Source organism: Corvus kubaryi, unplaced genomic scaffold, assembly GCF_017639235.1.
Source record: "Corvus kubaryi isolate FWS band 111438036 unplaced genomic scaffold, C.kubaryi_AGA036_p1.0 65011, whole genome shotgun sequence".
Taxonomy (NCBI): Eukaryota; Metazoa; Chordata; class Aves; order Passeriformes; family Corvidae; genus Corvus; species Corvus kubaryi.
In genome coordinates this window covers 38976-111064 of record NW_024581692.1, presented here as the reverse complement: position 1 = coordinate 111064, position 72089 = coordinate 38976, and the positions used below count along the sequence as shown (strand labels likewise).

Here is a 72089-nt window from a genome sequence, read left to right as displayed (position 1 = left end):
ATATTTCCAGCTAGGGCAAGAGCAAAATCCAGAGGAAACAAGATAATTGAATTATTTTAAATAATAAAAGTCATGATATATAAACACATTGCTACTTTAGCTGTTTACTAAATGCATTTATGTGATGTAAAAGTGTGTGAGAATATATTTGTCTTAGCCTAAAAATCAGACATTTTCTTCAGACATTAATTTGCATGAATATTTGGTTATTATGACACTCATACTTAGTCTTGCTAAGATAATGCTTTGGTTTAGTAAAAATAAATATTCTTTTCTTACACGTGTAGCTTACTTCACCACAAGAAACACAAATTAATTCAGCTTTATTTGTCATGCAGGCCTGCAATCCCAAACAAATTAAATAAGGTAAATCTGACTGAACCAGTATCAGGAGGGTTTTGGAAATGGATGCTAGAACAGCAAAATGGTATTTTTCTTTTTGATCCTTGGCCGTAAATCTATGTTGGTATTAGGTAAATACTGCTGCTGACTCAAAACTGTGTGAAGTCTTGAAGAAGATGTCTCCCCTGAAGAATTTAGACATCCATGTCATAAGTACTGCCATCTCTTGGGCCAATTACTTCCTTCAGTGGGCTCCTAATCTCCAAAAATATTTGGGTTTTGACTGAGGCATAGCAGTCCTTCTACCTCGAGGCTCTCCTCCCTTTGCTGTTGATGTTGGCAGAGCATTGCTGAAAGCCTCAGCCGTTTATGCCACTTTCCCACTGCCAGTATTTTTGTGTCTGTTATTAAACAAATTTTTCCTCACACAGGTGAGGATTTTCTGAACCTACTTGGAGAGAGTTTCTTTAGTTATGCTCTGATGGAAACTAACTTCTTTTTGGTGTTTTAGACAATATAAGTGATTTTCTATTTGGTGTTATACACATGATTTAAATAGCTTGCAATGAAAATGAAGTTTCATCCATCACAAATTGTCAAAGTTGGATTGCATTATCTAAAATTATTTCTTAAAAAAACATACTTTTACAACTTTGGAGTAAAGAAAAGTTGAAACTGGAAGACTGATGATTGGTAATATATGGATATACTTGAGGCCCCTAGAAAGTATATGATCTGCAAGACACTTGCATCAATAAGAGCTTTGGTGGCAGCAAGGATGTTGGAAGAAAAAGGAAGGTGGGAAGGAAGGCTTATCTTCTTTTTTTTCTGGGAACTTAGACTATTAAATAACATGGGTAGGTGTCATCAGAATAATTTTTATAGATATTTTTAACTTCAGCAATAGATTTTAGGGGTTTTTTTGCCCGACAGTGTTCTCATCATTTTTTTGATAAATACCAACTGTTTAATTTCATTTGCATGGAAGATTCAGTAAAACTTACCTACTTTTATGAGCGGAATATAGACCAGATAAATGTCTACATTCATACTGTTTCTATTGCAAAAAAAAAAAAAAAAAAGAGGAAGAAAATATGTTAAATGATGAAATTTATGTGACAGCTTGTGATTTTTTTTATTCCACGTGCTTTTGCTATTGCAAAAACAAGGCACTGCTTTGGTTTCTTTCAGTTCTGTTTTAACAGTAGCTGCTCAAATGTAACATTATCAAAGTGGTACAGGTTTAACTTAAATTACTTGTGCATGAAAGTAGTGCTCACTTTCTCTCAAAACATGAAACATGAGGTGATATCCTGACTGCCCTGAGTTGAAAGAAAAATTGTATTTGCCTCCTTGTGACATCATTGGCTTTATTTTGTGTCATCGAGCTCATAGGTACATATGCTTTCAAAATGTCAGAAAAGCGCATTCCATGAAGAAAAGTGTCTTCTTGCAGTGTTCTAGGAGCAGCTGACTGCATCATCATCATGCTCCTGGTTCCTCACCCTCATCATGTGTTTAACAGACAACTTTGCTCCCTCTCTTGGGATCCTGGGGACCATCCTGGGCTTGGACAGTTCTGCCAGTATTGCTGTGAATAAAGGAGGCATTGAGCAAAACATGTAGGTAGGCACACAGTGTGTAGTTTTGGCCTAGCTAGTAGATGACTTTGACCTACTAGAATCTGAGCTGACTAGCTTTTGTGTTTAGGCAGTGTAAAGATGCATGGGAAAATCAGCCTGAAATCCCAAGTTTCAGCAGTGAACCCCGCTGTGAGGCCCTCTGTTTGCCAAGCTGACTTTGTTTATGTTTGTATCTAATAGTTTTAAGTGTGGGGCTGGATCCAAACATTCAGGCATTTGATAGTCCAGTGTCACAGAACCTGCAGAACTTGGATTAGTTAAAAATTTTAATATCTTAGGGTTTGGACCTCATGTGTAGTGCTTCACAAAAGACAACAGACTTCTGGTAAATTAATCAAATATTTCCATTTGTCTTCTCTGCATGAAGTTCTTCATCACAGCATATTTCTGCTTACATAGTTTCATTGAAGCAATGCAGTAATAGCCCAGTTTTAAAATCCCAGAGAATGTAACTATTTTTTTTCTTCTTTCTTCATATTCTTGGAACATTTTATTCTTTGTTTATTTTTAAGAATTTTACTCAAATGAAACCAAATACAAGACTCCACTCCTGTGCACGCACATGCCAGCATCTTCAGTTCTCTCACACCAGTTTTCAGACAACCCAGATGGCATTTTTTCTATTGGTAATTCTAGAAAAATGCCTTACATTTACATTATTGCATATCTTCGACTGTAAAAAATGATTATGAAGTCAAGGTTCAAACCATATTCAAAACTTTTAAGTAAAGACTTTATTCATTTCTTGCTGACCTTTAAAATTGTGTGCTTAGTCAACCAAATAGAAAAAGTGCTTCACTATTAGAGGAACAGTTTGATGCTGAGCGTTCTTTAAAATCATCTCATTTACACCAGTGACTAAATGTGGCCTTTTTTCCTGCTCAATTCAATTAAGTATTTTGAGCTGAAATAATATATCTAATGGAAAAGTCATGGTAGCTGTCATTCAAAATGCCTTTTGTATTTGGAAAATATAAGTACTACCAAAAAAATACTAGTTTCTAATATTAAAGCCATATTTAGTAATTTAGAAAAGAAAATACTAACATTTAAGCTTCAAATAATTTTGAGTGTGTGATGTATTTTGTTATATCAGAAACCTATTTGAAAACAAGTACAGAAATTCTCTGCAGTTGCATTTACTTAGGAAAAACAGAGCTACCTTAGAATACCAGGTCTCCTCTATCAAAACTAAAAGTGAGGTTTGATAACCATAGAGGAAAATGTCTGAACTAGTGTCTTCATTTCTCTTTCAGTTTTACCTCAGATCATTCCCTGATTAGGTGCACTGGGCAGAAGATTTAACTTTTTATCACTTTGGTTATATGAATTTTGAGTTTTGGCAATTATCTTCAAATGTCTATATGCATGTGCATATAATATGTATTTTATAGTGAAAAGCTCCAATTATTCTCTAAACAATGGTGTCTATATACCAGATATAAAACTCTTTTCAATTTAAGAGTTACTGTTCTTTGATTTGAAATGTCAGTGAGCATGTTTTCATTGTGCCTTTTAAAGATATTTCACTTTAAAACAATCTTCATTTAGCCTGTCCCGAGGTTTTATTTTTGCTTATAGTGCCCTCACCTGTAACTAAGGGCCAACTGCAGAACTTTAGCAGTAAAAATAGCTATATTTTCTTTGAATCATAGCTTGTCTTGTTTTGACAGCCAGAAACAGCTAACATGTTCCAGCTGACTTGTAGTAGTTTGCAATATTACACTTGAAATATTACTGTGGGTTTAGTGTACCCTAAACACAGCTTACTTTTATGTCAAGCCTCAGTTGTGTACTTTTACTCCAGAATGGAACCTGCAAACCCTAATGAAGCAATTCATTCATATTTTAATTTCAAGTACTGTCCTTAATCTTTTTATCAAGATGTGGGATACAACAGATCAAAAGAGAAAGCAACTGGGGTAGGAGAAAAAAAAATCAGTGTAGCTGCATTTTTGCTGCTTTTTTATTTTTCCTTTTCTCACTTCTATTACCTTCCCAAGTAAAATCTCTCTCCTTAGTTCACAAGAATGATAAGCACACCTTTCAATAACAGACTTCATTTAGGCAAGTTTTCAGAAGCAAAGAAAACTAGGAAGGATAACCAATTTAGTCTGAATCCTTTTATGTGGATTTTTTAAAATTTAAGATCATATAGAACAATTCTAATAGTCATCATTTGTATCTGAACACCGACTTAAGTGGATAGGCCTGTAGGATGTAAAGTTTTCTCATTCTCAGGTCATCTTGGTTTGATACACAGACAAATACAGCATGGGACACTTCAGTTTGCACTGTGACTCCCAGTTTAGTACACAGACACAAGGTGATAGCTGATAGAGTACAGATATTTTTCTAATTCCAGGTCTGGGATGCAATAGCTTTTCTTTGACAGGGGAATTTGAATCTTGCAGTACTGGGTTCCTGGGATTCCTTTTTTGGGGGAACTTTTCTCTCTGCAGTGATTTTCCAGGCTATGGATCTTCAGCACCCACATTGCCAATCAGGCTAGAGAAGCAGCTGGGGGCACCGTTGTGGAATGCCAGGTGAAACCAAAAAAATCCTGCATTGTTCTTTTTTAAGTGGAAAATTTGTCATACAAAAATTCAAGATTTTGGTCCAATGAGAAATGGTGTAATGTGAGAAGTGGTGTAATGACCACTGAGCCTACAGATCAATCACTAGAATTAAAAAAGTTCAGCTTTCTGCAAAATTTACAGGCAGATTTCTTTGAGTATGATTTCCAGCCAGGAGCTGACTGTAATTTAGGGATCCTCTTGACTAACTCTTTCTCTGAAGCTGAAACCAATATCCTGTAAATCAAAGCTTGCTTCCTTTCATACCTGCACATTCACTTTCCCTCCTCCCCTTCTCTACAAAACCATACATCCATTCCTTTTGTTCATACTAACCTTAATATTTCCTTTAAAAATTTCTGCCCTGTCAACCATGGAGTGTACAAACTCTTCTTGTGCCTGATTAGACAATGGAAGGTTGTGATTAAGGACAAATATCTGATCTTCGTGCAGATACATTTCAGAGAGGCATTTCAGGGATGTGGGAGAATGAGTATGTGGGATATTACATGCATTGCTTCCTGCCTACTTTATATGTGAATATTTATGCATGGTTACTCTTCTCATCTAATACCTCTGTGTCTTGGGCCAGGACCCCACTGTGCTGAGCCTGTTCCAGTCTTTCCGTGTTTGAAAGCCAAAATTAATGGGATATGTGGGATCACAGCCAATCTAAATTTAGTTTTCACCATATGTATTCCACTGACACAAATAATAATTTAAATCCCCCTCCCCCCCCCCTTTTTTTTTTTTTTTTGTTTTGGCTTCTATTTGTACTTTTGTTCCACTTCCCAGTTCTCAAGCTTTAACATTATGGTACAATAGCTGGACAATGAAAAGTGAGGACATATTTTTTAAAGACAGCTTTTTCAAGAAATATTTGTTTTGTGACATTTTTGCCGAACTTAGGTTGTTCAAAAGGTGTCTTTATATCTCCCTTATGAGCTAATTTACATAGACAACTATTCCTTTAAATATCAGTTGTTAATGGCTATCTTCCTCAATGCTCATTCCAATGCACACGTTCTATCATTCTTATTTTGATTTTCAAAACATGAGGTTATTTTAGAAATTATGTATAAGCCGCTGGCCACCGGTTTATGTATGATTTATTTAATAAACACTGAGAAATTGTATGGGTACAACAGATGGAAAAGGGCTCAGTGGTTTTTACTGTCCTGTATCATGACTGACATTATTAACCTTGGGCAAGGATTTTGGCTTGGCCTTCCAAAAATGGAGATTATTAGCCTTTGCAAGTGCTGGTGGGTAGGTTGTTACCCTAAAAGCATTGCCTCCGGAGCCTACTTTTGAAAGCCTTGGCCTAGGTTGAGAGGCTCAAAGCTGGGGTGATAAACACATGGCCATTTGCTAGGAAAGCAAGCTTCTTGTTTATGTGATGGAAGAGTTGAGGAGTTTCTTTGGAAATTTCCTTTAAATTGCTTTAGAAACTATTGACCAAAGCAAGCTGAGTATGATTTCTGTCCAAAAGCCTATTTTAAAAAGGAAATTAATTTGCAAGCCTCCAGTTTAATAGCAAGATATTTTATATAGCTAAACAGGAAAAAAAATCATATTCTTTTGGACTTAAATGTGCAGTAACAGTGAGTTTTGTATGCTCTTATGTGTCTGCCATTGTAGCCACAACTTCGGTAATGTGTCATTGGCTGGAACCACCAATATTGATGTTTTTTGAGGTCCAGCAATTTTTGTTTCTTTTTTTAATAGTCGTTGTTACAGCTAGCCTAATGATAACCTCCTGTTGAATATTCCTCTAAGGGCATGACTCCTCCTATAGGATAACCCTTTAAGGACATGACTCCTTTTGTGACGAGTCTCCAACAAGTAACAGCTTTATTTTAAAAAAGTCAAGAAAGCCTAAAAATCTGCTTCTGAATACATGTCAGAAACTTCTATTAGTTATTCCTTTTCGAAAGGAAACTTTTTCATTTTGATAAATCAAAATTAGCATGGTATTAAGATTTAAACCTTCCATTAATTTAAGTCTTAACTAAAACAATTTTTAGAAGCTGAAGCAATGTAGTTCATGCATTTAGAGAAGGTCTAGCAAAGGATTCTGACATGGAAAACACATCAGACATAATACCTGCATTCATAGTTCTTTTGTTGTATCAAAGTAATGCATTTCAGCAAAACACTGGACTAGTTAATAACATTCTTTAAGAACCAATGCATTCTGGCTTTTATCTCCCTTTGTGAACAAATAGATTTGAATTCACCTACTTCTGTTTCTGATTTCTTTGATTGTCCTTCCTTGGAAGTGGTGATATGTGATGATCAAATAAATCAGCAAACTAACTTTTACCAAGGTTATGCAGGGGGTTTCTGCCTACTTTTTAGGGCTTTAATTATATTTGCATGCATATTCCAAGAAAGTTTAATTTTCCAGCATACTTACTTACAGTTTATGAAGTGAAGCTGACCTTCTGAAGATAACAACATATTCTTTCTTTTCTCCTCCCTTAAAAATGTTTAATGAGAAATTTCTTATTCAATGTAGAATATTGAGTTTTTACTATGTAAGTTTTGGTGTTAAATTTACCACAAGCCAATCTCAGCTACAGCTTCTTACAGAAGGAAACAATTTTTTCCTGAGTATAACTTCTATGTCAAGGTAGTATGTTTTACATAATAAAGTTTCATAAATATATCTGGCTTACATAAGCACAGTTATTTTGTAAGCAATCCTTAGCAGAACCCATTCATTAATAATAGCTGTAACTATCACATATTCAAAACACTCTGATTTACTGTAAAATTTTAAACTTGGCCATTAAGCTTCCAGTGATTTTAAAAAATATCAAACCCAAACATAAAGTAGGAGACAGCTCTGGCTAATTGCTAACCCTCTGATGCCAAACTTTTGAGCCATATGTTCAGGAAACCGTAGTGTGTTTCCTACCAGCTCAATTTCTACATGTGCAACTGTGACTGTGTTACTCTTCTGTATTCCACTTCACTGTGGAAATAAAAAAGCCTCACTTAATGGTTAACCTCACTATCATCTGAGTGTTGGAATCCATTGTTTACTTCCAATTTCTTTGCATACATGTTTAAAGAAAACCTCTCTGATATGCTTTAGTTCATGTTATCCACAGTAATTTTTAAACCACACGTTCTTGATTTGTGTGTATTCCTACATTTTATGCGATGTAAAGTCTTGATGGACTGCCTAATGAAAGTCTCTGACATTTCTTTTAATTCATAGTATAAAACATTGTGAGTGAGGTCAAAGGTAAGATATTCTCACACAGATATCAGTATGCGTGAAGCCATCAATTAGGAAAATATGTTTTTATATATAAGGGCTACAGCAAACTAAGAAGCTTTGTTATTATTTTGAAGTGTTAGCATAATAAACAACCTTCTTCTCAAGGATGATACTTTAAAAACAACTATACTAACTAATATTTGCAAACCTCTTTTCTGACTTAATCTATATATCTATTTTACATCGATGGGAAACTATTTCCTTCATGGTTTTTAGTAGCTATTACTTATGTCTTCTTCCTTCCTTAGGATTCAGCCACTACCTTCCCTTTTTGCCCTACTTTTATTTATATTACTTAAGACAAATTCAGTATTATTACTTCATACCAGGCTGTGTTTTCTGGTCCAGGCACTTAAAATCACACCTTTTTTTGAGGAAGAAGCCACAAACTTTCTCATCATTGAAGCCATTTCTTACAAAGGACAGTTATTTCAGCATATGTAACTCTTAGTCATCAATTTCTAACGGTTTTCATTAAACTAACCATGTAATGTGCTCTGATCCACCACAACAGAAAAACAGAAACCATGTATAATGCAGTATTTTATTATCCTTTTCTCATATTTCTTGTTGCACAAATAAATTTTGTGCAAGCTGAAATAACAAGCAGCTCTTCCCCAACTGCCTCAACAAAGATAAACATTTTTAAACACATTCAAAATAAATTTGGAGTACTGTAATTGGCAGCCATTTTGGGTCTGATCTATCAAAATCATTGACATTTTGCCATTGATTCCATGAAAAGTCACTTCATTGGTACTATCACTGTAATAAAAATAAGCACTTGTTATGAAGTAGGCTGGTATGAAAGAGGTTTTCAACATTATAACAAATATAAATATGCAGTTTCTGTGTCTCACACAACCCAGTCATTGAATCTGCATGTTTGAAGCAATTGGGAAAACAGGTCAGTGAACAACTTAAGACAATCATAGAATCATAAATGTTGGAAAAGACCTCCAAGATCATTGAGTCCAATCTTTGACCAAACACCACCACATCGACTACACCACAGAACTAAGGGACACATCTGGTTTTTTCTTGAATACATCCAGGGATGATGACTCCATCACTTCCCTGGGCAGGCCATTGTAATGCTTCCTTTCAGTGAAGAAATTCTTCCTGATGTCCAGCCTGAACTTCCCGTGGCACAGCTCGAGGCCATTTCTTCTTGTCCTGTTACTTGTTGCCTGGGAGAAGATGCCAAATCCCACCTTGCTACAACCTCCTATAAATTATCTGAATTCATAAGTAGTTTACTAAAGTCAGTCAGTTGCTACACAGGGAAAGCCAAGGTAGGACCACACTACCACAGATCTTTGCAGGACTTGTACCATGGAATGATAGCTTTTGTGCCTAGTATCAGTGAATTCCAGTGCACAGGTCAAACCTTAAAAGCCTTGTACTTCAGAAGTCATGATTAAGACTTGGGTCAGACTGGTCTATATTTTCTCAGAAAGCCGAGATCACATACAAAATAATTTGCAGTAACAGTTATTCTTCAGGTTTGTTTTCTAAAGGGGGTTTAGTAGCTGATCTAGTAATCACAATGTTGAACTATAGAAGAACATTTGCAAACACTATACAATAGTCTGAAAACTCCTTGAGACCATAGCATCTCCTTTCTCTCAATACAAAAAGTCTTTAAATCATCATACGTTCCTGCCATTGACTTTGAAATAGCCCAACCATTCGCATGAGTTACTGTCTCTTTACAAAAAACCTCAGGAACATTCATTAAAGTAGCTTTCCATTGATTTAAAAAATGTAACTCAATTATTTTAAACATTTATGAAATCCTTGTGATAGAATATTACAGTCGTAGACTTCCAGTAGCAATAACACTTCTGCTAACAATTGCCGGACTAACACGCAAACTTCAGAAGTTCAAGCATGCAAGGCAACCACCTCTTACAGAGCACCAGACATTTTAAGAAAATACACTAAGCTTTTATAAAGTCATTCATCTGGGAGGACATAGGTTTTTTGTGGTCTCACATTCCTCTTCTCTGCCTTCCAGCACTGTGACTACATGGTGAGCAGGATCAGCACGTAGATCCAGCAGATTAACCTGCTAAAATGAATGCTATTTTTCCTACTGGCTGTGTGAGCGAGCTGCTCTTACTCCCCGTAAAACTGTTGGTCACTGGAAGAGGGAAGCGGTGCTTGACTAAGGGAGCTGGAGATTAGTGGATAAATCAACAGAAAGTGAAACTGCATTTTGTTCAGGAACTGAATATCTATCTAAACAGACACAGAGAAAATGCAAAGATAAATGCGCTCTTGGCTAAGACCTTTCATCTCCACAGAATGGCCACGTCTTCTATGACCAGCAAATTATATTTCTATACCTCTAATCACTTTCAAAACAAGAGATGGATCCCTATTCTTGGCTCTTCATTGCTGAGCTCTACTTATTGCCCCTTCCAGAATTTCAAAGCTGAGAATAAGTTGCATAAGAGGGGAGAAGTTGTCTGAACATATTCAGTGTTTTGGTGGGAGCATTCACTGACTAATCATTGACATTTCTTTTGTGCATCTTGCTGACATCGACATGGCAATTAATTTTGCTTCTACTGCACCATTATATGCAAGAAGTGAGGAATGGCTAGACATTCCCAAATTACCTGTCAACCTTTTAATTTGTAGCTCTTGGGTTTGTTAATGGTTAAGACACCTGCTGTGATTTTTTTCTCATTAAAATGGCTTCTAACACAGGCATCGGATAGTATTCCTTGAATTTACACCTTTTGTTTCAAGGCTATGTCAGAAAAAAGGGTTTGCTGGTTTTCTGCTAATTAGAATATAGTCTTTTTGTATGATAACATATTAAGCTCTGCATTCAGATAAAATTTTGTTTGAACCAGAGAAACATTGTCTTTCCAAAAGAACAGGGGAATAATGTCAAAAGACAATTTCTTCTGCGTCCAATAATATTGTAGATATTTATTTTATGATATTCAAAATAATGTCTTGTATTGTTAACTTTTTATATGCAGCACAGACAGTTGAGATTTTCACAAACGACCAGCAAATGAAATCCCTTGATTTTTGTCTAACTAATTTAAAATTCATTTTAAAGCCATGTCAACTGCACCTGTAATAGGTTGCAGTGTTGAGCATTAGTTCCTTTCAAGTATTTTTTCTTTTAATGCTTGTTTGTTTAACTAAAATGAAAATACTCAGTGTTTTCACATGACTTTTAAACATGAAATTTTACTGTTATTAGAGTGCAAAGGCAGTATCCCTGTCAAGTAAAAGAATTCATTTGTGAATAAAATTTGTTTTGTCTGTAGTTCTTTGTCTGTACTAACAAAACCAAAATTTTAGTTCTTTTCTTCAATAGTGCAATAAACTACTGTGGAATTGTTTGTATTTGTTCACTTGGTATTTACAGCCAAAGCCTTTTCTGGAGATTGGGATCAGAAACTTCTTTGTCATTTTAAGCATTAGATTTAGTTAACTTCTCCTGCCATGGTGCACAGCTAGCACAGAATAAAATGATGCTCATTTTTTAAAATAGCCTCTGCAGTTACAGATTTACTTGCTTTGGACTATAGATAGAGATGCAGAGATATCTATATAGATAGATCTTAGCTACACGTCTTTTGCAGACAGGAGGGGTTTGAGAATGGCAGTTTACAAACCAGGCAATGAGAAGGGACAATCTCTTTCTTCTGTTCAGGCTGTAGCCCTGTGCAGCAAATACCTTCTAACAGAAGGGAGCAGCAGGTAAACTGGTAGCCTTGTAACAAAAGAAACAGAGGTTTTCTGGCTTTCATTTCCTACTGGTAGGGCAGTTCTTTACCCTGCCCAGTGAGTGTTTAGTCTAAAATCCCTTACACAATAGGTGAGTAATTTACAGGATTTAGAATTCTGAATGGAAAGGCAAGGATGGTGGGTAGAGGGAAAAAGCAAGAGAAGGCAAAAAATTGGAGGCAGAAGGTAGTGAGACAGAAAGCCCATTAAATGATTTCTGCCACTGTTAAGTACTGGAAGCATGTCTGATTCCAGTATTTAACAGTGCTTGTTAACAGGCATGTCATTCACAAAGATTAATAACTCAGGAAATTAATAAAGTACTACCTAACCAAGAGCATAATAATCCTCAAATGTTGTTTATCATTCTTACTGCTCAGGATACTAAAAAAATAAAATAAATATAAATCATTAGTATTGTCCCTTAATCCCTGAGATCTTCTTACAATGAATCTAGCATGCCCAGATGTTCTACTGAAAATTATTCTTGCAGGATTTGAATGCAGTGATTTCCATGGGAAATTATTTAGCTAAAATAGACGCAGCTAATGAATTTTAATTTCTCTCTGCACTTTTCATTTGAATATCTTCCTACTGTATCTACAGAAAGTTGTGACATTTATGACCACATAAACACAAAGACATGTTGACTGTGCTAAACAAATCGATGTTCCCTCTCCTGTTTCATACCATCTTGATGGTTTTAAAGGTCTTTTCCAGCCTAAACAGTTATAGGATTCAACACACAAATGGCACTATGCCAACTGCACCTTGACACAACATGAGTGCTCTGAGGCAAAGCAGCTCCACTCTGGTTCATGTCTTCTCTGATTCTGGTCTGAGCCTGACCTTCAGCAGAGAATGAACAGCTTCTGTGATACCTGTCTCATATCTGGGGAGAGAGAGACACAGAGCTCCAGAAAAGAAGAGAAGGAATAGTTAGCAAAATACAGGATCGAAAGAATGGAGATGACCTATCTGCACGTTGGACAAAGCAGGCTTGTAAAATCTTGACCTGGACTATGAAAACCTAAATCAGGCAGAGATCAGAGAGCTCCTTGTAAGAAGCTGGATGCAAAAACAGTTCCTGTTGTACTAAAGCTGTTGAATACTTCCCTCTCATTTCAACTAATTCTTAGGAGCACAGATTTATTTATAATCAGTAGAGGGTGGTGAGATTTTTCCAAAGTCTCGGTGGGTGTTTGTCTCCTTTTGACAAGTTCATCCATGCAGAGGGAGCCTAAATTCCAAGGTTCTAGTGATGAAGTTTAAGTGACCTCAGTCTAGTTCTTTGCATCTTTTGGTATTATAAATCTGGATCCTCAAAGAGTTCTTAATGCTTTTATGTATCATACTTACATTCCTGCATGATCTCCCACTCTGGATCCCTACAGTGTTTTCTTAGCAATGTTCCTTTGATTAGCTGAGGATTTATTAAGGGGTCACAATAAAGATGAAGGATATTTCAAAAATTTGAGTAATATTAGCATTGTTTGGAGCTTGAGTGGAATTACTATTATGCAAAGAATAAAGGAATTATCTTTGATCTTGTTGTGAGGAAACAATATAATAACATAATAAAGGATTTTGGGTGAGCTTGAGCATTATTGTTGCTCTTTGTGCCACCTGCTGGTAAGAGAGTAAGGAAAGGGGAATAGAGCAACATTTCTCTCACTCTAAGGTTCAATTTCTGAATGAGATTGTATTACCTGGCTTTTGTTTGTCATAAAACAACAAGTAGTTTCAATTGGCCAGTAAGCAGTTAAGGCAACACTACAAGTGAATTAGACTGTTCTGAGCCTCTATGATCTTGGCTTTTAAAGAATACGTACTGGTTTCTTTTTTTTTGACTCATAAAATTTTAATTTTCCAAATGTCTGATTTAGGGCGTTTGTTGCTTTATTTGCCATGTTATGTGGGCAGAGATAAGCAAGTAAATTGTCTCTAATTAACAGTACTATTGAATGTATCAGAGAGAAAACCATTCTTTGTCTTTTAAAATCTACCTACTGTTCTTCAGAGTTCATTTCCTTTCCTGTATTAGTTATCATAATTACAACAAAACTAAGATTTCATGGACACCACTGAGAATATGGCCCTATTTATGCTAAAGTTAGGTGATCTATATAGTCTAATTTATGTTAAAGGAAGTACAGCTTTGTGCTCTACATCAGAACTTTATAAATATTCTGATGCTGGCAGCAGCACTGATTTCCTCCTAATATTTTGTATTGTGGGAGAAAGCCTTTAGTGGGATGGATAGGTGATGAAACCAGAAATGTTTAGCATATGGAGATCATCAGTGGGCTGCAGGATTTGTCTTGCCATAGCTGTCACAGAGGCTCAGTCCTTGCACTAGATACCACATATACGGAACAGTATAACACTATGGGTTACTTCAGTGGCTTCCAAAGGAAAGCTCTGCCACAAAGGAGAGAATAAGATTTGATTATAAGGGAGCTAAAAAATAATTAACAATTCAAAAATAATACAGACTGAATCTCGACAACATGTAAAGACTGTGGTTTTTCAGTAGCATGAGAAAGTTAATGAAGCCGAAGTAATGGAACAGAGAAACAGGAGGATTAATGGTGCTGTCCACCAAACAGACAAAAGGGACGCTGAAAATATATTTTAGGAAAAGTCAGTTTGTTGTTATTAATATACATTTGAAAAATTGAGTATCCACAAGGAGATCTTGGAAAAGTAGAGGGGCTTGTTTTGCTTGCACTTCTGTGTTCATCTGGAACAGAGCAACCCAGAGCAAGGCAGTATCTCTAGCCTGAATGAAGGTAAAATTCGTTTTCCCAAGGCAGTGTCAACATGTGCTGGTGGTTAGAATGAATAAACTCGTGTTTTGTGCCTTAGCTAAATAAGGTATAGTTTTTAATTTTATGGCAGAACTGCATCAAGAATATTTTTTTAATAGCTGACTTAGTTTAATGAGCAAAATTACATTAAGTTCATACAAAAGGACAATCAATTATATAGTATTTTAATATGAGGTTTTAAAGTGGAAATATTTTTTCCAACCCAGAGTGTGTGTGGAAATGGTTGATGCTTTTCTTTTTTCTCAGAAGATGTATTCCAATACAAGCTGGGAGGGCTTTACAACATAGAGCATCTCAGATTTTCATCTAATGCTTTCATTTCCCTTCCTTGCTTCCACCCCAAAAGCCCATCATTAACCAGTATCTTGCCACTTATCTGCAGAGAAATAGTGGGGACATAGCCAGCTCTTATCATAGAGAATAGTTGCTCACACTACTATTAATTTCTGTGAGCTAGATAATAAATCTGCAGTTACTTTCCTCTCAGCTCTAAGGTCACTATGGGAGCCCCTGTGTGCAAAAACGTACATGTATACCAGATTTTGTTAGTATGTTAGAATGTTGATTAAGTATAGTCAAAAGAGAAAGGAGATCTGTCTTGGGATGTGTTCAGGCATCACGGAATAACCGGGACAAATGATCAGAGCTACGATACAAAATATTAAAGTTCCAGCAGATATAACTGAGTGCATGAAAGTTGATAATCCCTGATAATTTATATTGTTACAGTACTTCACATTATAAATATTTTACATAATCTTTTAATTAGCACCCTTGCTGGCTTTTGTGGGAAAATTTAAATGGCCTAAAGATTTCTGATGGGCATGAGCATTATAAGCAGGAAAAAAAGGAAATCCAGGATATTTCAGCTGATGCTGGAATACAAAAAACCTATTTCAAATGATGAATTATTAACTACTGAAAATTGATAACATTTTTAATAACTTTGAAAATTTCTTTTTAGAAAAGCTTATCTCAAACTTTTTTAGTTAGTTCCCTATAGGAACTTCAATATTTCATAATGTTTGAAGCATCAGAGAGGCATTTACAGAGGCAGATTTAGGCTCAGGAATCTAAATCTAGAAGCTACGTTTAGGGCAAGTGAGAGAGGAATGGGGTCTTGCATACAGCAGCTCAGAATCTGTGCTGGAAAAATACCTGTACATACAGGGTGCTGAATACCACTGTTAACTCAAACTTTGTGACAATTCATCTTAAGGTAACTGTCTTATGAAGGAGATTTTCCCAGCAAATCCACTAGTCTGCCTTAATTTTTGTACGAGAACAAAAGGTCCTAGTTTTTGTTTGGAGTGAATCAAAAAAAGGCACAGCAAGGCTTCTCCGTGAATAATCACTCTGTCTTTCCTTAGATATTATACTATTCCTTCTTGTTTATTGTCAAAGTTGTTAGTGATGGCTGAAATTGTTAAACATTTGCTCTAACTTTGCTATATATGATAAATTATCCTACAGATTTCCATTTCAGTAAGATCAGGTTTGTTGATTGGTAACAGTATCATTGTCTTAGACTTTTTTCTTTTTTTTTTTAAATAATTAACTCATAAAATAAGTAAGTAATAAATAAATTTACTGACAATTTTTGTCATATACTATTATTCTCATAGAGAAAAATGGCCAATTTATTTTTCAGTCTGCAAAAGATAGTTCTTTCAGTTCAAAAAGCTTTTTCTGTAGCTTAATTTGTTTTCTTGGAATCAAGCATACTTGGAATCAAGAAAACAGTCTTCATTTAGTAATGATAGATGTGAAATTTGCTTAGATGACTAAACTGGTCACAGATTTCTTTAAATAACATCTTAATTTATATTATTTTCTCTTCTCTCTCACATTTGTGTGTTTTCACACATGTCAGTATACATATATAAGAACTTAATTCCTCTATCCTTGTAAAAAGTTCTGAGGAATTTTAAAGACACATTCTCTTATGCCCTTCCATATTGTACCTATCTTATCATTTAGATTCACTCCTGATAGGCTATCTGAGGTTTTGTTTTCTAGACTCCAGTCTTACATTTCACTTTTGGCAGTGGGAAAATTTTGTGTCACTATCTGTTTCATTTCTTGTATAAATCTATGCCATTTTAAAGTATAATTATTAAATAAATATTTTTAAGTAAAAGTATAAGAAGTTATGTCCTGTGATGATCTTTGGAGAAACATTTAGAGTTTGAGAACTAAATTGCTTAAGCTTTGTCAGGTAACTGCTGATATTCATATTTGAGCCTGTGTAGACTATTGATAGATTAACTTCATTATAGTTCATAAATCAAGGACATCAAAAATAAATATTGTGAAAGTATGCTGGAAGTGGTAAGGATTATCTGTGCTTCAGAAAATCACATGTCATTTGAAGCATGTAAGAAGCAGTCAAGGTTTAAATTGCCAACAGCTCCACATGTTTAAATGTGCTGAATATAATCATAAAATTGTGCCCAGACCGCTTATCAGAAAAAATATTTTTCATCCTTTTTTTGCATACATTTTCAGTTAAAAGATCCTGTTGTAAAACAGAAGTGTTTTTCTGTCTTGGGAAAAAGAAAACCGTCAGATTTAGAAATATCTATATGCTGTTCAGATCCAGGTCTGCTGTTGTTGGTAACCTTTTTTTTTTTCAATTAGGAGATTTATTTTAGAAATGGATTCAATGCAAAATTGATCTACCTGTATCCAAGGTTTTAGTGGTTAATTTAAAAAATGTGAGTGGCATCAAAGCACTATTATTTTGTATGACACAATATCAAACAAAATCCAAAAAAACTTCCTTATATGAGTGATACTTAGAGAATGGTATAGTACCTTATTCCTTGTGTAAAACTGCAACGGTAATTTTAAGATTTCTTTTTCTTCACAAAAAATTATGATATGTACATTGTTTGTCTTTGAGCTTTAAGGCCCAGAAAGTAATGTTTTGTCTCTAGAGAGAGAATACTAGCAAAGGAGCTAAGGTTCACAGCAATTTGGCTGCCAGATTGTTCTGTTTCTAATGACTTCTGTTCTTCCTTTTCAGTCTAGCATAGCCAGAACCTCTCATTTACTATTTACAGAGCACAGTTTGGATTGCATCAAAGAGAGCTTCCACTCATCAAGCTGTTTCCTGGTATTAATTTAGCTCTTCCTCCCTACATCTGTAGCTAAATCAAGTTTCCATAGTGCTTAAACTAAGGCTGGAAATAAGTAAAAAAGCCCTGAGACTTGGGGTGATAAATTTTAATTTACTTCTGTAAATACAAGACCTACCTTAACATAAAAGGACAATGCAAGGGATACTTAGAGATTCCTGGTAATAAATCTGTCCCAAGGGATTGAGTTTGAAGAGACACATGTCCATCAGTAGCAAACTCAGTTTTATGGTGGATGGCTTGGGAAAAGTGGGGTTTGGGACCGGTGTCACAGGCTGAGCAGGTTTAAGAGCTGATGTGAGTGGAAGGAAGTTTCAGCAGTCTCTCAGTCTAGTCCAAGCATTCTCTGTTGCCTGGATTTGTGTACTGACTGGTGGCTTCTAAGTCACTTATACACAAAATAAAAGACTGAAAAAGTCATTGACCAGATGGATACTCCAGGTTTTCAAAGACTGGAATACAGCCTGACAGAACCTAGATCTCATACCAATACTTCTGAAGTTCCCAGATTTCTGGAAGGCAATTTCACAGCAGTCTTAGGCAGATCTCAAATGATCCTACCACTGAATACAACTGGCTTTTCATATGGCAAAAGGCATAGTTGTGGTAGGCTTTGTGGGAGTCCTGTGTACAGGTACTGGCAGTAAACTGTTGGGCCCTGTTTATGAGGTTTCAGCTGTATTAGGCAGAAAATGAGCTAATTATGCTATTAAGATACTGGACATTCTTACATGAAAACTGCATTTATTTAAGTGTTAGACTGATAGGCATTTTGGGAGGAGCTTAATGAGTCATTTGAATACTGAGATAGGCAGGTGTTTGCTGTAACTTTTGTAATAGTGCCTAAGATAATGTGATTAAACCTGTGCATTGCTTTTTAAAAATGCTTAGGCTTTCTTTCTATTTTTAAGATTAATGGAAACTGTGTTCCAACTAGCTAGGTTGTTTGTACTAAACCTTCTGCAACTCTTCATGTTGGTCTTATAGATATCTATTCTTTCATCCTAACCAAAGACCTACTGTTCCGGTTTGGCCAAATTTAGAAATATATCCTCTGAGAGAAGGCACAACCACCCCTCCCCCACCAGGTTTGAGAAAAATAAATTTTCTTTGAAGGAAAGTGATGGAGATAAAAATTATTTATTTAACAAACACATGGGAAAAGGATAATAATGCTAAATAATAAAATCTCTCGCTGTGGAGAAAAAACCTGGGAAAGTGTCAGAGTCCTCCTTTGGTCTCCTCGGAGCTGGGGCTTGGCCCAGGGCCAGGCCCTCTGTGCCCGGTGGAAAGTCCTCCTGATGTGTTCTGATATTGAAGCAGTCCAGCAGAAAAGGGAGAAAATCCAAAATTCCAGGGAAAGAAAAAAAGTTCAACTCTCAGTCTCTCTCGGGAGAAAAAGAAACTGAACCACTGGCCAAAAGCTGACTGGGCAGCAGCAAGGTGGGTGCTTCCTCGCTCCCCTGCTGCAGCTGGGGAAAGTCGCCATCTCTGTGTGACCTTGAACAAGCTGCAAACTGCTTTGAAAAAGTTTTGCTCAGTTTTTCCTTCCCCCTCTCAGGCTCAGTTTAGAAGCACAGAAAGGCACAAGAATTAATTTCTGGGCATAGGGCAGCGATATGGGATACACATCATAAAGTCACCCCAAGACACCTACTCGTCAGCTTAACTTCAAAGTGCCTGTAAAAATATCAGTGGGTAAAACATATCCTTTGCATATCCTGAACAATTGTATTATTAAACAAATGGTACAATATACTGAAGTAAATATTCTCCTTAGAATTTTTTAGCTCGCTCATTTCATTATTTGCAAGAATTTTGTAGAAGCAATGCAAAGGCTGTACAGTTTCATTCTCATAACCATAAGTCTATGAAAAATACAAGCAAAGAATTGTTTATTTTTTTATATCAGAACATCTTTTACAACTTGAAATTATCATGATTTAAAAAAAAACTAAAACCATGTGAATAAGTCTATTTTTCCTAAAGTTACTTAAAAATAGTATGTAAAGTAGTATGCTATTACACAGATGTTGGAAAATATTCCTACCACACAATTTTTACTCAGCTTGTGTCTGGTACAAATAACTCAAGTTTTTTGTTTATTACTTGCAGTGCAAGTAATAAAACAAAAATATGCCAATATGTGTAGCAAGATATTCCTCAGTCAATATATCCATGAATAACTAGACAAACAGTGTCCACTGCTGGCAAATCAGGTAATTGCACTGCACATTAGAGAGATACGATGTTGAAAGGTTTTGATGAGTTGTCTTAATTGTCAGATATTTTGTATTGAGTTCGTAAGACTGGATTGTAAAATCAGGTCACTATGTTAGAAGTATTCATGCTATTACCACTAATAATAAATGCTATGGTATTTGAACTAATAGCCAGGAATATCACCACAGTAACATGAGCAGGTACTGCAATTTTTTCAGGATTTAAAAATAATTCTAGTATTCATTCTATTCTATCAGGTCTACAAAATAAGTAAAAAGATAGCAAAAGTCTATGAACTTTGTCTTGATGTTCTAGGATCATATAAGTAACAAGATGGGCAAACAGAAGTTCTTAAATTCTTTCTTTTTTCTCTTTAGGTCAAAGAACTCATTACTAGTTTTGTTAGACTTTTTCAAATACATAAAAAAGTATAGAAGAAATGAATTTTTTTGTTTTGGAAGAAGTAAAATGGAAATGTGCTGATATAGGAAGTACCACTGGTGATGAAGCTAGAGCTGAATTAACTGTTTATCAAAGAGAGGAAAAGAGAAGGCTGATATCTAAAAAGCTTCCTCGTGGCTTTTTTTGTAATAGATAATATTTCTTTGCATTTGTTGCTTAACAATATTGTGTTAGTGCAAAGAAAATCTTTCAGTCAAAGAAAATAATACAGAGTGAAAGAAACATTGAGGGGGAGAAAGCAAAAATCTGTTCCTATGCTAATATAAACTATATTAGCATGTCAGATACTTCTGAAAGTCTAGATTAACTAAAAAGAAGATAGGCATATTTGCTTTTCAGGGATTTATATCTGTCATCAATTTACTGCATTCAATAAAAGTATTAGACAATGCACTGAATTTTCTGTTTGTTTGGAAAGGGGAACACAGTATGGGACTTTTTTCAGAGAACATTAGTTGTGTTTGATATCTGTGTGATTAGATCTGAGAGGAGATCAAGGCTTACCCTTTGGATGAACATTGGATGAACCAGAATTGTTCTATATCTACATTTTCTCACTTCAGTACCCAAAGATGACCTTCCCTCTTGAATAAGAAAAGAACAGGATGCTAGTTTTGGGGTTTTTTTTTCCTTGTAAATGTCTCAAAAATAGTATGAAAGGGATTGCAAAGCAAAAGGTATTCAAAAATAAATGGTAGAAAATTGCAAACAAAGATGACTATCTGAAAGTTATTTTGTGAAATTAATCACACTGTCAATTTTAGGTCACATAGCAGAAAATAAAACTATTTTTTCCTAGATTATTTGGCAGGGAGTGTGTTTCATGCTTTCTTCCAAGAAACAAAGTGTTGTTGTTGGGTGTGTTTGTATGTTCATGTGTGCATTCATGAGCATGGACAGACATGCTCCAGTTCTTCCTGTCACTGGTTAAAATCACTTTTTATACTTAAAAGATTATTAGATGTATTTTGAGGGGAATCATCCTTCTGCTTCTCAAGACAGCAATTTATATACATCTCTGTTCATACTGTCTTTTCTTATCAGTAGTTTATTTTAATGGATATTAAGTGCCTTTTCTCCTGGATCTCTGTGAGATGGTCAAAATCCAACACCTCCCTTCTTCTTAAGGTTCACAAATATTGCACATTTTTTTTCTCATATTGTCATGTGTTTTCACATTTGCTCCAGGGAAAGCAAGAAAGCCACTTGTAAATATGCTCTAAGTGTAGGAAATCCCCACTGGAGAGTATTCTGAAACAGGTATAGCAACTTACATGCTCTGCCAGCTGCACTGACTCCAGAGCAAATTCACTGTAGAGACCAAATTTCTTAGGAACAGTATTTCTTTTGTTTCTGTAGAACAAAATTAAGCAGACTCACCTTACAGAGACTTCCAGTTACTTGAGAGGATAACAGCAAAGTCTGTTGCATGTTTCAGAAGTCAGGCAAAGCAGACAAGTCCTGCTGTGCCTAGATAAGTAAATGCAACAGATGTTGGCTTAAGCCGTGCATATTAATGAAGAAGCTCTCCATGCTGTTTTTAGGCCTCTAAATCTTAAACTGCTCTCTGCAGCTGTGTGGACTAAAGATGGGGGGGGGGGTGTTTATGTTTGCTTTTCTCTAATTAAAGTCCTTTTTCTGGCTTGTGTCACCAGAGCCTTGTTTGAAGCAGTCTGGTGGCAGATCTACTATTAGCTTCAGTAGGAACAAAATTAATGGTAATGTGTATCTGTTATTAGTTATTACTAACCTCTCTTTGTAGAGACTATTTCATTTTTAAAGGTAAAATCTTATATATGTCACTGCAGAAACCACAATGTATTTAATTTTTAATTACTTTTTCAGATTTTACACTAGAAGTGATCTTGATTATTTTTATGTTTCTCTTCCTTCACTTCTGTTGTTAACTGTTTAAAAGAGACTAAATGGGTTTAAGTTTTGGGCCTGGGAGAGCTATTTTGGAGATCCTTATATGATCTGTGTGCTGTTCAAATACTCCTGTCAATCCAGCTGGTTTCTTTTGTTCACCTGGTCTGAAAAGAAGTGGTATTGGAAATAGAGGACAGGTGGAGTGAAAAACAGGAAGAGTCATGAAAGATGTCACAGGAGCTGTGCTAAAAGTTAGCAGATGTAATCATACATCTCATCTGGATGAAAGATCAATTGTTAAAAATAGCATTAAGAATCTTTATCCGCCTTTTTCCCTTGTTGAAGGATGAAGAGTTAGCCCATGGAATAAAAAATGAAACTCTGAATTAAAGCAGGTGTTTCACTTGACACAGCACTACTCATGAGACTCATTACTACAGGATAATCAGTGCAATTTGTCATTGGAAAGGGAAGGGGGACAGCAAAGTCAAAAAAAGCAAAAAAAACCCCAAGCAATCTGAGAATTATGTAATGTCTAAAGAGTAAGGCAATATCTAGTGTAGAGGTACTCAGTCCTGTGAGTTACAGATGTACCTAGGAAATACGTGAAAGAAATATCACTGGTCAATGCAGAAGAAATATTGCACCTGAGCTGCTATAGGCAGTGTTACATATTTGGATGGTTATGTTCTCTGCATAACCAGTCATCTAATGCAGGATTTCCTTACATGGTGCATTAATTTATTCTTGCATATACAGGGATTATGTTTTAATGTTTTTTCTTATGAGTTGGATACATAAGATCAAGTAAGTCCACAGCCTGTGAAGAAGCTGGCTAAAATATGTGCAGTCCTCTGACCAACATATTGGAAGCTTACTTTTGTTTTAATTAAACGGATTCACCTGACCTATTTAAACAAGTGACTCCATAAAACCTTCTATGTATTTAGTAAATTTTAATAGGTATGATTTTGGCTCTTTGAGTGCATTGTGAATGCTAAGACTGAAAGCTGAGTGCTTTTGATACAGAGAAGTGCGAAAGGATAGAAATCCAAATTCTGCAAAGTATATCACCATGTTTAACAAACTTTGTTCTTAATGTTCTTCAAAGTCTAATCAATGACCATCAAGTGTTTAGGGTGTTAAGGATTTCAAATTTCAGTGCTTCATACTAAATTCACTTTTGAGAAATTAACAATAACTTATAAGGAGAATTATATCCATATTAATATACAAGAACATATAAAACTGACCTCATTTAAACTCTTTACAGCTCATTGCACAAACATACCATACTAGTCTTATGATAAACATGGAATGCACATGAAATATCTGAAAAGGGAATTATTATCTATGTTTTAATATGTTCATACTGGTATGCTCATGAAAAATGTGATCTTTTAAGCTGACGAACGTTTTTCTAGCTCATTCAGTTTTGTACAATTAAACACTTACCTACCTACAGAGTAAGCCATAGATTATATATTTCACCTTGTTCAAGTCGTTAAGTTATTTCTCTTGCTCCATCTTTTTCCCCCAAGAGAATTAAATCAAGAACTGAAAGTTACTATTGCTTGCCAACACCCATCCTCCCCCATATATACACACTGTGTGCCCTGGGAAGATATCAGTTTGCAATTACATGAATAATCCTATTTGTAGGACTGTATCACATTTTCTTATGATATTTTGGGGAGTGGAGGGGTCTTAGTATGTACCTTGAATTTAGACAGTTTAATTATGGTCCACTAAAACTACCAGCAACCTTCAATACATTTTTTTATCAGAACCAACAAATCAGAATCACAACTTCAGCTGGAAACAGTACTTTGGGAATCAGTCTGCAGTCTTATCAGAAGCACTATAAGGATGATTAAATAAAGCCATCACAATTTAGAAACAAGTGATTTTTCCACTCCTGAAATGTCTCTTCTTGGAATATTTAATTTTCCCAGTGGTCTAGATGTAGTTTTATGCATGCCTTTCAATTGCTAGGCCTAAATTGGTACTTTTACCCCTAGACTTTCCTTTCTACTTTGAGTGGAAGTATAAGGAGTAAGGTGCTAATATTTTTTGCAACTATAGCACACAACATCTTCGAAACAAAAAAGACAAACATTTTCAAAGACATGAAACAATCTTCAACTCTGTAAAGTCTGAAAGAACATCTAGATTCACTATACTTTATTAATGACTTCTAGAATGTAAGCTGACTTTACCTCATCATCTTCTAGTGTATTTAACTGGACAAGTGAGCTGTGTGTGCCCTACTGTTGGCAAGTAAGTGCAATAAAAACTTCAGTAGAACTCATGAAACTTAAACATGCTTAATAGCAGCATTATAATCTGGCATTTTACACTTGTAGAAAATATATTTGTAAGAACTTTCACCTTTATTTGATTTATTTTGGTTGGTTTTGATATCAAGAACAGTTTCAGGATATCTGGGAGGAGAAAATTTGGGTGGAATGTGCGTTCATGGGTACATACCTGTACATTTTTGTTTATATTGAAATGGTTTATGAAAGGAAGATCTCTGTAAAGTTTTAATGTCTGCATTGACCAGATATTACTCTGCATCTTGTAACATCATCCAAATTATTGCAAAACATATAATAAGTGAAAAAAAAGAAAAAAGAAAACTCCCACTGCACATACTGTATAAGGATGACATTTTAAGTTCTACAAATTTTGTAGCATATGGATCTAGGTTATGATAGACTATAAAGCATTGAATACCATTTTTCCTAATGGAAGTTATTAAAAAAGCATTTTATGTATATCTAGTATATGCATATACACAAATATCAATGACATATATTTTAATATTGAACTTTGATGCCTGAAAAGATCACATTGAAATGTACATGTTAAATTAGCTGGCATGTAATATGGCTTGTTCCCAGTAATACAGCAAAAAGTAAATTAAGGAATAATAATGCTTCATACCCTAGCATATAATAAAGCAAGCATTTTATGCACACTTTATATACATTGAATTTTTTACTCTAAAATTCGTCCAAGAAAGCAATTTTACAGATTCTGTAATGTTTTTGTTTTAGAAAACTCCTGAAATCCATAATAAATTACCAGTTAGAAATGAACAGATGGGAGAATAGAAAGCACTGAAAATCTCTTCACCCCCTCTTTGGCTTTTAATCGTTTGTTTTCATATCCCGAATTTTGTTAATCAGAAATAAAACTCTGTTTTAATGTAGAAAATGTCATAATTAAGATATTTCCATTTGTCCTAAGTGCATAATCTCATGCAGTTCCTAGTCTTTAAGGTAGCCGATATGTTCATACTTGTACAATCCATCTGTTAGCAGAACCTTCGCTTTGACTCGAATTGCACACATTTTATCACAGGTTAGGACACCAGATGGCTCTCTTGAGTTTTCTTTGTAAAACCCTAAGCTGTAAACAACTGCTCTGCATTTCTGAGATGTGAGTACAAAGCTATTTTTTTTTTAATGTAAAAAGTAAGAAACACATTTCTCTTTGTCTATAGCACACCGCCCGTTTTCACCCTCTCTCTTGCCTTTCTTTGCCATCACCCTGAGCATCATGTTGTTGAGAAATGTGTGTTTTGGCAAAGGCCCAGTATTTGAAGGAAAACACAGAAAAGGAACAACAGTAGTAGATGGTATATAATGCATAGCATCATCGGATACTATAAAGAGGAACTTGGGACCCACACCTTTTTGGAGAGAGTTTCTCATGCAAATGTTAGGGCTATATGTATGTATCATAGCCCTGCATTCCTGAGAAAATGAGAGATAGTGGGTGGCTGGCCTCTATTTCACTCTACTCTCTCTCATTCATTCCTTTGTTCGGAGCCAGCAGCCAAGTCGAGCTGACTTTGGGCTATGTCCTGTCAGCTCGCCCACGGCAGGGACGGGATGTCCCTGTGCCACCCGCGGCCGGTCTCTGCTCCGCTGTCCGTGGTGCTGCAGGCAGAAACAGACCGGGACAGGGAAGGCGGCCGGCACGGGACCAAGGCCGGGGCAGGGGGACGCCCACTGGGGCGGCACTCGGAGGAGCGCTTCCCTCTTGAGGGGTCCGAGGGAAGGCAACACCATGTCTTGTCCACTTTTGAGAAGGAAGGAAAAAGAAAGCAGTATGCAAAAATACTACACTGAAATTTAAAATTTTTAAACAACAATCACCTCTCTGTCTAATTGCATTAGTTAAAGCAATTGTAACCGTTGTAAGGAAATTGCTGCTCTGTAAAAATTGCCAGATAGAAAATCCAATGAGTCTTAGCTGAATCTCTTTAGAGACACTTTTAAATAGAATTAAAATGTATTATCCAGATCCGATTGTGCATGTTCTGTTCCTAGTTGGTCTAGTATTAATACAAAATCCCTGTATACTGGAGTTCCCACCATACACTTTTGCCCTTTGTATAAAAATAGCACTTCGTAGATTAAAGGATTTAGGGGAAAAATGGTCAATATCAAAGAAGCTGAATCCTCTGCTGAAACAAGAACCTATTCTTACATACTAGGTTCTGTATTGCAAAGCAGTGAATTTTCCTGGATGAATATTTACACCTCCAAGCCTGTTTAAAAAAAAAAAAAAAAAAAAAAGCAAAACAACAACAACAAAAACCCCAAAACCATCTGATAAGAAGTTAGAGTATTGTGAAAACAGTATAAAAATAGATAATTGCCTGTGCAAGCATCTGCCCTTCTTTATAGGCTAACTGCATATTTTTCTGTGTAGCTGCTTGTTTCCTTCCTCTAGTTTCCTCTGGCTAGCTAAAACTTCAGAAAGTTTAACCATTAGGCTTGCAGAAAGTAAATACGGAAAACTTTGGGCCATTATTTGGAAAGGGAGCCAAGCCAACAGAAAAAGATGAAAGGAAAGAAGTGGGATGTCTTATTTTACACGGTATTTACTATTTGCAGCGCCTTGTGAACTTCTCGGGGCAGATGCTTCTTAGGTGTTCTGTGTCTAGTGAGCTTGGCTGGTGCTTCCTTAAGTGCTCCAAGACGTAGCCTATAATTTTACACGGTGCTGGTGATCGATAAATCACCATAGCTGTGGCTATTTGTGGGTGCCCTACGTAATCCCTTTGATATTTGGGTTGAAGGTCCCCTCAGCCCCGTAGGTGTGCTTCTCCCTCACGGCTCTAAAACCTTCCCATGAGACAGAACCCGCTCTCCCTCCAGACTTCACCTCCTGCTCTCTCCGTTCCTGGATTGCGGGGCGAGGAGGGGCGGGCGGGCACCCCTGCCCAGCTGCGGACGCGCTGGCGGGCGGAGGGGCTGCGCGGGGCAGGGTGCCCTTGGCGGAACGCGGTGTCGCCTCAGCCGTCTGCCCTGCCTCCCGGCTCCCCCCGCCTGGGGACGGGGACAAGTGCCGGTGTCACCGCTGGAGGCGGCGGGGGCGGCCGGCAGGGAGCCGCTGCCGGGGAGCTGGAGAGAGGGTGCTTGCGAGGGATCCTCGGTGTGCCGGGGCGGGCGAAGGAGAACGGGGAGGGCCATACGCCCCTCCACCAGTGCGTAGGGCCCTCCTTCTTACCCCGGGAAGGGAGCCCCGCACGAAGCCACCCGGAAACCTAACGGGGGGCAGAGGCAGCTGGCGGCTGATCCACCGGGAACCTCCCGGTTCCCACCAGCAAACCACATCAGCATCACCCCGTCCCTCAGTCTCTCTCCCCCTGTGCTTTATTCCTCTGCCTTTCCCCATTCTCCCTCCTCCACTGCTTGCACCCTCGCCGCCCCTCGCCTTGGGGAGGACAAAAAAAGCTCCAGCGGTGCGTGCCTCTGTGTGTGTGTGTGTGTGCGTGCGTGCGTGTGTAGGGGAGGCTGGAGCGGGGTGGGACCGAGGAGCCGTGATTACAGCTCTCCCTGGAGAAGAAGATTGCTCTCTCCAGATGCTGATTTCTGAAGCACTTGGCAATCATCAGGCGGGAGCCAGGAAGAGGCGGCGGTAGCCGCCCCGGCCGTGGCGATGGCAGCGGCGGGCGAGCGGTCGGCGGCGGCTCGGGGCTGAGGGGCAGCCCCGGGAGGCGACGCTGCCTGGCGGACCCGACCCGACCGACCCGACCCGACCGGGCGCGGCTCTGCCCTGAGTCCCACTCGCTCCGTGCCGCTCCGCTCCGCCAGCCCGCCCGCAGGCATCCGCCCGAGCAAGTGCCCCTGCGCCGGGACACGGCGGGAGGGACGGCGGGGCACCCATGCGGTGACCCTCGGCGGCGGCAGCTCCCGCCGGCCGCAGGGTGCCGGTGCCCCTCCGCAGCCGTGCCTCGGGCGGGAGGAGGCTCCCTCTCGCCCGCGCCCCCGGGGATGGGTTCCCGCCGGGGCTGAGCGCCTCGCCGCCTCCCTCCTCCCTGCCCGGCGTGGGCGAGCCGGCGAGCAGCCATGGCAGCGGCCATCGCCAGCGGCTTGATCCGCCAGAAGCGGCAGGCAAGGGAGCAGCACTGGGACCGGCCCTCGGCCAGCAGGAGGCGGAACAGCCCCAACAAGAACCGCGGGCTCTGCAATGGCAACCTGGTGGACATCTTCTCCAAGGTCCGCATCTTCGGGCTCAAGAAGCGGCGGTTGCGGCGCCAAGGTGCGTCCCTGTGGCCGGGCCCGCCCGTGGGCTCCCGGGGGGCGGGCGGGAGGGGGCAACCTGTGGCGAGAAACTTCCCGGGCTGGGCGCCGCCCCCGCTCCCGCCAGCCGGCGGCTCCCTGCTCCCCGGCAGCGGGCGAAGGGATCCGCGGGCTGAGGAGGGCGGAAGCCGGCGGACCTTCGGTCGGGACCCCCTGGGCCAGCCTTTCTGCCCGGCTATCTGCGCTGGGACTCCGGTGTGGGTCACGACAGGTGTGCTGCGGGCAGGAAGCCCCTCGGGGAGACCTGCCCGCCTCCCCGCGCGTCCCCGTCTCGCTTGTGTTTCTCTCTGAAGGACAAAGAGCGCACGGCGCTTTGGGTGTCCGGTGTCCGGGGGCCATCCTTCGCCAGCCCCTTCACTGAGCCACCAATATGGCTTTGGTAGGTGCAGCCCGGCTGTAGTGAAGGGGTCCCGCTCCCCGCCGCTCGGTGACTTCCCAGTCAGCACAGTGAGAGGTGAGGCACAGCCGGCAGCTGTGGGAGAGCTTCTCGGCATCCCTGTGGGCACCCAGGTGCAGGTCCACCTGCCTGTTGCCCATCGCCAGCCAGGGCCTTGCCATGCAGACCAGCAGGTTTTGCAGGCAGTTCTTATTCAGGGAAGATGACCAGGAGTCAACAGAGAAAACTGGTACCTTGGTGATTGCATTCTATCCAGTACTTTGTATTAGAACCCTAGAAATAAAAGAAGTACAATGGTATTGCAGTGACTTCTTTGTTTTTGAATTTTGTGGTATTCAACAGCATTCAGAAATGGTAATGACTTACTCTATGTCCTCAGGAAACAAGCACTTTTAGAACAAAAGGATTATATCATGAAGAGTGAAAATGTTAAGTATCACTTGAAACATGGCTAATACCTACCAGTCAATGATAAAGTACAAACTACCCTCTGTTATATTACAGAATGCCACCATGTGTTGTGGTTTCGTATGTACACTACAGTTCCTCTTTAGGTTGGGTCGGAAGATCATTTTAAGAAGCATAATCAGGGAACTGTCCTGTTCCTCCTTCTTTATCACGGCTCACATTTGAAAAAGCATAAATCAACAAAATCCACACAATTTTATTCTTACATGGCTTTCTTGCAGTAAACTCCTAATGCAAGCTAAATCTTGCCATTTTTAGATAGTACAGGGATACAATGAAGATGAGCAGGAAAATGTCAGTGGCAACATCTATGGTGGCTTTTTTTTTAAGCAGTCTGTGTGTGCTTTAGCAGACTAGAGTATCTGGTATATGATGGTGGATTTTTATAAATTATATTTTTCAGTAAAACAAGTTTAGGGGGATTTGCTAACTGAGCAACTGTGCTTGACCACCTGTGCATTCTTATTTGGGGGAAAACTCTGTATTTGACAATATTACCATTTGAGGAGGAGATGACTGCCTCACAGCACTGAGATGCCAAACATTTTTAAGGTGAGGAGGGGCTTTAAGGAGACTTGTGAATTCATCCTTTTTCATTCATTCATTTTTCATAAGGCACTTTGTCACATCCTTGAATAAGAGAACTGAATTAGAATATAACTCCTCTGTTAACCTGTACCACTGACACAGAACATTTCAGCAAGAATAATCAGAACAAGGGCTACTCACCAGTAAAATCTGCAGTATCAGACCCCTGAGTTTATTTTCCTTTATGATGAGACATGGTGATATTTGTCCATTGGTTTACATTAAGGTCTCAGAATTACTGCTCATCTGTAAGAATTCCTGCTGAAAAAAATACTGTCATACCTTCTGCTATGCATGTTCCTGATGCACAAAGTGATACATGGAATACCTGTGGATTCAAAGTTGCATTCTATTTAAGAGGGAAACTGAAGAAACAATCAGGCCGAAGTCATTATTTAGATATCTTATGCAGAGTAGCTTAGAGTGAATAATCATTTCTGAAAAAAACCCAAACAAACCACATTTTATAAGGCTGATTGCTTTAAAATACATTATAAGTGTTACAAAATGAACATTTATCAGAGTCTGGTTTTAGTTTTTCTAAAGTGAGTTAAATGACCAGTGAATTCTTCACTGAAATCATACTGTCACATCCATTAAAATAAGTCTTTGCCAAGCAAAATAAGATGAATTTCAAAACCTCTGTTGTCAGAAAGGTGCTATGGGATTTTGACAAATAAACCTTGTGTAAATGATACAGAGTGTCACAAGAGCATTGTGAAAAATGAGCTAATCGAGATGTGACAAACCATCTGTAGCATTCTCATACAATTCAATGGAAGAATAGAAGTATATGCAAAATATTTATGTAGAGTAGTAAAAGCTAAACTTTTTCTTGGAATAAAAAAGTGTTTTGCTTTGTGCTTGCATATGAAAAATAACTGTCTTCCCATCTTTGAAATAGGCAGCAAAAACTAGTGATGCAGCTTTTAAAATTAAAAATACACGTTTACTCTTGTACATACATGTATAAGTGAATTAGGTAAATAGATATACACAATATATGCACACATACCAACATGTTAGCACACTTTAAAAATATTCTTTATTTTTAAATTATTCTTTTCAAATGCCTGTTAGTACTGTTCTTGTTCAGTGGGATTTATTTGAGAAAAAATGAAGGTATTATGAATACATAAAATGCTCCAATCATGTATACCCTGATGAATTTTTTTCTGTCATTGTGACATATTCTCTGTTCATGGTCCTTCCTTTAGGGGCATACTAAAATATCAACAGAAGTTTGCTTTGGGAGACTAACATTTAGGAATGGTAGCATTAAAAATACATCCAGGGGCTCACTCAGAATAAAGAGTAATATTTGTATTTACTTGTATATTTGCTCTAATGATAGATGCCATGGTAGTTTTAAACAGCCTTTCTAAGACTTTGATTAATGAATTAAACTGCCAAAGTGATTTCTTGGGGAGACATGTTTGCTAATCTACTGAGTGGATGAAACCATTTTCATTTACTGGACGTATTTGATTCATATTGTTTAGTATTATGATATTTCAAATTTATTTAATTTTTATTTTATTCTACCTGTCATCTGATGAACAAATCACTGTCATTAATTTCCGAATAACCAGGAAGCCAAGATCTTGCCTATCTGATGCCAGACATCAATCAATTTTGAGTCATCCTATCCTGCATCAGAGGTTGTTTAGTTCTAACAGTTTAATTTATGTTAATGTAATCACAAATAGGAGAATTGACAGATGATATTTTGTTTTCATGTGAAATAACCTTATCTAACCTGGAACTACCCAGTAAAAAGAAGAAAATAAATGTCACTTCACCTCGTGCATCTACAAAGTGCAGAGCTTAAAGCATATGCTTGTCACTAGTGCAAATTCAAACTTCTTAGCCTGTATTTTCATCTACATATCTAGCTGCTTTGCTAATCTGAAAAATCTTCATTTGGTTAATTAGGTCCCTTGAGAGTATTCTACTTAAAAATGCTCAACATTTAAATGTATTAAAAGCCAAGTGTGATGTTTACTGTTTCTGTGTGCTAATACCACATTAAGACTTCTAAATTTATACATAGAGTGTATGAATTTTGGGACAGCTTGGCCCCTGATTTCGTACATTAATATTTATAAGAAAGAGAGACCTAGGGAACATGTTCAGAAAATGCACTGATTAGATTTTACTGCATCTACAAAGGTAATTTAATTCTCCAAAGAAAGGATTTTTGGAAAATTCATCAGTAGATCAGCTAATGTTTTTTTGGCAGATGTGGGAGTCGCCCATAATCTCAGATATAAGATAATTCCCAATATGCATAATGCCCTAAGTAGTTTCTAGTTCTCCTACTTGTGGAATGAAGTGGAGCTGGAATGGAGATCTGTGCATGTGAGTGTACATGACTTGTTTCCCGAAGTTTAAGAAACCACATCAACTCCCACCAGTCAGCTCCAGCGCTGGATGATCTGCCTTGCTCAAAGTTTCAGAAGGCCAAAACTTGTGTCTGTGTTTTCCTATGTGACTGTCTTCAGAATTAATTCTTGGTAGTTCACTAAAGTCCACTGCTCCTGCATTGTCTAGGTGCAAGACTGTCTATTTTTCAGGGTGTTTAGCTGATGTTGCTTGTTTTTCATTATTTTTCTTCAAATGAAATTGATTAAGCCACAACCCTTTTGGAACTATAAACACTCTTAACAGTGTATAGAAGAAATTATTACTTCTTTCCTTCATTGCTGTTAACCTGTTCAAAGGACTGCATGATAATCACAAACTGAAATTGTGTAGCAAATATGCTACATTTCGTGTAAAATATTCTAAGCATGTTTAAAAAATATTTTTGAAAACATGACTTTTTAGACTCCGTCTCAAGCTTTCTTTCCCATGCATTCAGTATTTCACATAAACCCTGTGCTTGCTAAGGGAAGCTTTTGAAAGAAATGCAGTAATGGCTGGGATGAAATTCTTATTCTAAACTGGTATTGGTGGCTCTAAAAGTGATGAATGAGTTGGCTTTGAGAGCAAATGGGAAAAAACAGCTTGAAAATGGTAACATAATTTTAAGGACTATTGATTTTTAGAAATATCTCAAACAGGAGTGATAGAATAGTGGGCATTTAATGTAGGGATAGTGCTGTAGCAGTGTCATTTCAGAATATCTCCCATATACTAATATTGCTTTTGAATGTCTTCACTTAGTAATTGGTGATTTAACTCTTCATTAGAAAATGAACTCTTCAAGCTTGAGTGATCTTCTGGATCTCTAAAGTTCAGGCAGTTTCAGTCCACATATAGCCTTGTAAGGTATATCCCTTATTGTATCTATTAAATGTATTGTAGAACTAAATTATCTGATTATTAAAGATATTAGGGGAGATTGCAGTACAGGTCGTCTGATTCATGGTGATGTACCAATAGAAACGTTACAGGTGAGGTCAGGTTTCTACACTGTATTTAAAGACAGAATGCTGTCTTTAAAAAATATATTATCTATTGACAGATAGATTAACAGTATTTTGACATTATTTTTTTTGGTGTTTCAGGCTCTGATTTGAATCAAACAAAACCCAGAACTTAAAATTTGTTTTGAATGAGTTTTCAAGTCAGCAGTAGTAATTACAGAAGTAATTAATTTCAATATAGAGATAACACCAAAAAAGTTTGTTACAGAACAGTTTTCTGTTGAAGTCTTTTGATTTAGACTCTAAGCATCATTTTGAAGATACACAGCTGTGGATCCCCATTTTTTGTAGTGAGTAAACAGGGGTCTGTCTTACTTGGTCATACGTAAGCTCCTTTCTGCCTTAGGCAACTATTGGAGTTAGTGATAGACAGGAAGACGTACTCCTGACATGCACTCTTACTGTGCCATCAGCTTTTTCTGAAACCCTTTGACACTGGCCTGTTTTTGTTCCCAATAGTTGTTGTTGTTGTTATTATTATTATTATTATTATTAATCATCTCCGATCTTATGCTCTGCCATAGACTGAGCGGTGTGAAAATAGAAAGGATATTCCTGTTCCATGGTAGAAAAATATAAGAAAATTAGTAAGGCTTTAAATTTATTTTATTATGATCAAAAATCAGCAACCTGCTTTCATTACATTGTAGATGGCAACATTTCTGTACTTCAAGGGTTTAGTTTGTCATTTCCATTATATAAATAAGATAACCTGCTGAGGTCCAGTGTAGATCTTCCAGTTAATTTTCCTATGGGACTGAAAATTAAAGAACATATGCTTTCCTGGTGCCAACGAAGAGCCTAGATGCTTTTGATGCCAGGAGTTAGGAATATAATTTTTGCATTAAGTTACAGATGGGCAGGAGTAGAGTCCAGGACTACCAAGATCTGATTATATGTTATAAACTATAGCTGTTTTCAGTAATAGGTAACATTATCTAAATTTATATTTTGGTAAATAAATAGATAACCAAAGAAAATGGAGAATTTTTGTAATTCAAAGGAAAGCTAGTATAAGATAGGAAGTATTAAATGGTAAAAGCTTGATATAAAATTTAGATAGATGGGCTGTGTTGAAAAAAATTACAGAAACCTTGTTCCTTCAAGGTTTTCAGGATTTCAGGTTGTTATGGTTGCCATTTTGTAAAATGGTGAGTAGAAGCTAGTAAGCATGATATTGGATGTTCGCTCAGATTTTCATAAACGAAGCTAGAGAAAGTTGACGGAAATAGGAATGTGAAGAATATCCTTTTTCTGGGATATAAAGTATAATCCCTAGGATGTAACTAAATTAAACAATTTAATTACATCTGTGGTCTTGATTCTAATCCCTTACCCAGGTGTAGAACTTTTGAAAGGCATTGGAGTTACTGTGCTATAAAACTGCTGTACATTGAACCAAGATTGGATACCTAATTGGCAGTAATCAGCAAAAATAAATGACTGAACTCAGCATTTAAGAAAAATATTAAATCAAGCATTTTGTTTCATGTAAGAAGAATTGAGCTTTATGAAACACAAGCACACAACCTATTCTCTCTGGAGAAGTTAATTAAAAAAAATATAAAAATAAAACCACCATAATTTATTATAATTTCCATTGCACAGTCTGCCTTTTCTGCTTTATTTTGCAAATTCCAAGATGTATCCAAGTTACTAAATGTAGCTGCTCCTTCTTTAGTACTGTGAAGCCTGGCCCCAGAAAGAGTGTATTTTTGGTTGTTAGATTATTTTCAGTGTTTTTTAGAAAAATACAAAAGAAAAGGAAAGAAAAGGAGAAGGAAGGAAGGAAGGAAGGAAGGAAGGAAGGAAGGAAGGAAGGAAGGAAGGAAGGAAGGAAGGAAGGAAGGAAGGAAGGAAGGAAGGAAGGAAGGAAAAGTTTTAAATTATTCTTCATTTTTAATGGTTCTTTTTACAGGTGAACATGAGTGGAATTTTGTGTCCTAATGAAAAGGGACTTTTTGAGCCTCAAGGCATTTTTATTACTGAATTTCAAAGTCACTCAGCACACAGCAGATCTGTCAGGATTAAGAAAAGGTCAGCAGGTTTCTTTGCAGTAAAGATTCTTGTGGAACTAAGAGCCTAGAGGTGGGAGCTGGAACCAGGGTCTCCCTTAATGCAATAATGCATTATAGGTATTTCATGTTTGGTTTTGATGAGCATTTGCACTCCCTGAGTGGTAGAGAGAGACTTCCTTAGTTACCATTTAAAACTAGAGCAATGGCTCTAGTTTTTTTTTTTTTTTTAGTAAATTTACTGTGCTTTTGTTTTAGGATTTTCTGTAGTGTGAAAAAGGGTTGTCTGTGAAAGGTAACTGTTTAATTCAGACTTCTGTGATCATAAATACTAAATTTTTGGCTTATATATACCTACTTATGTGAAACCATTACATATATATAATGCTTAGGTTATGAAAATACTCTTTTTTAAAAGTATGTTCTATAATGAATCAAGTGAAGTCTATTTCAGTATGATTCTTATGATTTCTCTACAAATCGGCAGCAGAGTTTTTCATACAACAGCAGACTTAATTTTTGTGATTAAAATGGTGTGTATGAAGCTTATTGGTAATTCCTAAAGAACAGTCTGTCTGCTAGAATATAAAGTAAATAGGTGTTTACATTTGTTTTTGTTTTAATCCTTGATTATTTCTTCTTTGTTTTTAGGAACAATCTTTTAAAAAATTGGTATATTCAGAAATGTGGTGAAGTAAGAACTTCTTCCAGCCACTCCTCCTTGTACCTCTGTAGTTCATGGATTATAGTAACTGTTCCAAAATCTTTCAGCATTTTCTGAGTGTTTGGTTGTTCACACACTTACTGCTTTATGCATTGTGAATATTCCAGCCCGAGCAGATGCTCCTCTAATTTTCATCTATGTAGTTTATGTATAATTGGGACTTGGATTCCTCTAACTTAATTAGTGGTTTGTATCTCTTCATATGAAATTCTGATGAGTTGAAAAATTTGCCACTGTAATCTGTATACCAGCGACTATCAAATAAATGAACTCTTAAACTTCATTGCTCTACTTTACTTTTCACTTTTCTCGCTGTGTAATCAGAACAGTTCCTTCTATGTAATCAAAGCAAATACACATAAAATGGGTAATATTTTGTTCCAAACAGCATTTTAAACTGTATTATTAAAGCCAACAAAAATAAGATTCCATCAACTATTGAATCTCTTTCTAAGGCCCTAGAAAGAAACTTGCAAGATAGGAAGGGCTTTGCTACAGCAAAATTTAGCAAATCTCCCCTTGTGTCCAGAGCAAGTTTTGTCTTATCAGAGGTGTGGTGAGGCTTGTACCTGGAAGCAGAGTTATGTCATTAGTCCTGAGGATTAGCCATGCTTGCCCTCAGGCAAGTAGAGGCATGATTACAAGATGAAGACTTAAATATGGTTGTGTAAGGATACACAATAAGTTAATAATGGATTCCTCATGCTACTAGTTCCTCTTCATTATCTTATCAATTATCTGGTATCATGACTGTGCCAAGAAGTAGGAATAGTTATAAAATGGCACAGGATACTTTGGAATATTTTAATAGAAAACCATTCCTGGGGCTGAAAAATTGAGAGATTGATCCCTGCTGATATAGATAATCCGAAGAAAAGCAAAACTTTTTTGCTTCTAGCAAGTGATATTGAACTTAGCTTGTGTATGTTTTAAGGATTTGAAAATTTATATGCTCCTCCTAAGGTACTCATTAGAAAATTATTGATCGTGAACAATATGCATTGTCGTCATCATCATCTATCATCATCATCATCATCAGTTCTCACTACCAAGCAAGTGATTTTTTCATCTGGACACTTTAAATTTTTCTTTGGATCTTACTTTGGATTCACTTTCTTTTAATCTTACTTTGGATAATCAAGTTTAGTATTTATCACTAACTCCAATAGGAGACTGGTGCACATATTACTTACGCATCTTTCACAAAGATTAAAAAATGATGACCATAGTCTTAACCTCCTTATTAACATAGTTAGGGCTTGCTTAAATTAACAGTCTGAATTCTGACAACAGGGGTTTTTTGCTTATCTTTTTTTATTTTCCCTCTGAAGATGGTTTTGTGCAAAGATTAGTATATGGCTGAACTCTTCAAGGCATTCGATTGATAAATCCGACTTCATTATTGCTTCCAGTTGTATTTTAGTTTTCTGACAAAGTAGAAATATCTGTCATTCTAGTTTATATATCCACAGACTTTTGCCAAAACAAATGAGAAAGCTGCTTCCATGGAGCATCAGTAATGACTTTTTGAGGCAATATTTACGGAAAAAGAGATAAAACTTTTTAAATTTCGGCTCTCAAGTCAGATGTCCCCAAATTTGCAATTTATGTACAACTAAGAACTGTAGCATTTTAGCACTTTGGTAGATGTAAATTAATTCATTAAGTTCTGTTGTCTAGGTTGCTTATGTGCTAAACAACTGCAAGGTTGTGATGTTACTACCCTAACACCAGGTCTTTTGATGTAATGCACATGATTTGGGGAATCCTTGCAAAATTAATATGTACTGCTCTGTATAACAAATATTCTCTTGCAAGTTCTATGTAAAATGACCAAAAAAAAAAAAAAGGCATGTAAATAAATCAAAATGAATGGATGGCTCAGATTTATATACATTATGACACTTTGAAAACCCTGAATGCTCCTAATAAGCAGCCATCTTTCTTTGGAAACAGTGAATGTCGCTGTAGAGATAATTGAATCCAAACCACAGAAAGGAAGAAAAACTAAATCATTCCCATTAGCCATACTCTCTAGTTCTCTATTTTAGAAAAGTGTATCGGCACTCTCAGAGTTTTTTTTGTTTCAAAAGTGTGTTTCTGTTAACAAGAGAGAAACAGACTCATGTTCATGTTCATAAAGTTAAAAGTTATAGAAATCAATGCAGGTTAAGCCTGAATAATATTGTTGTAATTAAACTAAGGTATGAATAGTCATTTGTATCTCATTGTTGTGATGACAAAGTGATTGGATTAAACAATAGCCATCTCAGGGCTACTTATCAGGTTCAGTGTAATTCAATCAATCAATCAATCATCATCCTGTTTACCAGTGGTTTATGTTGCAAACATAATGGTTGAAATTAACTGGTGCTGTAAGCAAGCAGTTCTGTTGAATTACTGGGGTATATTTTTAGGTCAATGGATGCCAGTGAGGTTGTGTTCAAAATTTGTCAGGGATAAACAGTCAACAATTCAGAATCTGAGTTACTAAAACTCTCCACTTTCAGAGCTTAAGCAATAGCAGCTAAAAATGGTTTAAGCAGCTTCAGTGGCAAAAGTGTGAAGACTATGGTGAATCTCATCTTAAAAATTGTTTATGCATACAGGTTCTTAACTATAATTTTGTCAGATCGTTACCACCTTCAGACAGTATTGTTATTTTGGTTTTCACAGTTTGCATTTGTTTCAAATATTGAGAGGGATGCAAGGAAGATCAGCCTGTTTTCTACTCTTTGCTGAGTGTTTAGGTACAAGTGGTACAATGGTTGAAGATAAGTAGTTGTGGGGAATGAGCCGGTGGAAAATTGCTGATGATGTTTTTACAAAAACATCAACTGAAAATTTTTTGGCTAAATTTTCAGAAATTTCAATCATGTTAAGGTGTGGAAAGGGAAAGTTAAATGCACCTGAGCAGACTGGCTAGAGATCTGAGTACTTGTAGATTAAACAGACCTGTAAAGACAAGGTAATTTTTAGGATTTTTTATTATTTCTGTCCTGGTATTAGCATCCATCTGGGACATAATAGGAGTTGTTTGAAGCACTCTCTTTGAATAGAATGAACTTTGAATATAAGTAGTATGATAACTTCAGAACTTTAGTTCCTAGTTATAGTAGGGATACCAGCTACATTTGGAGCCTGAAGCAGCAAAAATGTTTTGTTTCCTTTTAGGTATTTTTGTTGCAATCAGTTGTATCAAGGATGACCCAAACTACAACAAACATGATCTGATGTAGAAACAATCTTTAACTATTTGCTACATATTTTTATTCTACTTTATTTAGTTTTTGATCATGCAGTATTTTAGATGCAATGGTGTTTTTTCCAACTGGTTTCCAGATAGATGTGTGCCATTACATAGGAACAATTTAGGTGTTTGCTGTTGATTTTTCAGGGCTGCTCAGATGTGATACCAGAGGACTAATGGTGCAACTCACATCCTGAGTCCAATAGATTGTGGCATACTGAGGTTTTTTTCAGGGATATGTCGTAGCTGCGTAGGAAGTGAAAAAATGTTTCTTCACTTCTGCCATAATATCAGCAATGTCTTGCACAGTGGCTTTAGTATGTTGACAGCTCTGTGAGTCCTGAGTGCCTCCATTTGGTTATTGGGTTGAATTTTTATGTCTGAGAAGGCTTTTTTCTTTTATTTTTAAATTTTTTTGTAAGTAACATGAAAATTACACAGTTTTGGACTCTTCTGGCTACTGCCATGGAAACAGAAAACTGTCTTTACTGGATAACTATTGAAATACCAGTATTGAAATACCTGCCATTTTTGTATCCTTTGTTGAGCTTTGTTGCCGCCCTTCTTCATTGCGAAGATAAGGCTGAAATAAGGTTTGCCATGGCAGTCATTAAGGTAAAATCAATCAGCACTGGATCTCACATCTTGTTCCAATGGGAGCAGTGAAACAGATACCCTAGAGCTTATATGCCACTTGGTTAACTATGTGCCCTCAAATTAAATTAGAAAAAAACAGTACTAGGAAAGAAGTTCTTTTTGACTATCCTAGCAATAGGATGGAGCTGCAGATACATAAAATATGCAGATGAGTTATGCTATTAAATATTAAGGTTGCTCTGGGTATTTATGTGACTCTGTGGCAAGTAGGTAAGGTGGTAATGTTGCTTCCATGAGCACTTGGACCCTTGAATAGAAGAATATGACACTCCAATGTAGACAAGGCCATAGTTATCATTATCTATGCTGTGACAAAGTTTAGACCACTGGAAGGCCTGATACCTTAGGTCCACACCTTTAGACTACTTAAAACCCAAAAATAGAGTAGTAGTTTTTTGTGGTCTGCTCCCTAAGAAGCTCCAAACAGGACATAGTGCATTGGAAACTGCTCCGGCTGCAGAAAAGCTTCAGCTTGAAAATCACAGTAGCAATACCAACAACTTATTAAACAAAGCTGTTCAGAAAATGACTGTACTGTCATCTGGGAAAGCAAACCGACATTCAGATTTGTGGAGTTTTTCACTGTGAAGAACGCTGCATTTTCTATTTTGTCGGAACAGCATTTCCAGTCAAAGCCTGTTTTGACAGACACATCCGGACTTACCATATTGGTAAAACACCTGATTACCCAAGGGCGAGGGATGGAATGGGGAGAAAACTCAAACAAATGTGCTATTCATGTCTTGTTCCATCTGAAATACTATGGCAGATATACCAGACTTATTCAAAGAGTAGTTACATGAATAATTCAGGCTTTAACTTTTATTTCATTGGTTCTGTAATGCCTCGTATCTGCCACGATCCTGTGCAGTTTTCATGCATTAAAACACAACAAGGGGAGTAACAGTTGGTTTGTGACAACCAACTGCCTGACAGTATTACCACAGCCCTAGGCCCTAGGGTATATCACCGTGTCCCGCAGCCTTAGAGGAGGAAGAGGAGAGAAGATCCAGCAGGCAGGAATTGTGCAGCAAGATTGATCTATTTAATTTTACAAACTCTTTTATAGACTTTTTTCTTCATAATTGGACAAGGATCAGCCACCCCTTGGGGGTGATTGGCTAAAGTCCTAAAACATCCATTGTCAAAATATTTTTCTACTGTATTCTAAACAAGACTTTTCAAGGCTGCAGGTGTTTGGTTGTTTACATAACTCTGCTACCTCTTCTGTGTGAGAGAAAAGTCTCTCACGGGCTTAGAAAATAACAAGAAAATCCTCGCTAGCAGCATTTTGTATCCACATGACAGCAATTACGTAATTTCAGTCAGTGGAGTGGGGTTGACAGCCAAGTCACGCTGTGCTGTGGCTGAACTTCAGGCCTATCCCTCTATCCCCAGTATATTTCACTGAGCTTATTTTTCTTATATCTTTCTATTACTAAAATAGGCAGATAGATGAAATTTGTTTCAATCTGTAAAGAGAAAATTAAATACAACCAGTTTTTTCTGGGACTGCAATTTTGGAATCTGCTAATGACCACAACCAACTTTTGTACAGGTTTTGATAAACAAAATCAGAGATTTTGATTCCATTTCACCAATTTCTGTATGTGCAGAATATATATAAATCTTTCAAGACTGAGTTTTTCATTTTAGCACATGAAGCTGCAGAAATTGCTCCTCATTCTGAGTTCACCACTGCAACTAGCAAGCAAGGCTGTGAGACCAGACAAGTAGTTCTGGAAGTAGTAGATATATGAATCAAAAATATATCTTCCTTTATGTTCATGTCCACTGAATATAAGGAAAGATACTTGTGGATTCATTAAACTGCTGTGGCCTACTAGAAATAAATGTTGTAAGGTTTCATTTGAGTGGAAGCTTTAAAAAAACCAACCCACTCATTCCCACTCCCCCAGAACCGAAACAAGGATCAAGAATTGATTTGAAATATAACTACAATTGTTCTGTTGATGCAAGTTTTACTGGGTGTTTTCTAAAATGAGTCATGTTTGACATCCAGACACGTTTCAGTACATTGCATTGGTCTTCTAGCTTGCATTCTTAGAGGAGCTGCGCTATCAAATGTAAGCAAATCTTCCAAACTTCAGATATGGAAGCACAGCAACATGTGTGGTTTGACATCACGAGCTGTGTAGCTTAGAAAGTTCCAGTCATCATTCTAGAGAAGCAGGGACAGGCATGTTACCTGGTGTAGGAACCTGAGTGAAGAGTATGTTTTAAGAAATTAGCTTCCTTTATCTAGGCTTTATTTTTAGCAGCCAAACATACGCTTTGTAAGGGTTTGTGCTTTCACATACTGACAAAGGAGTCATGACAGTGGTAAGTCACCTGTGCTAGAGAGGGTAGAATATGCACTAAGAGTTTGTGCTAATTTTGAGATTGTCTATTGCTGTTGTAGCAGTAATGAAACTCTGCCCTAATGAACATGAGATCTGGGTAATTTATTTTGTGACTTCTTCAAGTGACCTTCTGTTGTGCTTGTTTAGTTTTGCATTTTGCTTTGGTTTTTATGCTTGTTGCTATAATTGCTTTAAAAAAAAACAAAAATGAAGCAGTTCTTTAGGACTGTATATCATCATCAAGGAAAGAAGAAAAGAATTAACTAAATATTTTATGGTGAGCAAGTAAAGTGAAATTGTCACACATAATCCTTCTTCCTAGGCGAAGGAGCTACATTTTTTTTTTTTCTGACCTTCTGGTAGAGGTTGTTGGACTGATATTTTGATTTTGCCTGAAACTGTTTTACTGGTCTGTCAGATTTGGCCAAATGCCAAACTTCCATCAAAACAGGATAGTTCTGTTAAAATTTGTGCTGGAAAACAGTCTTAAGGCTGAAGTTTTTTGGTTTTTGTTTTTTTTTTTAAACCCCAGGGCATAAAAAGCATCTCTGCAGCTCAAGCACTTTTCTACCACATGGACATATCAAGTCTTGAGTTCCTACTCACTTTGATTCAGACAAAAAGCCTTTAACCCCAGCCTGCATTGGTTGCCAGGCTGATAGTTATTCCTGTGTGAGTAACCCTGGAAATGTTTTTCCTTTCCTTTTAATTTTTGTTGAAGAAACCTTTATTCTGGGCTTTATCCTGAAAACATATTTCACAATGGGAACAGTATTTTCTGCTTAATTCTGTCTGGAAAGCTTTTTCAAAATACATTGACATAGTCAGGTAACAGGTGACTGATCTTTATTACAAATGCCAGGACATTATCAGAGAGGGTTTGGTGGTGTGGAGTGATGGTAGTTGTAGGCAGATAAAGCAAGAGGAGTCGCTTCAATGTCTTAGAACCATTTTTCTGTTAAACAAATGTATAAACTTTAACCCTCTTGAGGCTGGTTTCATGCATTTTCCCACACCCACATGCTGATTTTAGACATCAGTCAACTAATACATGTGGCACATGTAAACCTGTTACCTGTACACTATGAATGGGAGCTAGATCTTTATGCAGAATGCTTTTTGCTGTTGAAGGATCTCATAAACTTGTTTCTTCAAGGGACTGCATAAGATAGGTGTCAAGTAGGATAGGGAAGTAATTTAACTTCTGGAATGCTGTGGGTGTGTGTCACAAAGGCAGAGGGGTTGTTCCCCTTCAGGTCATTCAGGGAAGGTTTAACCATTACCACATATTTGTGTAGACTTCTGAATTTAAGGTAGTAATTTAAAATTCTTTGGAGAAAAACAGAGTTACTGAACACCTTTTCCTGTTCTTCCTGCTAGGAAATAATTTCCTGTTAAGTCCAGTTTTGAAAAGTTCTGCCTTAAGGATGGCATTTCAAAGGATTTCCATACTGGCTGGGTTCAGATGACTCACAGCTTTTCTTAGACAAGTTTCATTGCAATCATCATTGTTACATCATTGATTTTTTTTGTTGTGGTCATTTACCATTGAATCTGAATGTTCTTCTACGATATTTTGATTCTGCTGAAGTTTCAGGATGAAGAATGTTTTCCAACCAGCAAATATGTGGCCATGGATCTACTCTAGACCCTTGGAATTAGGTTCACCTGATTGAATGAAAATTCTTGCTATGTGGATACCAAAACTTGGGCAATTTATAGGTTCGTGTTTTGACTGACATGCAATTAATTAAAAATATTTATTTCTAGGGAGTAATTCATGACACCCTAAAATAGATGGGTTCACTAGCTGTGAAGGGAGCCAAGGAGGACTGCATCAGATGTATGCTTTAGAAGGCCTAATGACTCTAGTCATAGAGTCTGCTCTAAAGTAGGATGCTTCTGAAATGCTGCACAGCAGGCCTGAGGAGAGCTGAGACCCACAGTAGTAGTGTAGATCCCAAAACAAAGCCATCTGCCTCTTTACAGCCTCCCAGTTTCCAGTGCCTGGACAGACAGCAGGCTGGCTGATGGAGTTGGGAGTCTGAACCCTTGGGAGCCTTCCCTTGCACTGCAGTGGCAGCTTAACTTCCCAGAATGTCCTGCTCTCAGCAGAGCTGAGAAAACTGGATTCTTCTCTCACAGAGAAGTCAGATTTCTAAAGAATAAGGAGTATTTTAGGGTGCAATAAATATATTTTGAAATCTAAAATTTCCTGCCATTTACCCTTCCATTTGTATCATCCAAAATATTCTGATTATCTTAATTATAGCTCTTGTCACTAAAATTTATTGTCTTTTATCATGCCTGGAGTATAGAAATTCCTTTGATAGAAACCTGAAGCATTTAGTAGTGTTTGCTTATTAAGGAGATTTTGACAACTTCAACATTTTAGATTTTCGCCATTGTCCCAACAATATGTAAAGTAATTTCCATACTAATTTCCAATTTACTCAGCTCTAAATTTAGGTTGCCAAGAAAAGCTGTGGATGCCCCATCCCCAGCAGTGTTCAAGACCAGGTTGTTTGGGGTTTTGAGCAACCTGGTGTAGTGGAAGGTGTCCCTGCCTATGGCATTGGAAATGGAACAATATGACCTTTAAATTCCTTTCCAACCCAAGCCATTCTATGATTCTATGAAACATCTCAGGACTTTTCTAAAAGTCTTAGAGATATTTATGGCTTACAAAAACTGCCATTAAAATAATTGGTGACTTTTCAGAAGAGCTAATTCCACTGAGAAATTATGTATTCTGAACAACACATATCCAGTAGTTAACATGAATTAACCAAAACATAATTTTAAAAGCAAATTATTTGATTTGGAATTGTTTGGAAACTGTTGACAAGAGTTTCTTTTTATTTTTTTCCCCCTTCCAGTTGCATTCATCAGTAGATGACATTTTGCTACACAGATAGGAGGCTTCTAATAAATGATGGCTATTTGCACTGACATATTTTTATATTATGAAGAGTGGCAAGCCTTTTCCCCTTCACTTACCCCACTTTAAATTCCTCTTTTAAAATCCTTATGTTTGCCTCAACAGTGGGATTAACACTGCTTTACAGAAACAAACACACTCAATCAATGTATGACTCGGGGCCTCTGACGTGCTTGTAAATAGTGCTTTCTGTCTACCCAGTTATTAATTGTGTCTTTTCCAGTCCTATTAAGTCCTTCTGTATAGCCTGGCAGGGACATCTACATACTGGACTAGGATGCAGAAAACCACATTTGTATTGCTGCTTTGGACAAACTGTTCATCCTCTTCATTTTTCTATTGTGTTGTCTGTTAAGTGAGGGTGTTGCTAATCCCTTGTGTTTAGGTGTGGCCTGGAAATTTGCTGGCAGCAGGGGCTTTTTACTGTGACTTTACAATATGAGGCCAGTGCTTATCCTCTTTCAGCAACATGCCCCTGTGCTCTGGACCAGCCCAGTCCCCTCCAAAGTGGAGCCTGACCCACACTCCTCTCCTGGTTGAGACCTTTCTGCTTTGCCCACAGGGCCATCCCCGCTTTTCTCATGTCCAAGGATAACGTATTGACTAGAGTCTACAGAATATTTTAATCAACAGGACACATTAAAAATCTTGTAGATACTACAGGTTTTTTAACCTAAATATCATGGAGGCAGCTTGTCTTTGAACTTGAACAGTAATTTCAATGAATAACTCTATGGCCTTTAAAATATATATTTCAAAATATTCAAAGCCAACCATGTTCTGAAATTAAAGAATGCTAAGTAGAAATACAGAGGCAACTTCTGAGGCAATTTTAGGCAGAAATTAAAAACTATCTTTGGTTTTCTTTGCATTAGAGCTGGACATCTGGAGATTTCAGGAGGCAGCCAGGAAAATTCAATGGAAGACACTTGTCCTCTCTCAGTGCATGACACTTTCCCAGTGAGTGGGTATAGATTCTGCTCTTATGAAAATCTGAATCTGGTAGTAATACTCTGCTTCCTTGGTGTCTCTGTGTTTCCAAATTGGGCATATACCTATGACAAGTTCTTTAGATTTCGAGTCCTTTCATACACACCAGAACTAAGCTGAAAGCAGAAGCCTCAAAATAAATCCCATTAGCTCAGGTGGAAAAGATTTATGTGCCTCTGCTTTAGATAGATTATTTGATAGGCCACATCTGTGTTTAAAGGTACTTTTCTTCACAAACTTGTTGATTCCTAAATGTAGAACTCAAAGCAACAAAAGAGTCTTCACAGACATGTGAGTTTAACCATGGTTCTCCTTGTAGGGAAAAGGTATGAACCTGGGAACAGTCTGGAGTAAAGCTTTTATTTTCAGATAGATATTTCACAATTTTGAATTTTTTTTCCCAGTTTTGAAGCAGGTCTTTTTTTCATGTTGTCAGTCAGTTGAACTTTATAATTTTAACTGTCTTTGACTGAAAGGAATATTTAATTCGTTCGGCAAAAAAGGATTTAAACTCATAGTTAATGATGATTTTGTTTGTTTTGGTGGGACCAGGTGTCTTTTTCTGCAAAATACACTGTGAAAAATATGGCAGGTGGGTTTTGTGGCAGCATATAGCCGACAGTGCATTGGTCAGGGTCATGGGAGCTTTTACTTTCTCTTTCCCCATTCCTCCTCTTCCTTCTCTGGTAAACCCACACTTTGCATACAGGTAGAAATAATTTCTTAGAAACATCAAGTGTCACCCACTTGACGAGGCTGCTGTCATGGATTTTAGTGAAGAACCTAATAAAGCACAATGAAGGCTAATCCTCACTTTGTGTGGAGAAAGGAGTTTGGTTTGTGTGTCGAATCTGAAGAGTTATGTTGGAGACTTCTGCTGTGATTGAGTTGAGAAACAGAGAACTATATCAAAGGTCCCTGAGTAACAAGCAAGACTTCTGCTACAAAGCTTCATTGAAAGCTTCATTGAAAAGGAAGTAGATTAATTTCAGGTAGCTTTCTAAATTAGTAATGGCCTGTTTGTTTGTTTTTCCTGACTGCGCATGGGAGCTGAAGAAGCTTGAATTTATGTCCTGATAAAAAGTAGATGTGTTAGGTGTTTCAGCTATGCTATGTTGCTCTTGAAGTGTATGTAAATCTGCACATGCGTTAGGATACTAAGGCACACGGTATTTCACCTGCAGTATTACAGGTGAAGCACCAGCCACACCTCTGCTTATGGTACAGAGGAGCAATCCTTGGACTGTTCATTGGAGAGCCTGAGTAAGAGAATGTGAGGTTTAGAAAATGAAAGCAGGACAGGCAGCTCAGGCCCTGCATTGGGAAGCTAAAGAAATCTCAAACATTCAGTTGAGGGCTGTCTTTAGAACGTTATTACAAAGTAAAATTTGCAGCACTTGTTGCAACTGCTCATTGCTCTGGGCTGATAGCAGAGCTGTCATTGCAGCATCACCAGGCACAGGCAGAAGTTGCTGTGGAAGTCCCAGGGACAGATTTCCTACTTTTCAATTTCTGTAATCTTTCATCTTCTAATAACATTTAAGTTGTCAGTAGAATAAATGTGCAGGAAATATAAGAGATTTAAAGCGGGTTTGATATTAATACTCAGAAAATGTTGTAATTTCTGCTCTAGAAGCATACCTGTTGGGTCTCCTGAATGCTGGATCACATGGTTAACACCTCAGTCTTGCCTGGCTCTCACAAGTGATTGCTGCAGTAGAAACACATGGATCTGGAGAATGAAATTGCTTTTGATTTCTGTTTAAAACATGCTAGTTGAATTTGTGTATTCTTTAAAGTGGTTTTCAGGACAAGCTTCAAATTGAAGGGTGGAGTGGAAGTCCTGGTGTGAGAAAAATCAGTAGCTGATAGTTGAGGATGCTAAGCAAGCTAGTTTAAATTTAGTTGTGCCCATATGGTTGAATTTTTGTAGTATAGGTAGGTCTCCTAACACAACATAAGAGTGAATGAGCTGCTGTCTGGAGCTGGCCATAATTCTGGCCCAACCAGATCAATCTGACAGGACTGGAGCTGAGTCTTGGGGTGGGGGTGAAAAGACTTGTCCAAAGTGTGGAGAGCATTAGTGCATCCAGAGTGTGAACAGGTCTGAAGAGCACATGATATATGTTTTGGGTGGATAAGTAAGCTCTCTTGGGTGTAGTTAATTCAGTGCGTTTTTGGCCTGTCCTTCAGAATGAGCTACCTCTTTCTCACTACTCCATCTTGAAAGAGTTAAAAATCACTAGCTCCGGGGAAGATGTCCATACGTGGTTAGAGGAATGTCACCTCTTACTTTATTGGGAGACACCAAGGAAGGAGGTCTGGAATTTGCCTCGTTTAGTATCTTCACACATAATTGGACATCTGTAAGAAATTAAGAGATGATGCCAGACTTGACAAGGAATGATGATGCTGTTAACTCTTTTAGCCAAGCAGACAGTGAAAGCAGGAGCCATAGTTATGTAAGTGTTGTGGCTCAGCAGCCTTGAGGAATATGTTTTGGTTCGGGGTTTTTTGTCAGTTTTGTATTACACATCTTGAGAGAAAATACACATTTGAAACTGCCATGGTTCTTCAGTCTGACTCACTACTTTGCAAAACGCAGCTGGATGGCTGATGAAGTTGCCGATGGGTTTGGCTCTTTGTGCTTATATACCTCTATGACACGACCAGAAATTATAGACTGCACTGAATTTCCTGGTAGCTACAAGGTGAAGTTTGTATCTTCTGTTAAGTTCACAGCCTGAAGAGAATCTGTTTCTGTAAATTTGTAAAGAATGATATATGTGACTGAAGGCAAATTTGTTTTATTTGTATAAGCTTACAAATCTATTTTGTTATTAAAGTTAAGATGTGATTAGGCAGCAGGGTAGAGTGTTATCTTCTTATGTCCTCTTGAATAGTCAGCATTGTTGGATGTGCACAGCTGGAAAACAATACCTGAACAAGAATAAAGCTGGGAAACAAGAAAGGAATGAGAGTACAGTAGGTAGGGAGTGAAAGACAGCATGTGAGAAATTGTGGAAGGAAGGCCTGTAATCTGAACATGTTAAGAAAGTACATATGGCAGATGCATAGCCATGATGAGAAAGCTGCACTGGAGGGAAAGCAGGTTGAAAAAAAACAGATCATGCAATCACTGTAAAATTGCACTAGATAGGATGGGAGATTCCTTATCAAGCTCTTATTTTTTATTTCATTTTCAGTTTATATATTTTAAAGCTATATGTTCTGGTCTGTGTTTTAATAAAATTTAGATTCAGAGATTGAAATCTCTATCGGTGTTTTTGAGGTATTTTTGGGCAGGTCATCATCAAAACATGAACCAACTTTGAGCCAAACAGGAACAAGCTCCTCCAAAACCTAGCAGATATTTTCAATCTTGAGATACTTTATACAATACTTTCATTTTCTGTAGGTGACAGTGAGTGGCTGAGTAGTCTCTTCTGAACCTCCATTATATCATAAAAAGATTCAGAACTGGAAGATTTACTCCTTATTAGTGAATAATCAAGTTGATCTGAAGTGATTCTGCACATTTCCTCATAGATGCTATGATTATTGTTCTGAATATTTTCTGGTTAGTAGCTAAATATCAGGACTAAATAGTGTTTCCAAAACATTCACAGTAATCTAAATGGTTTTGTTTGGGGATTTTTTTATCTGTTATTTTTCCTCTAGGAGCATTAGCTAGAATAAATGGAATTTGCCAGTTTTAGCCGTGCCTTTTTTTCTTGCTAGAGTCAGTCTTGAAAAAAGACTGAGAAGAGAAGGAAGGCTGGTGTGCTGAAGTCCCTCAAAGAGGTTCTAGTTGAGTGACTGCCTGTCACAGTTTGCTGTGATTGTCCTGTATCATTAGTGTCAAATTCTACTGATTTCCTTAAAGCCCAGATCCTGGGGTCATGTAACTTCACAATAATTTGTTTTCTTTCTGTGTATCCCAAGTTTTCTTGGATAGAGAGATGGGGAGAAGACAAAAAAGCCTTGAAGGTGTGGCCCAAAACCTCAAACTCAAAAAATAGGCAGAGAGTAGCTTCAGTAAAGAGGTATGGTTTTGTCATACCGATGATAGAAGAACTTACTCTCTTATTCAGAATTCTAAAATGTTCAGACTGTGTTCTTCAAGTGCAGGGGATTATTTTCTTGTCTCTGAAAATCAGTTTTCCGAGGTTCTACTCTTAGGATTTCTGAATTGTGTTTAATACCAGAGATTATAAAGCCTTGCAATCTGCAGGCTGAATGGACTTTTCTCTTTCTCACAGGGAGAATTTGGGAAAAAATTAGCTCAGGAAACCAAAGCAGCCAGGCATTGCTTCTCTTTCTGTCTCTCCATCTCACTGCATTCTCACAAATAAAATGTACAAGTGCTTGTGTATATGGTAGAATAAAATATAGGAAAAAGTCTGTTATTTCTTCCCTGGTTAAAGAGCATTCCCAGGTAACACTTAGTTACACATTAACTTCATATTTAGTTTGTCTTGCTATTTTCTGGTTCAAAGAGTTCTTAATAATCCATTTCCAGTAACTCATGTCCTTTCTTCGGTATATAATTTTTTAAAAAAATAAATAAATGAAAAAAACAGAAGACCCTCAATTATACTTCTTTTTAGTAGTACTGCCTCATTTTCACCTCTGTTGCTTTTAGTAGTTTTGGAGGTTATAAGTGAAAACAGCAACCCTTTGTGAAAGAGGAATGTAATGCCGTATAAAATGTTAAAAAATTGTTAATGACACTGTATGTGTAATGATATTAAAAATTCTTTTGTAGCTCTTCTATAAGATTTAATGCCAGTGCATTCATGCTTTCCTAGACAAATAAATATTTTTCTAAGTAAATAAGGCATTGTATTCATACTAACAGCACAAACAGTCTGCTTGTCTGATGGAACCTCTGTAATCTTGCTTATACAGAAACAATAATGTTCTTAACTAATAACTAATATGGAAATATATTTATTTCCTTTTCACAATGGGATTATCCATTTCTCAATCAATTTTCCTTTGGATTCCTGCATCTCCAGTAATATTGCTTGTTCATGAAGAGGACTGAAATGCAATTTGCACTTAACAGATCTCACTTTGCTGCGATTTCTTTGTAAACAAATTTTGTCTTTGTAAACAAATCTGTTCAAACTGTTGGTGAATGAAATGGTTTGACAATGAGGATATATGTTAAAGCATGAGGATTAAATACTAATATATAAAAATACATGATGTTCTACTAAGTAAAATCCTTTTTACTTTTTTAAAGGTTATAAGGCAGCTTATTGATCCAAATTTTTCACAGTAAATGTTTTCCTGTCCAATATAAAAAAGAAATCCCTTTGTTTTGTAAATTATTGAACACTAAATTGAAATGTAATTGTTTTATCAACATCTTAATTTCCTTTTGAATGAGTTTTTTAATCTGAAACAGGTTTATTTATCTTTGGTTACTACTTAATGCTTTTATTTTGTTATTAATCAGGAGTTTACATTTGTGCACTAATTTGTTAGTACTGATGAAAAAGGATAATTCCTGTTTCTTTTGGCTTTCTGATTTATATATTTAAACCTGCACAAATCTCAACTCAGTCTACTCAGCTCAACAAACTGTCATGTGGAAATGACAACCTGTGATTTTTGTAACTTTATAAAATGTAGTAATGTATCTGTGGTGGCAGTAAAAAAAAGAGACTGCTACAATAGGAGATATTTGAAATCTGCTCCACCTGAAACCAGGAAAACTTTTAAGTTGTTCAGCTATCAAAGAAAATTTAATTTTGCTCTGCAATGTGTCTCTGACACATCTTATGAGAAAAAATCTTACGGGGAGTGGCTGAGGGAGCAGAGGTTGTTTAGACTGGAGAAAAGGAGCCTCAGGGGTGACGACATCACCCTCTACAACTGCTTGAAAGGAGACTGTATCCAGGTGGGGGTTGGCCTCTTCTCCCACGTAAAAAGTGGCAGGACAATAGGAAATGGCCTCAAGTTGTGCCAGGGAAGGTTTAGGTTGGATATTAGAAAAAAATTCTTCACTGGAAGGATGAAAGCATTGAAATAGACTGCCCCAGGAAGTGGTGGAGTCACCATCCCTGGAGGTGTCTAAAAGACACGTAGATGAGGCACTAAGGAACATGGTGGTGGACTTGGCAGTGCTGGGTTAACGGTTGGCCTTAGCAGCTTAAAGGTCTTTCCAAACTACATGATTCTATGATTCTATGTCTTGCAATTCCTAATGATTCTATATTTTGCAATTTCTAATTACCACTTCCTAACTAGGACAAATCTCCTTTGTCACAGTACATTGGCAGTGCAATTTCTGTTTTTCTCCAATTTTTAGACTAGTCAGTAAACTAAAATTTCTTTAATATAATATGAATGGCTTATTACAGTATTTTGAGCCACTGGCAAGAAAATAAAAGTAAATATGATCCTCTATGCTCTTGACAAACATATTTCAGAAGTGATGGTTTTGCATATCTGAAAGCAGAGGGAATACACTTCATTATGTGGACTTTTATGTATTCTGGCAAGAATTAAATAAAGTTAATTACAAGTTAAAGACCTCAGCCACTTGATATTACAGAAGCCTCCTGAATACAAAAATAGAAAATGGAATGCGGTGTAGAATTCAATACTTGGCATTCGAATTATCCTGTTAATTCTCTCTCCATTAACCATTACTCTGATGGCTTTGAATTCTTGTAAAATAGATTGTTTAGGCACTTTAAAATTTAGTTCTAAGTCAGTTGGTGAAAGAAATAGAAGCTGACTTCAGATATTTAATTACTTAATGATGCGGCATGCAAGGAGATAAGTAGTAAAGGTAGTAAATACAAATGCAATGTTCAAACATTGACTTCTAAAAATAGAAATTATTTAGGAAGGGGAGTATCAAATTAATTCTTTTGTAAGTTAGGTGTTATGTGAAATATATTCAGTTACATTTGTAAAGGTCATCTATGACCATCCTATTGTGCTTTCAATGTTCAGTGACATCTTCAGAGAAATCTCATTCTTAAATCCCATTTATTTACTGATTCCAAGGGCAGTGCATTAGTCAAATTTTATACATAGCTTAAGTGGTAATAGAAGCTGCTATGTTGTGCTTTGGTATTTTTTGAGTGTGAGAAAAATTATATTTGGCGTTTGACAAAAGCTTTTTATAGAAAGGTAACAGAGATTATTGCTAATTGAAGGTACAGAAATTACTTAATTCTGGGATCTATTGCTTGATGCTTTTTTTTCCCAAGAGGAACATTAAACAATATTTTGTATAATGTTAATGTTTTGCTGTTAGAATTCAGAATCAAGAATATGCTAGGTAGAACTATGATGGTCAGGTATAGGAAGGGTTTCAATACAAAATACTAGAATGTTATTTTATCTAAGTTCCTAACGTTCAGTAAGACATATTGGGTATTTTTTAGGCTTATGTAAAATGAAAAGAACAAATAAAAACTGTAATAGCAAGATTTCTCTAGCATGGAATTTAGACAGTAGAATTTTTAGGATTTCAAAGTAAATTGAGAAGGTGAATATAGTTGCAAAGATGGGGCTTTTTCATCAGTGGAAGTTGATGCTTTTTAGTTAAATATATTAAACTGTGACTGATGCTATCTAAGTAAGCTTGGAAGTAGAGACCAGCTTTTTCTCCATATTCCTGTGTATAACTTAAGCTTAGATATCATTTAGATATTAAGAAAGTGGAGATCATTGAATTTTAGTGTAGTAGGAGAAACATGGGTCAAAAGTGGAAGGCAGTGTTCAGGCAGGAATTTCCCAACAAATCCATGTGTTGCAAGATCAGAACAATTAGAATTATACAATGTAGTCCAGTAGGAAGATAAATGGAAATTATTAAATGAATTTACTAAAATTAAACTACTATGGCCATGTAAATTGTGATTTTGGAACAAAGTGATTTCTGAACAACCTAAACTTCTTCCTTTCCAGCAAATACACTCCAAAAATAATATGTCTGGTAAAGGAGGCTGTTAATTATTATGCTGTAGACAAGTCTATTAAATCCAATCACCTTGTAAATCTGAACAGATATAGATTATCCCAGCTAGAAGCCAAGTTCCTGTAATTCTGTGGATGATCAAATTTGTTCAAGTAAAACCATATAGCAAGAAACAAGTCTTATGTAGTTTGAAATGCACTGTGAGACCCAGAGCCAAAATGTCAGTGCCCACAAATGGAAGGGAGCGCATTTTGCAGTTAACATAAAAACATTTTCAACACAAAGGCAAGGATACCAGCACAAAGGGGGCTTTCAAGAAAAGCAACCATTTTGCAGAACTCCAACCTGCTTTCATAGTTTACTGGGAAATTTCATAAACGCTGTGGAAGTGCCAATGACAATGACAGAGCAGGAACGTAGGAGGACTTTCTGTCTTTTAACCGCGCTCTCAAAGTGAGGTTCTGCAGGAGATGAGCTTGTGATGTGAGACATAAATGGACAAAAAGTAGAGTTAAAAATAAACACCAAAGTTGAGTGCCCTGTAATCATCATGAGAACGGAAAAATAAGTGAGCAAAGAGAAAGCCACCTCGTTTCAGAACAAGTACTATTATTACTTATGGGAACAGGGAATAATGGAAGCTATTGCTTTTCTGAGTTCACATTATGTGCTTTTCTCTTCTGCCCTGAATAGAGCAAAACTTTCTTTCAAAAATATTTTTCTTTCAAGTTTTTAATTAAATTTTAGTTTTCTGATGCACATTGTGAGATACTGAAAAAATTATTAAAATGAGAGAGCACTAAAATAAAATAATAACATATAAAATAAATGTCCATATTTTATCATTTCCTATTAACAATGAGAGAAAGTAAAAACACGATCAGAAACTTGGAAACATTGAGACACCAGGTGATAGGACAGTCTAATAAAGGAGTTAAGGAGTGTATAAAGCTTTTGAATGTAAGAGCTGTATCACTGGAACAGCTGAAGGCTTTAATAATGAAGGATGGTTTCAGATGCCTATTTAGGATTTTATCACCTTTAAATGAAGTACAAAGTTCTGTATTTTGAATTCCCCATTGGCAATGTACTTGCTTCAGGAAGCTTGCCTTTATGATTGTGTAACACACATTTCAGAAGACCCTGCACTTTATGTGCTGGAATGATGATGCAAGGCTTGCCAAAAACAAGGCAAAATGTAATGTTATAATCTATAACAACTGTACCTGTTTGAGTACTGTTGCAATTGAACATAAGCAATGTGCTTGAGAAGAAGATGACTTTTGGAAACTGGGAAAAGCATTACAGCAGGAATTGAAATACCTGAAATGATAATCCAAAAAAGAAAATGTAATTTTTACATGGCATTTTTTCCCTGCTTCCAGAGTTGAATTGCTTAGTGGAAAGTTTCTGAAATACTAAGCACTACAGAGACAAGTTTGAAGTTTTAAAAGTTATCCAGACATTGAAGCAACAATAAGTTTCTGTGCAGAAGTCAGTGAGGGGTTGAAGATGTCCTGAACTCTGGTATAGTGGATGGGGTCTAAGGTGCCTGCAGGGGGGTAGTTAATTATTTACAAACTAGAGATGCTTCAGCAAGAATTCCAGTCCAGCACACCCTACACACACACTACTGTTAGAGTACTCTTGTGCGAGAAGTCAGGAAGCCCTTTTGCACTTCCCAGGGCTTACAAACTAATGAGAAGATGTGTCTGGAGGGAATGAAACACTCTGGACTTTGGGTGGGTATTTTACTTTCCAGCTTCCAAAGAAATCTGCTGGTTGCAGGATTTTGGGGGGTTTACTTTGTTTTTAAAATCTGAATACATATGTTGGGGGTTTTTTATATTTCAATAAAGCTTAATAGATGAGGGAGAAGATTCCTAACAAAAGCTGACCATAACATCAGCGAGCAAGATATGACAGCCAAGTCATGGTAACTATCAGCGTACCATAAATCTTAAAGAAAAAGGTGCTCTATTTTTTTCCTGGACCAATGTGAGTGGTACTTTTAGCACTGAAATATCCAAAAGTGAGAACTGCAGGATGGAATTGTGAAGAATAAAGGACAAGTAAAACATGAAGGACCTGGGTTACCAGTTGTTATCATGAGTTTGATGCTCTGCTATCTGAGCAGAATGTACTTCTAAATACTGGCTTTTACTTGGCCCACTGAGCAACTCATTTTGTGAGAGACTGGTAGATGACTGGATACTGCAGTTTATTCTCCATAAGAATGTGAGTTGATGTGAGACTCCCCCCCCCCATTAAGCATTTGCTTGTCAGCAGGCTTTTATTTAGGATCTTTGCACAGAGGAGGGAGGAAATAAATAATGACAGTAAAAAAAGCCTTCCTCTGGTAAAAACGAAAAATTAAAACTCCAGTGGATGCTAAGGGACTAATTTTTTAAATATACAATAGGCATATTCGCCACTGTTCTTTTAGCATTTTAAGTTCGTCTATGTCTTAACACTCATATTTAAGGATTTTTTTTTTCCCTTGTTTATTTTAAATCTGTAGTTTCTAAATCTGTTCTGGCAGTGTGTTGGAGTGGGAAAGTACATGCTAAAGCCATTCTCTCTGTGAACAGAAAATATTCACAATTCAAAACATAAAGTGTCATAATTTTTCTAGAGCAAGAGTTGCACTCAGCCTGTCGTGAGTTAATGCCAAAGCCATTTTTGTAGCCACTATTTGAGAGAGAAGACATCTTAATTAAACTCTGCCTTTGTTGAGGACATCAGAAAAGCTACTGACAGAGTGTTCATGCTAACTGCAATCATCTATCCTGCCATCACCACTGACAAGGAAAAAAAAGCAAGAAAAGTGGGCTGCAAGTGGCTGCTGTCACACAGATTGCTGTGAAAGAGAGTCTTGAAGAGCTGTTGCTTTGTCCATTCAGTATAGCTTTGAATTTTAAGAGACAACCTTTAATAACAACAAGTCAGAATAATTTTTCCCAATGTAGGACATTGCTGAAATGTCATGCTGAACTGTTCAACCTCAGAAGTCAAGGTGCAAAATAAGATTGCTTAAAAATCATTAGGAGATGTTGAACTGTCTCTTAATTTTTGATGCATGGTGAAGTTTGCTTTTTTTAGTTTCATTTCCCCTGAAATCAAGGTGTTTAAAATTAAATAGAAATTACATTGTTCACAAAATAACCTCACTGCAGCAGCTGGGATTTTAAGAGAACTAGTAGCAAAACTTCTATAATAAAATCATGGGAGCTGGGAGCTCTTAGGTGAGGTTGTATGCTCTCATCCTGTTTGTTTGTGGTTTATTTTTTTACTGTATTTTTTTGCCATTATCTTTCTTTCACATATGGGAAGATAAAAGCGAGTGTGGGGGCTAAAGGGTAAGAATAAATGCTGGTCTGTCTGTCTGTCTGCATCACTGTGGTGAGAATTAAAAAGGTAACACACCCAGAACACTTGTGGACAGGCAGCACCAATCTTCTGCTGTTGTTTCTGGGCATCGCTGCTCACTACTGCTGTCCAGCAGACAGCAAAAAGAAAAAAGAATTAAAAAGTGTGGTCAACAAGCATTTGAGAAACTCATTTCTAAATCACCTGAAGCTAAGACTGTTCCTGTAATATTATTAAGAGACAAAGGGTAGATAAAATGATACAGAAATACAGGGACTAGCAGATTTCTCTTCTCTGCTTGCTGCTCAGGTGTCTCAAAAAGGGCCTGAAAAAGTAATTTATCTTTCTGCAAGGGGAAGAGATAAACTTCTTGCCTGACAGGATTGTCTGCTTCATCATGGAGATATTTACCTTGAAGCTGTATGGAGCAGTCTTATTATGACTTGCATCAAGATTGATGTGTCATTTCACTTTCATTCAAATATCATTTTGGATAAGTGGTAAAGCAGGGTTAAATAATGCTTTTGATGAAAACAGACAAATGATCATTAGAAAGTAGATTTAATTTGTCAATTTAGAAAAATGAATAGAATGAGTATAAAGAACAACTTTGAAAGTGACTTCTAAGTTTGACGTTTTTCCCTTGAAGCAGTAGATGTAAACAGCTGGTGACAGTGAGTTGACTGTACTTTGCCTTCCTATGAAACTTTGCACTAGAAAGGGTCGATAAAAAATCACTTATTCATGATTCCTTGGGAACAGAAAGTGTTTTTCAAAATGCTGATGTTTTTCCTGTAAATAATTTTTAAAGATCTAGTTTTAATAATATTTTTACTATACTTTTATTTAGTCTTTAAAGATGCCTTTTTAATAAGTGTTAACCAAGCATGTCAGTTTGAAAGTACACATTGAAAGCCTACTTTGACAGGAATAGTGCCTATGTAAGAGGAACTCACTTTTCATTTTTAAGTTATGAAAATACTTTTGAATTACCTGATGAAGTTGATGGAGACAGTACATTCAAATGAATTACAGTTCAGCATGTTTAAAAATTTTAAAAATATTTGTTTCTGAGTATTCATATATAAAGACAAACTTATGCAAATGTAAAAATTACCAGAAAGCAAAATTTGCAGTTAAAATAAATTTTAAAAAATTAAGTTGTAATATGCTTATATGTTGATCTTCAGTTGTTAAATTATTTATTTCCATGCCTCAGAAGTCTTATGGTGTTACTGTTTATAGTAACAGTTTTTAGTATATTTACAGTTTAATCTTCTATTTTTAATTTAGATGGGCTTATTGTTTAATATGACTTCGTAATTTGGATATTCAATAAAAACATTTGCAGGATAATTTCATAGGACTGAATCTCTATAGAAATTTCAGTACATACCACTTAGAGGCAGTTTTGTTTATTACTGTTTATTTTCACATCCCCTTAGGATACTCTAAGTAACTCAGCATGATTAATTGTGAGAGCAATTATACACAAATTTTGTATTCTGGCCACAGGGTTGCATGAAAATACTTTCTGTCTTCCTTCAAAGTTCACGTTTATTTTATTACATATCTGTATCAAAGTATTTATGAATTTAATGCATTACAGCAGGGCTAAGCATGATATGATATAGATGCTTTTAATGCCAACCTTCTCACAAATTTATGTACTGGCGGCCTGGAACTGGGCCTAATAGTTAATGTTTGACGATATTAATACTGATATCACACAGAGGTAGTTCTGTTGATTTTTTTGAAGATGTGATGTCTTCTTTCTCTGAATCACTTTTACAACAGCTCAGTTTGTGATTTGGTAAGGCAACATCTATGCTGTGAATCAAAAACTTTGTGACTCGGCACTCCCTGCCCAATTCTTGGCAATTTTCATGAATGCAGCGTATTTAATGGAGTACCTTCATTGTTCAGCTACCTGGATTTCCTGTAGCTTTAGCTTACTGAGAAGTTTTTCAGCTTTTTCCTTCTATTGAACATGGGTTATGTCTTGCCCTGATTGTGGGTGTTATTCCCTGGGGGTGGGAGAGGGCAGGTGACTTGAATCTGCTTCTAGTTTGGTTAAAATATTTTGGGAACTTCAGATGGTACTGTTGTAAATTATACCAGATAGGTTTACCACTTTTGATAGGAAAGGAAACAGGTCTTTTCGACCCAGTTTCCCTAAAACTTACGTGCAGTACAATAAGTTGCTAACATATATGAATCAAGTAAGGTTTTTCAAATGTTTTGTTAGTTTCTGTAATGGGCTATACTTGTTGCTGAAGTCTAAAATTTTTTTGCAGGGCTTAATATGGTTTAAGCTTTTGACTGTGGGTATTTGGGGTGTTCTTTTTTTTCTCTTTCACCTGTATTAATGATAATCAAGGATGTTGGAGGCAGAGAACAGGACACAGAACTGAGCTAACAACACTCTGCAGAGAGATTTTTCTCGATCTCCATCAGCACACATCCTATTTTAGTACTTACTTTTAAGACAGCATTGCTGCTTCACCAAACTTCCTCCTACAGTGAGAGAAGTAGGGATAACTCTTGGAAAAAGTTTTGAGGCTAGTGACAAAATATGTTTGTCTTTCAGATCCCCAGCTCAAGGGTATAGTGACCAGGTTATATTGCAGGCAAGGCTACTACTTGCAAATGCACCCCGATGGAAGTCTCGATGGAACCAAGGATGACAGCAGTAATTCTAGTAAGTGACTGCCCCAGGGGAATGTCTTAATCGCACACGCAGATCGCATCGCTCAAATGTGTATGCACAGGCACCATGTTAATGCCTTTGGAGGGGTTCTGAATGTGTTTTGTTCCAAAGAGGAGGGTTCTGTCTGTTTGAACCACCACCAGCTGATGACCACCAGCATGGCTCATGCAGGACATTGGCCTAAATGTTTTGCCTCTGAAGGGGAAGGCATACGTGCTCATGCACCTTAGGAGAGAGATATTTAGGCCAATGAATGTCTTCTGGTAATTTTATGAAAGTGGTAAAATTATAATAAAAGAATTTTTTTAATTAAAGCTCTTTATCTAGCATAAATTTCTTATATTCCAATAAATAACAATGAAATAACAAGAGATGGAAACTAAATTTCCCTGAAAAATCTGAATTTACAAGCAAATAAATGTATGCTAAACTGTCAAAGTCCTTAATAAAACACATGCTAAATTACCTTGCTGAAGGTACTAAAAATTCTGGGGCTAAAAATCCTACAGTCCCTCCACCAGCAAGAATTCCAATGATGTTAAGAGATTTTCTGCCACTGCAGAGACTGCAACAGTGGCAGTTTTTAAAAATATTCCAAACAAAAGAGGTCTTTAAAGGCCGTGTGGGTTGCTGCTTTGGTATGCTTTTCCTATGATACTGCCACATATTTTCATTCAATGAGCATATATATGTTTGATAACTTAGCTGCAAATGGTAATTAAACAAACCTATTCTTACTCTAGAAACATATGATTTGTATTTTGTTTATTTTAATTATCATGACATATTTAAGTAACGTTTCTGTGTCATCTTGAATTTTATTTTAAGCACTTTTAATACACAATATTTATCTTCTTGTTATGCACACATAAATAACCCCTTAGTTTCCTTAAAAATGTTGGAATTAGGCTGCAAAAATTAAGGTATTTGGGGTTTCGGCTTTACATTGGTAAGGTCTTGATTTTAATTGATGCACAGCTGTCATTTATAACACCTTTCATCAGCACATCGCATGATCATCTTTTGTTGTTTGTTTTGGTTTTTTTCTAACTGAGAAAAATTAGATAATATATTTTGTTGTGTATCTCTCTGCTTGTTTTCCAAGTATTTTTGTTTCCCTCCTTTGCCCTCCCCATCCCACCCCCATCCTTAATTCTTTTCTTCCCTCAATGTGTCCATCTGTCATCCCCACTTCTGTACTGAAGTACATACTAAGACCTTAAGCAAGACAAGATTATTATCACTTTTTTTAGAAGCTTTGCCTAGATGAGGTCTCAGAACTGTCTTAGGGTATAAGTGCGTATCTCTCTCCCTCTGCCCATCTCTCTTATTTTCAGCTTCAGCGAGAAGGTGTGTATGACTGCAACAATTTTCTAATGTTTTATTGTTATTTCTGAGAGGTTTTTTAACTCTTAGATCTCTATGGATTTGGAGCCTTTACAAAGCTAGACCGCAGTGCCTTACTTTTCTGTTTTTGGTGTTGTCAGCTTCACAAATTGTCCTCTTTTTTTATTTACTCTTTCTCTCCCCTCTTCTGTGCATTTCTGGTTTTCCATCTCTATGCCTATCTCCCTTGTTCTTGTTTTACCAAAATGCAGAATGAATAATCTATATTATAAATATTCTGAAATATTGAACTTCTCAAAACTCAACCAAATTCCATATAGCAGTATTTTGTATAAATATTGTTAGATAATTTGTTTTTCTCCAAAATTATTTTCTGGCTATAAAGGTGTGGGGTTTTGGTTTTTTTTCCATAAAGTCATTTTTTTCTGTCTTTCAGTGGTGTGATTTTTTTTTTTCTTAACTAGTCCAATTTTCCAATATTTTTTATTAAAGACAGTTTAGAACAGAAGAATGCAAGATTACTGTGTTTGCCAGGAAGGCCTACAGTCTCCATTGGAAATTTTGCTGGTATATATGTATCAACACTATATTAAGAGCCAAAAAGATTTATCTACTTGGTATATTCATTAATGTATGAATATGTGTTTGTTTCTTTTGCGCTGTTAGTTTTTTCCCTTTCCACTCTGTTTCCTTTCATTTCCTGTTTAATTTTTTTTCTATTGCTTTTGTTTATTGCAGCATATGTTGTTTTTCCTTCTCTCACTTTAAAACAATAATTTTCTCATGGATAGAATTTCTAGTATTTTGATATTTTATTTTGTGAGCTTCTTAGCATGATAATTTCTGTCTGAGGCTTACAAGTGAATAAGTTTTGGCAGCTGCCCAAGGGAGAAAATCCTGCTTCTGACTGTGGTGCTTGCAGGCTGCCTATTTAATGTGCTCAGTGGGTGAAGGGATGGACATGTATTAGCTGTCTGTAGGACAGATAGAATATTTACCTGGATAATGAGGATGACTTCAATTTAAAGTGTATTTCATAAAAAAAAAGAAATACAGACTGCCAAAGGGTGTGCATCTCTGCCAGCCTTCCACCTGTCTTCTGCTCTATTCACCGTCCCTGAAGAGAGCCCACTGAGTAACGGGGTGTCAGAGAAGCCAGAGGGAGCGAGGAGTGAGGGAGAGGAAAAAAGATGCAATTTCTTTTTTGTCTTCAGCAAGAAACTGTTTGAAGCTTAGTCATGCTGCTACTTTTTGTGCTGCTGCCATGTATTCTGTGTCAAGCAGTTAGAGGTGTACTTGAAATTAAAACTCCCTCAAGTGCCTATATCATTTTGTTCTCATTTTATATGTATGTCAGTAAACATAAGTTACACACTTTTGGAGTCACAGTGTTATAGAGAGGTAGCTCAAACTAAGACTAAGGTGGTTTTAAAGCTTCTCAGTAGTCCCTTTAATGTGACTCTTTGCTTCCATCTGAAGTCAAAATGAGTTGTACCAGTGGTTTTAGTAAGCTGCTCATTGTCCCAGTTTGAGTAAAGGCTAAAGACTGCAGAGAGAGATGGCAATACTTTTAGTGTTGTTATCACTGTGCGCAAATGCTTGCATGAAAAAGGAAGAAAGATGTGACATGTAATTGCATCCCTGAATGTACTTTCGTCTGCTCATGTTGATGGCCATGATATTAGAATCCAGCCTAAACAGACCAACAGGTTTCAGTTCATTGCTGTAATATCTTTTTATAACTTTTCTGAGTTAATGATGTTTCATGAAACAATGGTAATAAATGCACCTATTGCTTAATGGTGCTGAGTTTCCTTAAATCACTTCACCAAATCAAGGCTGTTAGCCAAACAATCTTGTGTGTACAGTCTGTATTTTTTTTTTTGCCCTGCTCTCAGAGATATCTTGTTTTAGTTTTGGGTTTTTTTTTTATTTTCTCTAATGCCTTACAGTTTCTGGTTTGCTTTTGTGTCTTGCTTGCAGCAAAGGGCAGGAGCGACTGTAGTTAAAGCTGTAGCTGTGGTTACTGAGGTCCTACTCAGTGTAGCTGTCATTATCTCACACTGATTTTCCTGGATTTTACAGGTGCAAATGCAACTTGCTTCACTGGCCTCATCATTATTACTTAGGAAACACAAGCTACTACACAGAACTCAAAAAGAAATAGAAACTATTTTCATGTGTGCTTGTAGTAACAAGCATTACATTCTCCTCCTGTCCTCCCCACCTACACCAGCTCATTTTTAGGCTTTGGTCTATCTTCAAAGTTTTGTCTCATGAATGAAGGGTAGGTTTAGTAGGAAGACTAATTGATTTGAGAAACAGAAAATTCCAACTCTAATTTCTGAGATTGAAACCCTGAATCTTGCAGCTCTATCACTTGTTTTAATTCACCTAGAGTGTATCTCAGGCAACAATCACTGAAAAAATGCAACATAGATTATACTTTCCTTCATAGGAACCGTCAAATGTTGCAATTTGTGCCCCTTATGAAATTTCAGTCGTGTTTATACCATGTTTATAATATTCTCTAATTGAAAGAGCATTACTCATTGGTAGTCTTATTTCATAAACTGATAAATAAGAAAGTGAACCTTATCCAAGAAACTTTGATTTGGCTGTACTGTGCACATCTTTTATGATGCTGCAACATGCTTTACCTCCTTTATGGTGCTTCGTACCTGGTATTGTTGCTCTTCAAGAAATCCTGCAACCATTTAACATTTCTTTATTTTCATCTTTTAATGAATGCATGCTTCTAATGGTCCATTTATATCTTCCAAATTGAATGTGGAAGTATTAACTTTTTAATGTCTTTATAAAATACCTACCACTATCATATTTTGGTTTGAAGATACTCATAAAATAATCTTTACAGCACCCTTGAAAGGTAAAGGAGATAATTAGATAGAAATAAAGCACATAAAGATTAGGAAAAAAACACCTGCAGTGCTGTTAAATTTGGATTAATGAATGTTAATTTTGCATTACTGCACTGAAATATCTGCCACCTGATACTTGCACTGGTTTTTACTCAAGTTTGTCTTCAAAGAATTATACAGGCATTTAATCATCTATTTACACCACCTCTGGGAGTTAGATAAGCCTGTTTCTCCCACTGGCATAATCTTAGTCTGATAGGGTCAATGTTCAGTCATGCTCAAAAAAAGTTTTAATTATGTCTTCTGTAACATCAGGCAGGTGGAATGGGTTTGCTCCATAAGAAATGCATGGACAAACCTCTCAACAGCAACCTCCTTGCAGTCATTGCCAATCTAAAAGATGTTTTGGTGGAGTTGTCATTTTTGTCTGTGGGCCTGCAGATGAAAATAAATTAAAGAAATGGTTACTTTGATCTGATTGGACATTTGGTGCTGTGGAAAGTTTTGTTAACTGTCACGAGGGCAGTGTGCATGCAGAAGAGGCTGCAAGTTTGTAACTCTTAAGCCATCGGTTTATAGCAAGATCTTGAGAAAAACAGGGAGCTGTAATAGCAATTTTCTTGTAGCTACAAGTCAGCTGTACCTCAATAGACTTTCACGAGCACATGGAAATATCTGAATTCAGGCATTTCAGATTTCAAGTTAATGGACTGTGTTGGTATAACACAAGAGAAGGAAAAAGTTATGTGGCGGTTTTGTGTTTTGCTCAAGAAAGGAGTGACTGCTTATAAAAAAAAAGTGGACTCAAACTTTTGGTAAAACTTTTTGAGGATTAGAATCCAACTCAGATCGGAAGTTCCTGCAAGTCTCCTCCATGAAACCTAAACCAATAATCCTTTTTCATGCAAGTTGTTCCTGCTAACTGTCCCCACTCTCATTTTCTGATATTGTTGCGGTGGGAGTAGGCTTGCAGGCTTAGGAAAAGGAGGAGAACCCAAATGCTTTATGGCTGTGGTTTAGATAGAATACAATGCAAAGCTAAGGGAGTGCGCACAGCACTGAAGAGGAGAAGGGGTTTTACTTGGACCATTTTTGCCAATCAGTTCCCTTGGTTTCCCTGATGTTCCCACATCTTTCTTACATTTGGAATTGCCAGGCTTTCTACTTAAGCATGCAGCATGGGCACACTGAGCACCAGGCACAGCTATATTTCCTGGGCTGTTGGACGGTTCCCCTTCTCTCGACTCATCTGTGGACTCATTGAACTGGCTTTAGGCACATAAAGATGTTCAGGGACCTCACTCCCCACACCCCAGGTTTTGGTTTTGGATCATTTCCTTAAAGATAGAAGGGAGCAGGGGACATGGCTCTTTTTAACAACGCCCTCAGGTAAGAATATAGGTTTGGCTGTGCAGAACTGGAATGCCAGCAGACTCTGGAAGGCTTTCTGCTTTTCTCAGAGCAGGTTTTTACTAGAATGAGGGATAGCACAGGTGAATCCTAAGAATGTTTGAAATGTGTAATTGAACAATAAAATCTTGCTCAGTGAAGGGTACTGTGCAGTCAGGTTCTGGAGGAAATTGATTTTCTTTTGTCCAGCTTCAAAGTACATTAAAACCACATGCTGTGCCTTACTGGTGCATGTTTTGCTGACCTCAGTATGAAACACATTGCTGAATATTTGTCAATCAATAGCTGAATGTAGGCTGGCCTCCCTAGTTTTACTCAAGTCTGAAAGATTTTGTGAAACTTATTGAATATTCTGTGTGTGCAGAATTGCAGCAATTCGCACTCTAAAATTTTAAGGGTTTAGACTAATTACAGGAGCTCTGAAAATCTCCAATTAAAATTTGGTGGCAGTAAAAGATATATTACATGCCCTCCACAGTGCTTTCTAAATTCACCAGCAACTATAAGCCACTTCAGTAGCTTTATAGGCTGCATTAAACACTGATGTGTTACAGGCCTGTAATTCTTGTTCAGTGGTGGTTGGATTTTTTTCTTTTTTTTTCTAGCTTTGGTGCTTTATTTTTATTTGTAATACAGAAAATAATATCTAGCATCCAGAAGTTTTGACTGAACCACTGTGACTTGGAGTTATTTTTCATTAGCTGACCTAGTTCTCATGGCTGACTTGTCTTTTGTGTTCACTTCTTTTCTTTATACAAGTATTGTTTGCTTTTCCTTCCTGGTGTCCCCTCAATTGTTTCTTCACTCCTTTAGCATGGTGTTCCTGTGCAGGTTTCCTCCTGAAATTTCTTTTCTTCTAGGAAAAAACCCAAGCTCAATTCTCCCCCTCCACAACCCACAGCAGTGATTTTGCTGGTTTTGACATTGTTTCGAGGGTAATGACTTTATAAATAATTTTTAGCTCCCAAATTTTGTTGAACTAAAAGCCCTCAAGCCGTGCAGTGTTTAGCCTATATACTCTTAGGATATCTTTTCTGTGAGTGCCATATTTCACTGTTTTACATCTATTAGAGAAGGAACCTTGTCTGTACCAAATATTTTTTAGTAAACAGCACTGTAATATCCTAGCGTAATGGAGAATTTTGGAAATGACAGAAATTAAAATGCTGTTTATTTGTGCTAATTCTTATAATCTCTTTTATTTTCTTTGTAAACCTGCCAAATTGTTTTCAGTTCTTCTAGAGCTCTTTTGAATATATTTTTCTTTCTACTGCTCTGGGAAGTACTCTGCTACAATTCCTAGCTTTATGTTGGCTTTGTGTGTTCCTAAAATGATCTAATGTTACACATTCTTTTTCTGCATGACAATGCCGAAGGAAAGGTGTCTCTTTTTTTTTTATAAACTCCTATCTTTCTAATAGTTAACCTATGGTTTTTTCTCAGTTGTAAAGACTTGATCATCTTCATCATAAACAAACTGTGGATTTTTGTCCTTTGACCAAACAGGAATTTTCACACCTTGAGAAATGTGTTTATCCACTGCAATTAAATTATCCTTCTTCTCTTGATTTGGGCTCTAGCTCTGGCATTCTGATTACAGATAGCCTCATACAGGACACTTTTTGGTCACACCTATGGATGTCCTTCTTAAATTTTGAGGAACTCATTGTAGGTGTTACTGTGTTCCTGAGACCTGACTTGATAGAACCATAGTCCCCACTGCATATGTTGTGCTTTTGGTTTTCATCCAAGGACTTGGGTGCCCCTGGCTCATCCACAGTGGAAAAACATTTAGCGTGAGCGCTGTCTCACCGAGGTATTTTGCTCCAAGACTGATGTGTGCTTTGCATCTCATTTTCTAGCATGAGTCAGTAAACTTAGGATAGGTGTGTGCTGGCATAAGTTTTAGAAGAATTGGTTCCTGCCACCTACTTAAACAAGTTGTGTTTTTCTGTGGTGAGGCTGGTAAACTCCCACTCTTCACACTGGTCTTTTTTCAGACAGTAATCAAAGTTGTGGCTGTTTTGATTACTACAGAAGTATATAGTATTTCTAGGGTATTTGTTATTAGGTGGTTTTCTAACTATTTTCTTATTATTATGCCAAGTTCTGTATTCAGTTCAATAACATTTATGCACATTTAGAGTCAGGCACATATTTCAGTGCTTTGATGAACTATGATAAGCCTTTTTCATTACCTGACACCAGTGTCTTACTGCTTCTATCAAATATATCATTCACAAAAGCAAAGAAAAAAGAAAATTGAAATCACAGACCCCTTGACATCAGTCTTTAATGAGGACACCTCTTAACCAAAAACCTTAAAAATGCCCAAGAAAATACAGAGCTACTTGCCAGAATCAGAGAAGCAAGATTTTCTGAGTGAGTCTAATTTTAAAAGCATTAAAAAATTATAGAGGAACTATTTTTTTTTCTTTTTGCTAATTATGTTTATTTGAATATTGTATTAACCGTAGCATATTTATATCTGGTCATGCTTTTCCTTCACAGCTTTATTCAACCTTATACCAGTGGGACTTCGAGTTGTCGCTATCCAGGGTGTAAAGACTGGGTTGTATATAGCCCTAAATGGAGAAGGTTTCCTCTACACATCAGTAAGTATTTTGCTGGACTCTGTTTAAGAGGCACAGCTGAACTTGAAATCTACACAGGAATGAGACGTGTGTCCACTTTTAAGGAATTCGCAATGTCTGTATGTTACACACACCGGGGTTGTGTGCAGCCTTATCTCCAGATGGGATACACTAGAAATTACTGTGTACGACGTATGAAAGTCTGCATGTTAACAATCCTAAAAAAACATACCATAGAGCTCTTTTCCTGGTAGGCTATACTGGTAGAGTGCCATATGCCACAAAGATTAGAATTTTCAATTCAATTCTCCAAAATTTTTAAATAGAGACCTGCAGTTATTTTCTTAGTGGCTTGTTGATCGGAATCCAAAAACTGCTCTAACCATTACTTTTATTGATGAGATTTATGAGTGCAGCTTCCATCTAGAAGGTCATTAACAGTCTTATGGTTTATCACCATAATCTTGTAACTGTATGCTTAGCATTATTGATTTTTTTATATCAAATATAAGGAAAATAAAGAGCTCTGTGAGGGACTATTATCTTTGTGGAATGATCAAAGTTTAAAAAAAAACTTTTGAGTACAAAGAAGGCTGCTGGATAAAGTGACTGGAAAGATCTCAGATTGTTTATGATATTTCAATGATTTAATGCTAATCACTCAGTGCGTTGTTGTGAATATAAAATTCCTCAGTTTTGTGTAAATTTAGTGCCCTAACTTCCTTTAAAAGGCAAAGCTACTTTAATGTGAACAGGCAGTTTTGTCAGGTATTAACAAGGTGGCTTAAAGGATTTTTCATTACTATATTTTTATTGATATCTGTGTTAAATTTATGTACATAGTGCTTTTCCCATTTTTTTATGTCACATGGTTCTTAATTCCCAACTGAGTTACAACACACTTCTTTGTTTTCAATGTCTGTTGAAAGGAAATTAGAAAGATTAAGTTTCTGATGCCCTGAGGGAAAGTATTCTGTTTGTTTCAAACATACAATTGTCTTGGAAAAGCTAATTAGGAAGAAAAAATGGAACTAATCTTGAATGTCAATGTCAAGACAAAGAGAAAATTCCTTCTCAGAAAATGCCTGCTGGAAACTGCTGAAATTCCAGCAGTATGATTTACATTTTTTTTGCATTTATTCAAAATAAAAATTCTATCACAGGAAAACATGCAGTATTTGCTATCAGAAGGAAGAAAACTAGAAGGAAAAACCTCGAGCTATTAGAGAAAATTAATTACTGGCTTTCCAGTTCCATCTCATTGTGTGAGGAGTTCATTTCTGGATCATGGCATGAACAGCATTTTTTAATGTGTTGGCACACTGAAGAATACATTCTTGCCCAGCACTGTTCCTGTAGTAAGTTCTTAGTACTCCAGAAGGAAATACAAATTTCAGAAAATGTGCAGTTTCCTGATGGTTAATTCTGAAGGGGGACCACACATGAACAAATTGTGATAGGCACTGTATTTATGTATTATTCTGGAAATGGTTCAAGTTAAATGAAGTTGAGCAAGGCAAGGAAATGAATGTTTTTATAATGTACTGCTTACTCTTCCTTGTGCAGAAAATGAAAGATGAGTGGCTGGCCCATTAAATGACAAATTTGACATATTAGAAAACACAATGGAAGACATAGTTTTGTTATGTCTACAAAATGATTTTCAACTTAAACCCTTGCCAAATAGAAAAATAATAATATTTAATCAAAAAATTTAAAGATAGTTGTTTCAAAACATCAATGCTGGTTTGATTGTTCATATTAAAGTACCTATACAGGTTTGATTGTTTCATATTAATGTATTGACAACACTGATAATACATTTTTGTCTCAGCAATTGCCTGCTTTCACCTTAAAGACTAATGCATTTGAATATAAAATGACAAAGCATCAGAGAGAAGTCTGTCTTCCCCTGAGGATCAAGATGAAGAATTATATATCATCATTTGTAGAAAAATATTTTTAACCAATCACTTTCTGTTACTGTCTTGGTGGATTTTTTGTCTTTTTGTTTTTCACATCTGTGTATATGTTGCACATAAATGCAATTCTGTCTTGCATGTCACACGTTTTTCCCTTGGCTATTTGGGAGAGGATGGGAGAAGAAAGATTTCTAAGTTTCGTATGCCAACTTCCATCATTGAAAAAGACTGCTGCATAATGGGAATGATCGTTAAAATGTGCACATATTTATATTTATTACCAATTTCTTATAAGGATTTAAAAAATGGAAGCATGCTCTGTAGACTAAGTAGCACTTTTAGTATAAGTTGAAACTGAAGTTCTGTATAGTCCTCCGCAGCACGGCTTGGTGTCCCTTCTTCCTGTCACATTCATATTCACAGTATATGGAACCCATATCTTGTGAGAATAGCCCACATGTTGATGCCTCTCTTCAGAAACTGAAGGCCCCAACTCAGTTATTTTTATAATAAGGTTCACATCATGTTGACTAATTAAGCAACAGCACCGACAGGAAAGGTATTATGTGTGAAGTTGCTGTGTGTTCTTGAAGAAGAAAAAGAAGGTACAGTGACAGACCAGTTTCACATACAGATTATCAAATGTGAATTTACATTGTTTCTTGCCTTTTTTAATGGTTGGTTGCATCAGTTTGAGAGTCTCTCCTTTTCTTCCCCCCTTTATTCTGGCATATTTAAAATTTTTTTCAACTATTTCTCAGAATTAGAACGAGAAAAATGTGCAGAAACTTCATAGAAGAGTGTTATGTCAGTATTTCTTAGAAGAGAAACAGGAGGGCAGCACATTGTGTGGGAAGATCAGTCTCAAGAGCTTTTCATACCTATTTTGCCTGCTGCAGCAAGTGAGATTTGTATTCTGTCATTTGGGAATTGATTGAGCCAGGGTCTCTAACATACACTATCAAAGTCTTGTCAAATAAAGGAGAAGCAAAATCTTTGGAGTTTGATAGGGTTTTGCAAAATTCCTGAGACAAATTTTCCAAAATTTTTTCCAAAATCATAACCTGATTTTTTCTACGTGTTTAAAGTAATTATTGTAATGCCATAATTCATTATTTTCTATCATATGAAATATGAGAACAATAGCCTTTTCGTGTTGTGTTTTTCCTTGATCTTTTAAGGGTTAGTTCACTGAAAGACTATCCGTTAAGCTCACCTGGCTTGAAGCTTTGGATTTCTGCATCCAACTTTATTTTTCTGTGTGTGTATATTTACATATACTTATATCTGTATATCAATATATATCTAGTCATAAATAGCATATATTTATCTACTAGCGGC

General features: G+C 36.8%; 1 protein-coding gene across 1 annotated transcript; it reads left to right on the top strand.

The window, feature by feature from the left end:
• The first annotated feature begins 28157 nt into the window (after positions 1-28157).
• Positions 28158-70555, top strand: LOC121672858 (fibroblast growth factor 14-like). Its single transcript, XM_042045764.1, has 3 exons — positions 28158-28701; positions 60474-60584; positions 68744-70555. The coding sequence occupies exons 1-3, from the start codon at positions 28509-28511 to the stop codon at positions 68872-68874; spliced, it is 435 nt and encodes a 144-aa protein (XP_041901698.1). The 5' UTR covers positions 28158-28508; the 3' UTR covers positions 68875-70555.
• The last annotated feature ends 1534 nt before the right edge of the window (positions 70556-72089 follow it).

Bases quoted from the DNA above. Each gene is read 5' to 3' on its own strand.
- LOC121672858 (XM_042045764.1), top strand. From the start codon at position 28,509: ATGGCAGCGGCCATCGCCAGCGGCTTGATCCGCCAGAAGCGGCAGGCA. The intron at 28,702-60,473 runs GTGCGTCCCTGT...TTTGTCTTTCAG, and splicing joins GCGGCGGTTGCGGCGCCAAG to ATCCCCAGCTCAAGGGTATA. The intron at 60,585-68,743 runs GTAAGTGACTGC...TTTCCTTCACAG, and splicing joins GGATGACAGCAGTAATTCTA to CTTTATTCAACCTTATACCA.